Consider the following 72089-nt stretch of genomic DNA (forward strand, 5'->3'; position numbering starts at 1 on the left):
CCCTTCTATATCAATTTTCTTAAGTGTTCTGATCATGAAGGGATGCTTGATATTATCAAAAGCTTTTTGTGCATCAATTGAAAGAATCATATGGTCCTTATTTTTTTAGTTTGTTTATGAACTGAATACATTTATAGATTTACATATATTGAACCAGCCTTGAGACCCTGGGATTAATCCCACTCAGTCGTGGTGTATAATTTTTTTGATGTGTTGTTGGATTCTGTTTGTTAGGATCTTATTGAGCATTTTAGCATCAATATTTATTAGTGATATTGGTCTATAATTTTCTTTTCTTGTTGGATCTTTTCCAACAAGAAAAGGGATCAAGATGACATTTGCTTTGCAGAATGTGTTGGGTAATATTCCTTCTTTTTCTATAATTTGGAAGAGGTTTAGTAATATATGTGCTAGTTCTTCTTTAAAGGTTTGGTAGAATTCTGACATAAAGCCATCTGGTCCTGGTCTTTTTAGGGAGATTTTATATAGTTGATGATATTTCAGAACTCCATATAGGCCTGTTTAACATTTTCACTTCATTCTGGCTAAGTCTTGGTAGGTGGCCTACTTCCAGTTATTGGTCTCTTTCTTTCAGATTTTCATATTTCTGAGGGTAGAGTTTCTTGTAGTATTCATTAAGAATTTTTTGAATTTCTGAGAGGTCTGTTTTTATTTCATCGTTACGATTCCTGATTGATGAAATTAGAGATTTTACTTTTTTTATTCCTGGTTAGGTTTGCCAAAAGTTTATCCGTTTTATTGATCTTTTCAAAAAAAAAAACTTTTGGATTTATTGATCTGTCGTATAATTCTTTTGTTTTCAATTTCATTTAATTCTGCTCTGATTTTGGTTATTTCTTTTCCTCTACTGGGTTTGGGGTTGTAGTGTTCTTCCTTCTCCAGTTGCTTGAGATGTCCCATTAAGTTATTAACTTCCTCTCTTTCCATTTTCTTGAGGAAGGCTTGCAGTGCTATAAATTTCCCTCTTAGGACTGCCTTTGCAGTGTCACAGAGGTTCTGGTAATTCGTGTCTTGATTGTTGTTTTGTTCCAAAAATATGGTGATTTCCTTCTTAATCTCGTCTATAACCCATCTATTCTTCTGCACAAGGTTGTTTAGCTTCCATGTTTTTTTATGGGTATGCAGGTTCCTGTTGTTATTGAGTTCAACTTTTATTCCATGATGGTCTGAGAAGATGCACGGAATAATTTCTATTTTTTTAAATTTCCTGAGGTTAGATTTGTGGCCTAGGATTTGGTTGATTTTGGAGTATGTTCCGTCGGCTGATGAGAAGAATGTGTATTCCATTTTGTTGGGATGAAATATTCTGTAGATGTCTGTTCAGTCCCAATGTTGAATGGTTAAGTTTAAATCTAAAATTTCTTTGCTTAGCTTCTTTTTGGAGGATCTATCCAGCACTGCTAAGGGGGTGTTAAATTTTCCAACTACTATGGAGCTGGAGGAAATCAAGTTGCTCATGTCTGTTAGAGTTTCTCTTATAAATTGACATTTATAATATCTGGTTGGGTGCATAAATATTAATAATTGAAATCTCATCATATTGAGTATTACCTTTAACAAATATGAAATGTCCATCCTTATCCTTCCTTATTTTGTTTGGTTTAAAGCCTATTGTGTCTGCGAATAGGATCACAATGCCTGCTTTTTTCTGCTTTCCATTTGCCTGAAGTATAGATGACCATTCCTTCACCTTGAGTCTATATTTGTCTTTTAATGTGAAATATGATTCTCATATGCAGCAGATATCTGGCTTGAGTTTTTGTATCCAGTCAGCCAACCTGTGCCTCTTTAGAGGGCAATTTAAACCATTCACATTAATTGAGAACATTGACAAGCCTTTCGAGAGTCTGGTGGACATTTTTAATACTTTTGCGACTGTGGAAGTTGGAATTTGATCAAAATTTTCTGGGTGGGTTTACTTTTTTGGTGGAGGATTATGCTGGTCTTTATGGAGGATAGGTCTGAGAATATCCTGGAGAGCTGGTTTAGTTATGTCATATTTCTTCAACACGTGAATTTCATTGAGGTATTTAATTTCTCTGTCATAAGTGAAACTCAGTTAGCTGGGTACAGAACCCTGGCTGGAAAGTTATTTACTTTTAGGACATTAAAAGTCGATGACCATTCTCTTCTAGCTTGAAAGGTTTCAGCAGAAAGATCTGAAGTTATTCTAATATTCTTGCCCTTGTATGTGATGGGTTTTTTTCATCGGGCTGCTTTCAGAATTTTCTCCTTCATATTAACTTTAGTGAAATTGATTATGATGTGTCTGGGGGATGTCTTATTTGGGTTGAGTCATGCTGGAGTTCTGAAACTGTCTGCTATCTGAATTTCAGAATCTGTTGGTATGTCTAGAATGTTTTCCTTCATAATCTCATGGAGAAGAGACTCTGTGCCTTGTGAAGAACTTCATTGCTTTCGGGGATCCCTATAAGAAGAATATTGGTTTTCTTCAAATTATCCCAGAGCACTCTGAGAGAGTGATCTGCTTTTGCCCTCCATTTCTCTTCCTCTTTGAGAGTTTGGGAGTGTTTGAAAGCTTTGTCTTCGATGTCAGAAATCTTTTCTTCTGTTTGTTCCATTCTGTTACTGAGGGATTCTACTGTGTTTCTCAGATCTTTGAGGGCTGCAACTTCTTGTCTCAATGTGTCAAAATCTTTGGTCATTTGGTCTTTGAATTCATTGAATTCTTAAGATATCTTTTGGGTTACTGCTTTGAATTCTAATTTGATCTTATTTGCTATCCAGATTTTGAATTTGATTGCTGACATGTCAGCTATTTGTTTGTCCGTGAGTTCTTGTGCTGTGTCTGCCCTACTGATCCTTGGGGGAGTTGATCTACTCTGATTGTTCATATTGCCAGAGTTTTTCTGTTGATTTCACCTCATGATTGTTTTTCACTGTTGCCTCTGGCCATCCTCAGAGTTGGGGAGGTATATCTCCAAGATTAGCCCCCAGTGGGATCACTCTATTGTTGCTGATCTTTGTAGGGCGTGACCCTGTGTAGTTCCTCTGCGGCTGCCAAAGCTATGGATTTCTAGTTGTGGAAGCAGCTCTGGAGTGTGACACACCCAAATCCAGCCAGAGGATGGTTGTGGTGCACATGGTTCTGGGAGTGCTTTGTGCCCAGTGACTTTGGCACACAGTGCTCAAGGCTCCAGCAGTCTCTGGCCAGGAGAAGGGCTCTGTTTAGAGGCAGGGAGGGTTCTGGAGGGCCCATGGCTACCGGAGCCCCTGGCCAGATGAGTGGGCTGGTGTGGAGCAGGGATGGTACAGGAGGGATGATGCAGGGTTATGCGGCACCCACAGTTCCTGTTCAGGGCATGCGGAGGTCCGGTGGGTGCAGGTTGCGGGTCAGGGGTCATGGCACAGCTCTTACGGAGGTCTGAGTGGTGCCAAGCCCAGGAGTTTGTGGTTTCTATGAGCTGTGATGCCATGGCACTCTACCTAGAGCAACAGCCTGAGGCTCCAGTGTGCCAAAACCAGTCTCACTCTGCCCCTGATGATTAAGGCTGTAAGGCAGTTCAGTCCCCACCTTTAGGCTTCTCAGTCACTAGGTTACTAGCTCCCACTAGATCCTTGCTCTGTGACCCTGAGGGTCGAGCTTGCCAGGGAAGTTCTCTCACAGGGGCTCCCTGTGGCCCACAGCCGAACACTATTAGCTCCGTCCAGGTCAGTGGCTCAATCTGGGGCCCTAGACAATGCCCAAAGTTCTCCAGACTCCTGCTCAAGCTCTCCCCAAGGCAGTTCAATTGAGTGCCAAGTCCAAAAACACCGAAACAGTTCATAGGTAATGCCTTTGTGGTTTGCAGTGTCACTGCTGCTTGTACTTACAGTTGCCAGCAAGATTAGGTTGATTGAACACATGCAACCACTTGCCAGTTTTCCACTGTTTTTGTCCTCCTCTTGGGGTCCAGAAGTCCCTTTTTGACTCTCTGTATCCTCAAAGGGATGATTATAGGCAGATCCCACCAGCCAGAGATGCCTGGAGTCTTATCTCCACAGACTCATTGTGTCCAGTTGAAGGGAAGCTGTTACTTGGCTGCCATTTTGCTCTACCCCCCACAGATGAGATAGTATTATACCCAGAAAACTTCCGGGACTCAACTAAAAAACTCTTAGAAGTGATCAAGGAATACAGCAGCATCTCAGTATACAAAAATCAATTCTTACCAATCAGTAGCTTTTATATTTACCAACAATAGTCATGCTGAAAAATAGTCAAGGACTCTATTCCTTTTACAGTAGTACCATAGAAGATGAAATATTTGGGAGTTTACCTAACAAAAGATGTGAAACATCTTTGTAAAGAGAACTATGAAACACTGAGAAAGGAAATAGGTGAAGATGTTAACAAATGGAAAAACAGACCATGTTCATTTCTGAGAAGACTCAACATTGTTAAAATGTCCACACTATCCAAAGCAAACTACAAATTTAATGCAGTCCCTATTAAATCACCACTGTCATAATTTGAAGATCTGGAAAAAATATTGCTTTGTTTTATTTGGAATAATAAAAAAAAAATTTGAATAGCCAAGATATTACTCAGAAATAAAAACAAAGTAGGAGGTATTCATGTTACCAGACTTCAGACTATACTATAAATCTATGGTGATCAAAGCAGTATGGTATTGGCATAAAAATAGAGAGGTATATGTATGGAGCAGAATAGAGAACCAAAAGTTGACCTCAGCCACTTATTGTCATTTGATATTTGATACACCTATCAAAAGCATAAAGTTGGGGAAAGATTCTCTATTGAACAAATGGTCCTGAGTGAATTGTCTGCCAACACGTAGAAGACTAAAATTGGACACTGACCTTGCACCATTAACAAAAATTAATTCTCACTGGATAAAAGATTTAAACTGAAGACACAAAACTATAAAGACACTAGATTAGAGTGCATGGAAAACACATGAAGAAATTGGCCTGGGAGAATATTTTATGTGGAGGACCTACCTGGCAATCGAAGCAACACCAAAAATACCTTACTGAGTTCTGATCAAACAAAAAAGTTTCTGCCCTGCCAAGAACAGAGTAAGTAAAGCAAGTAGAGTGACCTAAGAATGGGAGAAGATACTTGCAGGTTATGTTTCTGACAAAGGTTTGATAACTATCCACAGAGAACTCAAACTGATTAATAAGGAAACAACAAGTGATCTCGTTTCATTGTGGGAAAGATTCTTGAACAGAAGCTTCTCTGAAGAAGACAGGCACATGGTCTACAAACACATGAAAAAAAAAATGCCCATCATCTATAATCATTAGAGGAATGCAAATAAAAACCACTTTTGATATCATCAAAGTCTGGTAACAGTAGCCCACATAACAAAATCCCAAAGCTACAGATGTTGGCATGGATATGGAGAGAAGAAAACACTTCTGCACTGCTGGTGGGAATGGAAGCTAATATGTTTTTTTTGGAAAGAAGTTTGGGGTACACTTAGGGATCTAAAAGTAGACCTGCCATTTAAGCCTGTAGTTCCTCTACTATGTATATATCCAGATGACCAAATTCATTTTACAACAAAATATTTGCACAAGAATATTTATTGGAGCCCAATTCATAATTTCCAAGTCATGGAGCAGCCCAAGTGTCCATAGACCTATGAATGGATTAACAAATTGTGGTATATGTATACCATGGAATATTATGCAGCCTTAAAAAAGATGGAGACTTTACCTCTTTTATGTTTACATGGATGGAGCTGGAATATATTTTTAGCAAAATATCTCAAGAATGGAAGAAAATGTATCCAATGTACTCAGTACTATTATGAGACCAATATATAATCACCTATGCTTTCATACAAATGATAAAACACAATTATAGCCTAGAATGAAGGAGGGAAGAGGAGGGTGAGGAGAGGGTAGGGGCTAGCAAGGTGGAGAGAGGGATATTTGTGGGACCTCACCTATGATGCTTATTACAATAGTATATGTCAAATCTATTAAGAGTATAGTATAAATGTCTTAACACAATAATTAAATGAGTGAAGACTATTTTAACCAGTTTGATATAAGCATTGCAAATTGTATATAAAATCATCACATTGTACCCCATAAATGTAGTAATGTACACAGTTATGATTTAATAAAAAATGGTAATAATATTTTTGCCACAACTTGGATGGAACTGGAGGCCATTATTCTAACTGAAAGAAGTCATGAGTAAGGAAGAGGAAAAAAAAGATGGTGGCTGAGTAACAGCTTCTGTGCATCCGGTGCAGTGAGAGTGGGGAGAGAAGACACCAGGCATCTCTGGCCCGTGGGTTTTGCCCAGAGGCTTCCCTTTGGTGACACAGGAAGCCAGTGAGAGACTTCTGGACCCCATGAAGAGGACAGAAGTGGTGGACAATCTGGCAAGTGGTAGATGCATTTGTTTGTTGGAGGCTGCCTGCAGCTGTACCCATAGCAACAGCAAGACTGCAAGCAGGAAAAGCTTTACCTGTGGGCTGTTTTGGTTTTCATGGACTTAGGCACTCAATTGAATTGCCTTGGGAGATCTTGGGCCAGTGTGTGCAGAAGACTTTGGGTGTTGTCTGGGGCCCTGGTCTGAGACACTGAGCCAGAAGAGAGATAATATCATTCAGCTGTGGGCTGCCAGCACAACTGCTGTAGGACAGCTGCCCCTGTGTGTTGCAGCATGGAGATCAGCTGGGAGACCTTGAGCGAGCAGTCTAGTGACTGAGCTGCCAAAAGGAGGGTTCTGAAACACTGGAGAAGTGCAGAGTTCCAAGTATGGCAGATTAACAGCCTTGGCTCTCAGGAGCATAGTGGGAGTCTGGACTTGGTGCACTGGATAAGCAGGCAGCCACACTGGGAGAGATCCCAGGGATAAGTGCTTTCCTTGGAAAGCTTCTGCTTGGCCAAAGGTCATAGTTTGGAGTGTCTTTTAAGTGGGCTGAGGACATTTTTGGGCTCCAAGCCTGTGGGGTCTGAGAGATCAATAGAGGCCTCCAGTCTCCATCTCATACAGCTGTATCAACATTGTGATTAAAATCTTATGCCTCAGAAGGTCACCTGTGGCCTGGACATTACTCAGCAAGATATATATACTATTTGGTTCTTCAGTTTTGGGGTTTTGGGGTTTTTTTGAGGGGTTTTTCTTTTTTTGTTTTTTCAATTTTTTTCTTATTTTCAACAATTTTCCTTGGTATTTTTCTTTGTTTTTTTCTTTCTTTTCTTTTTTTCTTTCTTTTTCACTATCCTTGTTTAAATACAATCTTCTATTTTTACCTTCTTTAACAATTAGAATTTCATTTTTGCCAGTGTTTCTTCCCCTATTATTTGTTTTTGTTTTTTTTTTCCTCCATTGTTACAACATAAGTGTTCTTGCTTGTTTGTTTTGGTTTGATTTATAGTATTTTTGGCTTTTTATCTATATCTGGTGGAGGTGGAGTGCTGTGTTTGATCTGGCTGGCAAAGAGCTGTTGACTTCAAGGGAATAACGCAACCCAACACCCCCAGAGGTTGGGGGTCTTCAAGGTTGGGTCATAATACCCTACAATACACCTATATTCCTCCTGTTTCTTTTTTTCAGTGTCTTTCTTTCTTTCTTTCTTTTCTTTTTTTTTTTTTGGCAATATTTCCTTTTACTCACCCCCTCTTCTTTCCCTTTTTTCTTTCTTTTTTAAATCTTTATTACCTTCTTGCTCTTCAATTTTCTAATCCTTCTGGTCCCCTACCAAAATAACTCATTAAAACTTTAAAGAGCAAGAAGAAGTGAAAGAATAATTAGGGTAAGGAAACAGATACTAAAAAGCACTCATGAAGAAGAATCAGCAGAAAAATCCTGGTAACACGAAATACCAGTTCAGAGTAACCCCTTTTAGGGATTATTAGGTAGCTAAAGCAGGAATCCTCCTATAAAGAAATGTTAGAAATGACAGAAGGGGAATTTAAATACAGATGATTAAAACAATGAAGGAAATTGCTGTGAAAGTGGAAAACAATCAAAAAACAATGAAGGAAATTGCTGAGAAAGTAGATAATATCCAAAAGGAAGTCCAAAAACAGAATCAAATAAGAGATGAAAGATACGAAGAATATAAAAAGGATATAACAGAACTGAAGGAACTGAAGCAGTCAATTAGGGAACTTAGGGATGCAATAGAAGGTATCAACAACAGATTAGATCATGCAGAAGAAAGAATCTCAGAAGTAGAGGATAAAGCTCTTGAGATAGTTAAAGAGACAGAAAAGAAGAGAAAGAAAGCAGAACATTCACTGACAGAATTATGGAACTCTGTGAAGTGTTCAAACATATTAGTTATAGGTATCCAAGAAGCGGAAGAAGAATGCCCCAGAGGAATGGAAGCCATTCTAGAGAATATTATAAATGAAAATTTTCCTAGTATCACCAAAGATTCTCACATACTCCTTTCAGAGGGATATCAGTCTCCTGGTCACCTCAATTAAAATAGAGCTTCTCCCAGGCACATTGTGATGAATCTATCTAAAGTCAAGACAAAAGTAAATATTTTTCAAGCTGCCAGGAATAAGTGCCAACTGATCTACAGGGGTAAACCCATCAGGGTCACCACAGACTTCTCTAATGAAACTTTTCAGGCCAGAAGACAATGGCCATCTGTCTTTAATCTACTTCATCAGAACAACTTCCAGCCCAGAATTTTTATATCCTGCTAAGCCAAGCTTTAAAATTGACGAAGAAACTGTTTATAAAACCAGGGTATGGTACCCCATGATTGCATTAATGTACACAACTATAATTTAATAGTAATAAAAAAATAAATAAAAACTACTCTCACCACTGTTTTATGAACCAAAGGAATTTTAGCACCAAAAAAATAAATAAAAAAATAAAAAAACCCCATGATTTAAAAATGGAATAAATTTTGCTTTAAGAAAGGAAAAAAAAAAAAGAAATCAAATATTTTATTGATATGCAAACATTCAGAAAATTTGCCACATGACCAGCCTTACAGGAAATATTTCAACCTGTTCTACACACTGACCTTCACAATGGACCTTCAGGAAAGTAAACCCAGAAATTAAAGGACAGAACCTAGTTTCCACAATGATGCAAAAGACAAAACTAAGCAATGGAATTTCACAAAATAAGATGAATAGAATGCTACCACATTTATCAATTATCTCAATAAACATCGATGGCTTGAATTCCCCACTGAAGAGGCACAGATTGGCAGATTGCCTTAAAAAACAGAATCCATCTATTTGCTGTTTTCAGGAAACACACTTCACATCAAAAGACAAATTAAAACTCACAGTTAAAGGTTGGAAGTCAATTTTTCAGGCAAATGCAATTCAGAAGAAAAGAGGGGTTGCAATCTTATTTTCAGATACATGTGTATTTAAAGCAACTAAAGTCAAAAAAGACAATGATGGTCACTTCATATTGGTCAAGGGAAAAATACAACAAGAAGACATTTCAATTCTAAATATTTATGCACCCAATTTAAATGCTTCCAGATTTTTGAAACACATTTTGCTTAGTTTGAGCAATCCAATATCCTATAACACCATAGTAATAGGGGACTTTAATACCCCTCTCTCAGAGCTGGACAGATCCACTAAACAGAAATTAAACAAAGATGTTAGAGATTTTTAAATGAGATCCTAGAACAACTGTGTTTGATAGATGTATATAGAACATTCCATCCCAAAGATAAAGAATATACATTCTTCTCATCGTCCCATGGAACATTTTCCAAAACTGATCATATCCTAGGACACAAAACAAACCCCAACAGAATCAAAAGAATTGAAATTCTACCTTGCATCTTCTCAGACCACAAGGCACTAAAAGTGGAACTCAACTCCAACAAAAGTGCTCAACCTCACACAAAGACATGGACGTTAAACAACCTTATGCTGAATGACAGTTGGGTACGGGAAGAAATAAAAAAGGAAATCATTAACGTCCTTGAGTATAACAACAATGAAGACTCAAGTTACCAAAACGTATGAGATACAAGAAAAGTAGTCCTGAGAGAAAAATTTATCTCTTTAGAAGCCTACATTCGAAAAACAGAGAGCACATCAACAAACTCACAAGCCATCTGATGGAATTGGAAAAAGAAGAACAATTTAAGCCCAAACCCAGCAGAAGCAAAGAAATATCCAAAATTAAATCAGAGATTAATGAAATTGAAAACAAAAGAATCATTCAGAAAATGAATGAAACAAGTAGTTGGTTTTTTGAAAAAATAAATAAAATAGATAAACCTTTGACTAGACTAACTAGAAATAAAAAGTAAAATCTCTAGTAACCTCAATCAGAAATGACAAAGGGGAAATAACAACTGATGCCACAGAGATACAAGATACATGATCCTACTAATGTACACAGCTATGATTTAATAAAAATAAATAAATAAATAAATAAATAAATAAATAAATAAAAGAGCCAGGGTTGGCTGGATCAGATGTCAAAGGTGTGACAGGGCTGAGCAAACTGGCTCTGGGAGAGAGGAAGCAAACAGTGTGTCTTTCTCATCCCATCACCTGTGGACAGTTCATCTAACGTTTTCTACTTCTAGCCTGTTTTCCACAGTTTTATGTAATGTGTTTTCATTACACAAACAGTCATAATGTAATTTTTTCACCTACTATTATAGCATTTTATCATGTCATTAAATACATCTCTTAAATAAAAAAGGACGGAAAACAAAATATTAAAGTTAATATTACTGTTCAAAAAAAAAAAAAAAGATACAAGAGATTATCTCTGAATACTACCAGAAACTTTATGCCCAGAAACTCGACAATATGAAGGAAATGGATCAATATTTGGAATAACACCCTCTCCCTAGACTTACTCCAGATGAAATAGATCTCCTGAACAGACCAATTTCAAGCACTGAGATCAAAGAAACAATAAAAAGGGGTGGCGCCTGTGGCTCAGTCAGTAAGGCACCGGCCCCATATACCGAGGGTGGCGGGTTCAAACCACGGCCCCGGCCAAACTGCAACCAAAAAATAGCCGGGCATTGTGGCGAGTGCCTGTAGTCCCAGCTGCTCGGAAGGCTGAGGCAGGAGAATCGCTTAAGCCCAAGAATTAGAGGTTGCTGTGAGCCGTGTGAGGCCACGGCACTCTACTGAGGGCCATAAAGTGAGACTCTGTCTCTACAAAAAAAAAAAAAAAAAGAAAGAAACAATAAAAAATCTTCAAACAAAAAAATGCCCTGGTCCAGATGGCTTCACACCAGAATTTTATCAAACCTTCAAAGAAGAGTTTATTCCTATATTGCAGAAATTATTCAAAAAAATTGAGAAGGAAGTAATCTTCCCCAACACGTTCTATGAAGTAAACATCACTCTGATACCAAAACCAGGAAAAGACCCAAGTAAAAAGGAGAATTTCAGACCAATTTCACTCATGAATATAGATGCAGAAATTCTCAACAAAATTTTATCCAACAGATTACAGCTTATCATCAAAAAAGTCATACATCATGATCAAGTAGGTTTCATCGCAGGGATGCAAGGCTGGTTTAATATACGCAAGTCTATAAACGTTATTCACCGTATCAACAGAAGCAAAACTAAAAAGTATATGATCATCTCAATAGATTCAGAAAAAGCATTCGACAAAATCCAGATCCTTTTCTAATTAGAATACTGAGAAGTATAGGCATAGGTGACACATTTCTGAAACTGATTGAAGCTATTTATGAAAAACCCACAGCTAATATTTTACTGAATGGAGTCAAACTGAAAACTTTTCCTCTTAGAACTGGAACCAGACAAGGTTGTCCTCTGTCACTATTACTATTCAACATAGTGCTGGATTTTCTAGCCAATACAATTAGACAAGATAAGAAAATAAAGGGCATCTGAATTGGAACAGAGGAGGTAAAATTCTCCCTCTTTGCTGACGATATGATTTATGCTTAGAGAACGCTAAAGACTCAACCACAAGACTCTTGTAAGTCATTAAAAAAATAGTAATGTTTCAGAATATAAAATCAATGTCCATAAGTCAGTTGCTTTTGTATATGCCAACAACTGCCAAGATGAGATGTTAATTAAAGACACAACTCCCTTCACCATAGCCCAATAGAAAATGAAATACTTAGGAATATACCTAACATATGAGGTGAAGGACCTCTATAAATAAAATTATGTAACCTTAAGAAAGGAAATAACAGAGGACCTTAACAAATGGAAAAACATACCATGCTCATGGCTGGGAACAATCAACATTGTTAAAATGTCTATACTTCCCAGAGCAATTTACTGATTCAATGCCATCCCTATTAAAATAACAACATCCCATTTTCAAGACTTGCAAAAAATGATTCTGCATTTTGTATGGGACCAGAAAAAAACCCGTATAGCTAAGGCAGTTCTTAGTAATAAAAACAAAGCTGAGGGTATCCATACCGGATTTTAGGCTGTATTACAAGGCCATAGTGGTCAAGACAGCATGGTACTGGCACAAAAATAGAGACATAGACATGTGGAATCAAATAGAAAACCAGGAAATGAAATCAACAACTTATAGCCACTTAATCTTCTATAAACCAAACAAAAATGTACACTTGGGGAAAGATTCCCCATTCAATAAATGGTGCTGGGAGAATTGGATATCCACATGTAAAAGAGTGAAGCTGGGCCTGTACCCTTTCTCCACTCACAAAAATTGTTTCAAGATGGATAAAGGACTGAAATTTAAGGAATGAAACCATAAAAATCCTCAAAGAAAGAATAGGAAAAACACTGGAAGGTATCAGCCTGGGGAAAGATTTTATGAGGAAGACTGCCATGGCAATAGCAACAATAGCAATAATAAACGAATGGGATTTAATTAAATTTAAAAGTTTCTGTACAACCAAGGAGACAACAACCAAAGCAAGTAGACAACCTATCCCATGGGAAAAGATATTTGCATATTTTGAATCAGACAAACACTTAATAACCAGGATCTATACTGAACTTCAATTAATTCACAACAAAAAACCCACAAAAATCCCATACATCAATGGGGAAGAGTGATGAATAGAATCTTCTCCAAAGATGACAGATGAATGGCCAGCAATCATATAAAAAAATGTTCATCATTCCTAATTATTATAGAAATGCAGATTAAAACCATCCTGAGATATCATCTAACCCCAGCTGAATGGCCTATATCACAAAATCTCAAAACTTCAGATGCTGGCACGGTTGTGAAGAGAAAGGAACACTTTTACACTGCTGTTGGAACTGCAAACTAATACAACCTTTTTGGAAGGAAGTGTGGAGAAACCTCAAAGAACTCAACCTAGACTTCCCATTTGATCCTGCAATCCCATTACTGGGCATCTATCCAGAAGGAAAACGAAACTCTTTTATTATAAAGACACCTGTACTAGGCTGTTTATCACAGCCCAATTTACAATTGCCAAAATGTGGAAACAACCTAAATGTCCTTCGACCCAGGAATGGATTGGTAAGCTGTGGTATATGTATACGATGGAATATTATTCAACCATAAATATGAGATTTTTCAGCATTTGTACTAACCTGGATGGAGGTGGAACACATTATTCTTATTCAAGCATCACAGGAGTGGAGAAGTCTGAATCCTATGTATTCAACTTTGATTTGAAGACAATTAATGACATGGTGGGCATGGGGGAAGGGAAGAGCAGACAGAGAAGGAGGGAAAGGCTGAGGGAAGGGAAAAGAAGAAAAAAAAGAACAAGAAAAGAAAAGAAAATGGTGACTAATCTTCACATAAATTGGTTTTAATTTTGACCCAGTATCTTACTTAAACATTAATTTTCAACTCAACATGTTAATATATTGTTTAGAATATTGTATCCTCATTTATAAGTGACATATATTTGTAATTTCTCCTTTATAATAACGTATTTTTTCCAAATTTAATGTCGGGTGTACCCAGATCAAGTAGAATGATTTTGATGTATTTCTTCTTTTTCTATTGTCTATAAGATTTAGCATGATCTGGTTTTGAAATTATCTTTTACTTTTATTTATAAATATTAGTTGTTTATTTTCCGATACTTAAAACAAAATAAGAAATTAACTGATGACTCCATACTGAATCTCAGAGTCAAAGCATTCTATAATAGACATACTCTTATTTGACAATGTGAATGTTACTTTCTTTGGATTATTATTATTATTGCTTAATATTTTGATGTAGCAATTGTCTTATTCCTTTTCTGAATGTATTTATGTTCTTTCATTCTTTACAAGGTTTTTATTTCTAATCCTTATCTTAAACATTGTTATCATAATTATATTTTAAGTCTTTTCAATTTTGTGAAGGCAAAATAAATGGAAGCCTAATTGACACGTGTATATGTAAAAATTAAAATTAAAATTAAAAAAAAGAAGTCATGAGTAAAACATCAAATACTGCATGTTCTCATTTGTAAGTCAGAGCTATGAGGACACATGGTCACATAGACTAGAGACATTACCGTCTTCAAAGGTGGGAGGGTAGGAGTGTGGTCAGGGATGAAAAATTACATATTGGGTAAAATTTACACTATTTGTGTGGTGGTGTACTAAAATTCAAGACTTCAACCTTATATAATATATCCATAGGAAAAAAGTAAAAAACTGCATTTGTGCCCCAAAATACATTGAAAGTTTTAAGAAGAACAAAACATTATAGAAAGAGTAAGTGAGCAACTTGCATGATAATATGATAAAATTAATTCAATCTGCGTATATTTAAAATATACAAATACAAATTCTAGAAGAAAATTTGGAAATAAGCTTATACATATCTGCCTAGAAAAAGAATTTATGAAGACCCCTAAAGCCATCACCATAACAACAGAAATAAATAGACAGAAGCTGTATATGCTAAAAAGTTTCTTCACATCCAAGTAGGCAATAAAAAAAGCAAAAAGACAATCTACTTAGTAGAAGAAAATATTTTCATGCTACACATTTGGGTAAAGGACTGATAACCAGATCTACAAAGAACTCAAGCAAGTCAACAAGAAAAGACCAAACAACCCCATTAAAAATTGGGTAAGAGACATAAACTGAAATCTTTCTAAGGAAGATAGACTAATGGCCAACAAACAAACAAACAAAAATGCTCAATGTCTGTAATCATCAGGAAAATGCATGACAAAATCACATTGAGACATCACCTAACTCCAGTGAGAATGGCTGACATTATAATGTCCCAAATCAACAGATGCTGGAGTGCGTGTGGAGATAAAGGAGCACTCATACACTGTCAATGGGACTTCAAACTAGTTTAACCTGTATGGAGTAGTATGGAGATTCCTCAAGGAACTTAAAGTAGTCCTACCATTTCATACTGCAATCCCACTACTAGGTGATTACTCAAAGGGGAGGAAAAATACATTTTTTTTTTTTTTTACAGTTTTTGGCCGGGACTGGGTTTGAACCTGCCACCTCCAGCATATGGGACCGGCGCCCTACTTCTTTGAGGCACAGGTGCCGCCCTTATTATTATTATTTTTTAAGAGACAGAGTTTCACTTTGCCGCTCTCGGTAAGTGCTGTGGCATCACAGTTCAAAGCAACCTCCAGCTCTTGGGCTTAGGCAATTCTCTTGTCTCAGCCTCCCAAGTAGCTGGGACTACAGGTGCCTGCCACAACGCCCAGCTATTTTTTGTTGCAGTTTGGCTGGGGCAAGGTTTGAATCCACCACCCTCGGTATATGGGGCCGGTGCCCTACCCACTGAGCCACAGGCACCGCCCCTGGAAAAAGACATTTTATAAAAAAAGAATCATGCACTAGAATGCTAATATCATCACAATTTACAATCATAAAGACGTGGAAACAACCCACGTGCTGATCTATACATAAATGGATTAATCAAATGTGGCATATGGACACCATGGAATACTATTCAGCCATAAAAATATGGTGATCTAGTATCTTTCCTAACAACCTGGATGGAATTGGAGATGAATCTCATGAGTGAAGTATCACAAGAATAGAGAAACAAACACCACATTTACTCAGTACAAAATTTTAACAATTTGATCAATACCTATGTGTTCATATGAAAGCAAAACTCAGTGAAACTCAAGTAGATGGGAGGTGGAGAAGGAGATGGGTAAACTCCTATCCACCCAGGTACATTACATCGGTACATAGCACACTTTCTGGGTGAAGGGCACACTTATAACTTTGACTCAAAATATACAAAAGCAGTGTAACTAAATTGTACCCCCACAAAATCCTAAAATAAAAACATATAAAGACAAAAACCCAGTAATATGTACTGTTCACCAAATATATGTACATAATCTGTATATTAAAAATATTAAAGCAGCCGGGCGTGGTGGCTCACGCCTGTAATCCCAGCACTGTGGGAGGCTGAGGAGGGAGAATCGCTTGAGCTCAGGAGTTCGAGACTCGCCTGAGCGACAGTGAGACCCCGACTCGTGAAAAAAATGGAAAAACCCAGCCGGGCGCCGCGGCGAGCGCCTGTAATCCCAGCGGCTTCCGGAGGCTGAGGCAGCGGAGTGCCCGCAGCCCGAGTCTGAGGTTGTGGTGAGCTACCACGCCCACTGCACTCTGCTCAGGGGCATAGGGTGGGACCCTGTCTCAACAACAACAAAAAAAAAAAATAAAAAAAATTAAAGCATATTTTACTTGTAAATTTTTTATAATCATAAATTATTGATGATAGATTCTCTCATGAGGTTGGAAAGATAATAGGACTGAGGTTTAAAAACCATGAAGTTTAAATATTGCCCATGTCAAATACATATGAAATATTAAAAAAAATGAGAAATGTTTTCATTAATATAAAATATTTTCAATTGTGAAATTTGATATAGATGATTCTTTTAGTTTTATACATATTTTCTCAGAAATTTTTGGTGAATATTAATATAGACACAAAATTAAGCCTAATAAAACAAATTTATTATGTTATTTTAGGAGCATTGCAACTTTCCATACAGTGACTGAAAACTAAGATATAATTGGATAAATTTTCTCTAAGTCTTTTTTTTTTTTTTTTTTTTTGAGACAGTGTTACTCTGTTGCTCCCAGTTACAGTGTGTTGTTACAGCTCACAGCAACCTCAAACTCCTAGGCTCAAGCAATACTTTTCCCTCAGCCTCTGGAATAGCTGGAACTACAAGCAGCCACCACTAGGCCTGCTAGTTTTTCTATTTTTAGTAGAAACAATGTTTCATTCTTGTTCAGGCTGGTCTTCAACTCCTGAGTGCAAGCAAATCACCTGTCTCAGCCTCCCAGAGTGCTATGATTTCAGGCATGAGCCATCACACCAGGCATTAAATCTTAAATTTTCAGTTTGTGTGGTCTTATGCTTTAGAGATTTTTATGTTAGTTAAACACAATTGACATTAATTAAAAATGGCATTAAAGAAAAAGATAAATGGCAGTGTTACATTACTGAAGATCAAAAGGCCTTTATTCAGGCCATTTTCTGTTTTTTTTTTTTTTTTTTCAGTTTTGCCCGTGGCTGGGCTTGAACCAGCCACTCCCGCTTGTATGGGGCCCTACTCCTTGAGCCACAGGTGTCACCCAGGCTGTTTTCTGAAAATAAGTTTTTGTTTGTCTGTATCTGTCATTTCTTGAGAATAAGGATTTTATTTCACTAATTTCTATTCTGGTCTGATTCCTCTCCGAGTGTAAATACAAGTGCTATTTAAATGTATAGACAAGTTAAAAAAAAAATGTTAAAGAGAAGGATGAGACCTTTTGGGAATTTCAGAACTAGTTTCTACTTGGTAAGCACATGTCTTCTAAATTTCTCACAGATGAAAGTAATTCATGTAATACACAAAGCTTTTTTTTAAGTTTAAAATTATTGTTGATCTTGCTTAAAATGCAAGATTTGCAATCTACCTTAAATAAGGTGATATCATAGTAATTTACCAACCTTTACAAAATCAATACAGTCATTTCTAGTCCATCCAGCTCTCCCAAACTTTGCATTTTTGACATTTTTGCAAAGTTATCTCCTAGCATTTCTGGAGTAATGTGCATTGATTGCAATGCACTTGATCAGAGACAAAGCAATAAACTGCAGTCACTGATGCTGCTAAACTCAGCAAATAAACCAGTTATGTTTTCATTTTCTATTTTTGGTTTTTTAGGACTTAAAAAAAAAGTTTTGCTACAGCAAACTTTTGTATTCTTGAACTTATAAACCATCTTTGCACCAGGCTTGACCAAACCATATAAGATATTTTCATTATCCCAAATGTTAATAATTGCATTTCAATAATGGCTTTCATTAAAGTACTTCCAGGCACTTAACACACATCAATTAAGGTACAGCACACCCCTGTGAAGCAGGTCAGGATTATTATATCCTCTGAGACACAATGAGGTTACTGAATGAAAGTCATGGAGCAAAGTAACAACCAAATAAGCAGTAGAAGATCTATAGTTCCAAGTAAATTATTGTTTTCTTTCTGAATATTATATTGAATTTTCTAAATTCTATCTGTATTTCATTTGCCTTTAATTATCAATGAGTAGAAATTCAGTATTTAAATGAGATAAATATAGGAAGACATAGCTTTACCAATTCTGGTTAATGTAAGATTGATTGGTAAAGTCAAAATTTTAATCATTTCTTGTGTTTTATACATTCCCCTTATGAGAATGATTTGATGACACCTGGATTTTATATATTAATGCTTAAGTATAATATTCTCATAAATCCACTAGCAAGAGTATACTTATATATATTTTAAATTGTTCCTCAACTTCCTCTTTACCTACAGAAACCAAGACAATAATCATGATTATACATAGTAAATAGCTACTCACCACTATACCCTGGGTGGAATTCAAATAAGTAGTTGATAAAGAAATAATTTCTTCTTGGGCGGTGCCTGTGGCTCAAGGGGTAGGGCGCCGGTCCCATATGCTGGAGGTGGCAGGTTCAAACCCAGCCCCGGCCAAAAAAAAAAAATAAATAAATAAAATAAATAATTTCTTCTTGATATATTGCCTGTCAGTACCTACTCGGAAAAGTTTTTTTTATCAGAAATTTATTTTATTATGGAGTGCTAGAATAAGGTCTTGAGAAAATCAGCTGGCAAGGGACTGCAAAAGGGAAGTTAACATGATGGAAAATTTTTAAAGATCTTCATATATTGTCACATTTAGGACCTGTGAATCTAGGAAGATGAAATCTGGGGGAGATAAAATTTTATAAAAAAATAAATGTTTGTCAAAGATGTTCAGGGCCTTGAAATAGGAGCATACCATGTCTTGAATCTTGAAATAAGTATTGTAGAATCATTAGATGGATATATTTAAACAACAGGTAATAATCATACGGTGTTATTATACTAAATATGTAATCTATTGAATTGTAGAAGTTTCAGAAAAAGAATCATTATGGGAAAGCTGTTCATTTCAAGCACATGTTATTTGGGTTATTTATGAAGCTAATGTCTTGGAAATTATATGTTGAATGTTTCATTTCTCTAAGATGATTATTTATGTAAACTACATAACTGATTTAAATAAGTCACTTGGTCATTATTTATGTTGAGGTCAAGAAGCAATATTTTCCCAGACAACTATGATGGTCTCTTTTATCACCCAACCTCTCAACTTCTATATCACATTTCTGTTGTAGGCCAGAAAGTTGTATGTGTTTAGTGGTTAAATATCAGCCATGCCTATGGATAAAGAGACTTCTAAACCTTGAATGTTTATTCAGTTTAAATGTCTATTTAGTTCATTTAAAATATTCTGAATAATTTATTTTTATGTATTTAGGGATGCCCTGTGTTGTGGGTACTTTTTATTTTAGACTTTTCATTTTTATATAATAAAATAAATCAATAAAGAAAGGGTGAAAGAATTTAGCATGATACCTTAAAAGAGCAGAAAATAGCAATGAAAATTATGATAGTTATCTGAGATATACCACGTAGAAGACAACTTTAATGATGAAGTTATTTGATTCTTAAAAGTCAATTTACTCCACATAGTTTCCTTAGTACTCCGTGTAATGTTACTCCCTTAGAGGAGCCAAGGCATTTGGGGCAACTGTACAAGGAGGATGTGACAGGCTCTGGACTCTGTGCAGTTCTCTCCTAATCTCCTCAGGTATCTTATAATCTGGCTATTCATTATTTTCCAATTATAGGTAAGTTTGGTAATGGGAAATTGTGATACTACCTGATAAATTTATATTATGTTGAATATCATGTGGGAATTTCTCATTCACATTATGTGGACCATTAAATATGAAGAAACTATGTAAAAATGCTACCCATAATTTCCAAAGTAAAAATAACCAAATTGGTTTTTTTAACCAGAATTGACTAAAAGCCCAGAGATATCATTATACCATTATACGTACATACATATATACACATATATATGATATTATATATATAACATATGTATGTGTATAAGTATGTACGTATAATGGTATATATATATATAAGTATATATATACTTATACATATATATATGTATACATATATATATATATATGTATATGTATATATATATAAACATTCTGTGGTGAGGGCACATATGAATCAGGAAAACCTACCAGCCATTGAGGAAGGTGAAGGAATATTCAACAGTAAACTTACAGCAAGTGCAGTTTTCCATTTTGTACTGCATGCCAGTTACCAACAAATTAGTGTGGGCTGAGTAAAGGATTTGGGTATAGAGGCACTGTATACTGCTAGGTATGAATGACTGATTTTTGAACTTAGTAGTTATATTTTAAAGGCTAAAAAATGCAAAGGAAAATATTAAGAAGAGCTGCTATTAATATAGAAGAATGTTAATTGGATTGTATTTTTCTCTGATAAGATCTAACTTAAAATTATGCATTCTGTTTTGATCAGCACATAAAGATAAAAGGAGATAACAGAAAGGCCATTGATGTCATATTATTGAAAAATTAACTCATATTTGCTTCTCTAACTTCATTTAAGCATCCTTTGAGTAAAAAATATAGAGTAGAGGCAGAAAAATTTAAAAGAGATAGTATGTTTCACCCTCTGAAAGTTTTGAGCAAATGTCACCCAGAATTGTAATTATCATTTTATCACAGATAACTATGTGATTCATATAATTGAGATTTTATAAATAAAAGGTTAAAATGTAAAATTACAGAGATGTAAAACAACTGCTTATATGATGTTCTACTAAATGAAAGAATGATTTCCCCAAACAAATCAACTATTGTTCTGTTTCCTTTTATAGGAAATACTGCTGAGACTTTGGCCAGTTACTCATTTCAAAGGACATTTGAAACTTAATTGAATATATATTTTTTTCACACACATGCCTTTTATGAAAGTCAGTGCCCAGGAAAGTGTAAATTTTAGAATAAATGCCGTGGAATACAAAGAGGAAATCTTTGATATAGGAATTGGAGTGGGGCTGAAACTTGATGAGGCAGAGTAAAAATTGGCTCTTACTTCTATGCTGTCTGCATATAGATAATTCTAAATATTGTATAGAGCCAAAATTTGTCACTGTCAGAGGGGAAATATGTCTCAGAAAGTGTCTCCCATTGGAAGAGAATAATCAGATACTCAAAACCAGCATACGAAGATGGCAAAATCACAATCCTTCTTTACAAAACATTTATATTTTGGAGAAAGTGATATAAATAGCTACACTGAATACAAGCAGCAATTATTAGGTTCAAAATGACGTATGTAAAGTGCTGTGTAAGTAAATAGAAATATGTTATTAACGGTGTTAATGTTAACCATCAAAAATGATTTCATTGAAGTTGTGGCACTGAAGTAATTAATAAAGGGTCATGGAAATATGAAATTGGAAGGAATAGATACATAGCAAGATGAAGTAAATTGTGTGATGGATAAAATGAAGCATGAAAAGAAAAAGGAGAAAATTTCAAAACATTGGAAGATAACTAAAAATAATTGAACAGCAGAAATAAAGAATTCAGTAAGAAAAATTGATGTGGATTTGTTCTCTAAAAGTCCTCCGATTTCCAACCACATTTCCTATTCAGTGATTTAGGATTAGGAATAGGATACAGAAACACTCCCTTTCACTAAGTATAGGAAATAAGTCAATAAAAGAGGATATGAAGGCATTAGGGATGTCAAAGACTGAGGAAATAGGGAGAATATTGGAATATGATGAACTATGTACAATTTGGAATAAAAGACTACAGGAAATTTTGGTTTAGAGAAAGAAGCATTTTAGTTTGAGTTGCAGATGAGAACAAGTTACAATTGTTGCCACAAGGTAATAAGAGTACAGTGAAGTGGAAATGATTATCTTCAGAGAAGAGAAAATTAAGAAATTGTGGTGCCAGAGTGTCCTATGAGATATGCATATGGATATTGATTTCCACTTGGACGGGAGTCTATGTAGAAGAAAATACAATGACCAACACAATATGGAAGAGAAGCCTGGGCAAGGTGTTGTCATTATGGAAGATGAGAAGGTGGGGGTGTATTTGGATTACAGTGAAGGCTTTAAAGGAGGAGAAATAGCTGAGGGAGATAACAGAACAGTGGAAGGCAATTGACTGAGATGAGTGAAGAAAGAACACAATATTGAGTAGCTTCTTTTCTCAACATAAAAACTAATTAATATATAAGGAAATATTTCTATGAGATTTATTAGTTTCTTACATTGAAAACTGTAAATACTTAAATTTTTGTTCATTTCCTTCATAAAATATTCAGTTGAGCGAGCTCCATTTCTGTAAAATGTTTTTATTTTTCTACTTATCTTTCACGTCGTAATTATAATAAAAAAAAATCCATGGATGTATGGTTGTGTTTCTGTACTAAATTATTTTGCATTTTTATATTTATCTCCCCTTGAGTCAATACCAAACAACCCTGATTTATATTGAGCATAAATATCCAGTAAATCAATTCATACCACTTTTTCTTTTACATCAAGAATATATTTAGGAGGTGGAGGTAACTTGGCTGACTAGAGGCAGTTTTCATCAGAATGTCCCGTCTGGAGGGAGAAAAAAATTATACTGAAGTGAACTTGCAGAAGTTGAAATCGAGGGTAGATTACAGGGAGAAAAAACACATCTGGAGGCATAGTGTTCCCAAACTTGAGGTTATACTACTAGTGCATAATGACAAAACAGCACTCTTGATGATATTGGACTGGGGAAAGATTTTATGACAAACAGTTCAGCAGCCATTACAACAACAAAAATGGACAAATGGGACTTAATTAAACTGAAAAGCTTCTTCATAGCTAAGGACACAAGTAAAGCAAAAAGAAAACCTTCAGAATGGGAAATGGTATTTTCTGGGCATCATCTGACAAAGGGTTGATAACTAGAATTTACAATTACAAATTAATCAACAGAAAAAGACTAAACAATCTCATCTACCACTGGACAAGAGACATGAACAGAACCTTCACTGATGAAGACAGACAAATGGCTAACAAATATTTGAAAAAATGCTCATCATCCCTGATCATCAGAAAAATGCAAATTGAAATCACCTTGAGATACTACATAACCCCTGTGGGAACAGCCCATATCATAAAGTCTCAAAGCTGCATATACTGGCATGGATGTGGACAGACGGGAACAATTTTACACTACTGGTGGGACTGCACACTAGTACAACCTTTTTGGTAGGAAGTATGAAGAATTCTCAAGGAACTCAAAATAGACCTCCCATTTGATCCTGCAATCGCATTACTAGGCATCTACCCAGAAGAAAAAAATTCCTTTTATCATAAGGTTATTACACTAGACTGTTTATTCTAGCTCAATTTATAATCACCAAAACATGCAAACAACCTAAATCCCCAGCAACCCATGAATGGATTAATAAGCTGTGGTATATGTATGCCATGAAATACTATTCAGCCATAAAAAATATGGAGACTTTACATCTTTTTATTAACCTGGATGGAGGTGGAACACACTCTTCTTAGTAAAGCATTACAAGAATGGAGAAGCAAGTATCCAATATACTCAATTCTAACATGAAGGCAGTAGACGATCTAATACAAGGTGTGGGTAGCAGAATGTCAGATCAGGGACAGGGGAAGAGAGAGACATAGGAGTCACAATGTATGGTGCATCACTTAGGGACAGGACACAATTGTAAGAGGGACTTAACATAAAAACTACGATCAGTGTAACCTAATTCTTTGTACCCTCAATGAATCCCAAATAATAGAAAAAAAAAAAAACAGCATGGTATTGGCACAGAAATACAGACATATGCCTATTGGATAGAATAGAGAACCTAGAGATGAAATCAGCCACATATTGCCACTTATCTTTGATAAACTAAACAAAAGCATAAATTGGGTAAAAGCATCTTTATTTAATAAATGATGGTGGGATAACTGGCTAGCCACATTAGAGAGATAAAATTAGACCTTCCATTTGATCCTGCAATCCCATTACTAGGGATCTACTCTGAGAAAAAAAAAAAAACAAAACATTTTATCATAAGGAAAATTTGCAATAGAATGTATATTGCAGTTCATTTCAAAATTGCCAAAATTTGAAGGCCAGGTTTGGTGGCTCACACCTGTAAACCCAGCACTCTGGGAGGCCAAGGCATGTGGATTGCATGAGCTCACAGGTTTAAGACCAGCCTGAGCCAGAGAAAAACCTCTTCTCTAAAAATAGGTGGGCATTGTGGGAGCGCCTCTAATCCCAGATATTTGAGAGGCTGAAACAAGAGAATTGCTTGAGCCCAAGAGTTTGAGATTGCTGTGAGCTATGATGCCACAGCACTCTTCCAAGGGTGACAAAGTAAGACTCTTTCTCAAAAAAAAAAAAAAATTGCCAAAATGTGGAAACGACACAAGTGTACATCAAATCACACATAGATATATAAACTGTGGTATATGTATACCATGGAATACTATTCAGCCATATAAAAGATGGAAACTTTACATCTTTTGTATTTACCTGGGTGGATTTAGAGAATATTCTCCTAAGTATCCCAAGAATGGAAAAACAAGCATCCAATTTATTCAATGCTAATATGAAACTAGTAGATAAACAACTAAAAGCCTACACAAGAAAAAACAAAATACAATTAAACTTGACAGGTGGGGAGAAAGAATAAGGAGGGATGAGTTGTGGGTGGGAGGAGTTTTGCTAATCTCTCACCTGGGGGGGGGCAACATAGGGGTATATGGCACTGCTCCTGGATGAAGGGCTCAACTATAACATGGACTTTTACCTAACAAATAGAAACAATATAAGCTCATTTTTTGTACCCGTATACTAACATGAAATGTATAAAAAATGGCTTCAGTATTTTCATCCTTAAGGTATCATCAAACTTTTTAAATGACATTTGTCACAGTTTCCAGAAAAAGAAGCATGGAAATTTTTTTGTGATTGTATTGAATCCATTGATAAATTTTTAGAGAATATCTCTAAAAATTACAGTTTTAAATCAAAAAGCATGATATATGATTAAATTGTTCACAGTTACACAAATTTTTCTCATGTTTTCCAGCTGTCTATGTTGAGATTTTTTGTATCTTCAATTTACTTTATTTATGAGTACTTTATAATTTTTATATTATTATAATGTCATTTGTATATATTTGAAGAACCATGTATTTTAAGTAGTATAATTTAAAATTTAATGTTCTAAATTTTGTAGTTGGTATATAAATTTTATTTTCCTATATTGCCCTCATAGTCTGCTACTTTGCTGTATTTTAATTTTAATAATTTTGTCATGGCATCTTTTCTATGTCTAATCAGAGCTTATTTTTTTATTATAACCTATATATATTTTTTTATTTTTCTTGGCCTTTTCACTGGCTGTGAACCCCTTAAGGATTAGAGCATAACCTCCATAGTTGAACACTACCTCACATTTACCAACTCCTTAAGTTGATCTAATTTTTATAAACTGAACATACACCACATGCTTACATCAGTATTGTAGACTTAGTTTCTCATACTGACAACCTCTATATGTTAACCAGTTGGTTAAAGTCCCTTTGGTAGTATCAAATTACAGAGGTCCTACTGGGTATGTAATGTAGAAGTAGTGATAGAAGAAAACATTGTTTCACTCATTATATTTTTCTTGAGACAGTGTCTCACTCTGTCACCCTGAGTAGAGTGCCATGGCATCATAGCTCACAGCAACCTCAAACTCATGGGCTTGAGCCATTCTCTTGCCTCAGTATCTCAAGTCACTTGGACTACAGGCATGCACCACTATTTTTAGTAGAAATGGGGTCTTGCTGTAGCTCAGACTCATCTCTCTTTTCTGAGCTCAAGCAATACACCTGCCTAGGCCTACCAAAGTGGTAAGATTACAGGCATAAGCTTCACAGACCGTTTACCAAGTTTCACATATACCCTTGTAAGATGCAGCTATGATTTAATAAAAACATATATATATATAATATAAACAGACAATAAAAGAGTTGACAATGACCAAAACAGCCCACCAAAAAATGGATGAAGGGGTGTAGTAAAAGGAACTTACCATAACTCACCATTTACTGATGTGTCAAATAAAAAACAGACTAAAAGAAGGAGCTTTCTTTGAATCACCTCCTCCATTACATAAAAAAAAAAAAAAAAGATTACAGGCATAAGCAGATGAACCCAGCCTCATTCATTATCTTAATGTGAAAATTTACATCATTTCCAAATAAGTATGATGTTTGCTGTAATCTTTTTTTTTTTTTTTTTTGAAACAGAGTCTCACTATGTCGCCCTCAATAGAGTGCTATGGAGTCACAGCTCACAGCAACCTCAAACACTTGGGCTTAAATGATTATCTTGCCTCAGCCTCCCAAATAGCTGGGACTACAGGCACCCACCACAACATCCATCTATTTTTAGAGACAAGATCTCACTCTGGCTCAGGATGGTCTCGAACCTGTGAGCTCAAGCAATCCACCCACCTCAGCCTCCCAAGTGCTGGGATTATAGGCATGAGCCACTGTGCCTGGCTAAACTTTTGTTAGTATTAGAGTTTCTCCTGATTAATAAAGTTTCTATCAGAAGTTTTCTTTAAAAAGTTATTTTATCATGATTATATGTAAAACTAACTTTCTTTCTTTCCTTCCTTCCTTCCTTCCTTCCTTCCTTCCTTCCTTCCTTCCTTCCTTCCTTCCTTCCTTCCTTCCTTCCTTCCTTCCTTCCTTCCTTCCTTTCTTTCTTTCTTTCTTTCTTTCTTTCTTTTAACAGGGTATCACTCTGTCAACCTGGGTGATAGTGACAACACAACAATAGTGCTGTGTTATCATAGTTTACAGAAACCTCAAACTCTTGGGCTTAAGTGATCGTCTTATCTCAGCCTCCCAAGTAGCTGGGACTACAGGTGCCTACCAAAATACCTGGCTAATTTTTCTATTTTTAGTAGAGATGAGGTCTCACTCTTGGTCAAGCTCGTCTCAAACTCCTGAGCTCAAGCAAGCTCAAACCCCTGAGCTCAAGTCTTAGCCTCTCAGAATGATCGAATTACAGGAATGAGTCACCATGCCTGCTGTATCTGAAAAATTTTATCAGATTCATTTCTTGTGCTTGATTGAATTTATTACATACTTTTTTCTTTTTTATTTCAAATGAATTTAGTTAATAACACACAAATTTAGTGGCTTGAAACATTATTATGACATATCCTTATTTCTCTCTAGAAAACATTTTATTCTTAAAATATACTTTCCCTGACATTAATATAACTTATTTATTTATTTATTCCTTATTATTTCATGATATATTTTACCATAAAAATTTCTGTATCTGGCTGGACACTGTGGATCATAACTAATAATTCTAGCACTCTGGGAGATGGAAGCAGCAGGGCTTCTTGAGCTCAGGAGATTGAGAGAGAAGCCTGAGCGAGAGTGAGACCTTGTCTGTACTAAAAATAGAAAAAAAAAAAAAAAAGGCAGCATTATGGCAGATACCTGTCGTCCTAGCTACTCAGGAGTCTCAGGAAGGAGTATCTCTAGAACTCTGGATTTGAGGTTACTGTAAACTAGCCTGATGTCACAGCATACTACCTAGGGTGATAGAATGAGATTCTATCTAAAAAAAAAAAAAGAACCTAATAAACACATGTATATGTAAAAATTAAAAAAAGTAAAAAGTAACATTCTGTATTCTTTTAATTGCCGAACATATATTTCAAATAGTATATAATCAAGTTTTAATATTATATAAACTTTCATAATTAGTTTATCTTTTAATTAGAGCATTTAGTTTATTAAAATTTAATGTATTTATTGATATATTTGGATTTAAATCTACCAGATCACTTTTGTATTTCTAATTTTTTCTTTCTCTTTGATGTCCCTTTTTTTATCTTTAGTCTTTTGAAATTATCAGTAGATTTACTACTACTTTGCTTCCTCTTAACTTGAAAGTTACAAATTATAATTGATGATACATGCAGTCACTATTCATTTGTGTTTATCATATATTGACTTTTTTCATTGCTTTCTGAATTGCCAACCTGCCACCTGGTAATATTTTCTTTCTCCCTAAAGGACCCTTAATTATTTACTTAATGTGAATCTTGTGGTGAGTAAGTTACCAATTTTTGATTGAATAAAATTTTCATATCAACTTAATCATTGAAAGGTACCTTAGCTTGGTATAGAATTCTAATGTATACAACTATGGTCTATTTTGTTTTATTTTATCTTATTTTATGTTTCCATGACCTTAGGGAAGTGATTTTCAACTGGTGTGCTGTATAATTTTTTGAAGATAATTATTTAAATTGTTTTCAAAAGAAGTTTAATGCATAGTAAGTGTAGATATAAAAATTAAAAACTCTTTAAATTGAGTATATGAGTATATAATAATTATAATAAATGTTTTATTATAATACATAAACACCAGCTTATTTCTAAAGTGAGTGCAGTGTAGCTTTCAAAAATAAAGTTTGCTGACACATCCATATGTGGGGCAACTTGGCATGCGTGGATTCACTCACGAACACCAATAAATGACAAAATCATCTAAAATGAATGAAGCTGTATGACTCAGCAATCCATTGTTGTGCCTGAAGTAGTAAGGAGGTATAGTTCATACTCAGTGCATCACACAGTTCTGTCTAGATTTGAAATACTGAAGTAGTTGGACACAATTACCTTGCAAATCTTAGTTTTGAAAATTTTCCAACTGAATTTAATTAATACTCGTATTTCTTTTTAAAAGGTAAGCTTTGTTTATTTACTTATTTTTATTATTTTTGAGTTGGAATTTTTTATTTTTACTACATAGCATTCAATTAAAATGGACAAGTTTTAGTAAAAAAACAAAAATTAGAAGATAACACTAGTGTGTTGAATACTGATGCATCCAATATATCAACAACTAAGTTAAAGAAAATTAGTCATCAATATAATGCAGATTTTTTATCATCTGGTTTCATATATAGTAAAGGAAATTCACCACATGCCACATGTGTAATTTGTGGTGAAACATTAGCAAATGAAGCTATGGCTCCTAGCAAATTAAAGAGACATTTACAATCCAAACATTCCCACTTGTCTGAAAAGCCAGTGGAATATTTCAAATGACTTGCACTCAATAATACTAAACAAGCAAAAATAGGTACAAAATATGCAACTATATCAGATAAAACATAAGAAGTGAGTTATGTATGCAATCGTAGAAATCAAATTGTAGGGCGGAAAATAAAAATATACAATTGCAGAATTCGTTATTTTACTGTCCCACTGTGCAGGTATAAAAACAACATTTGGAGAAGAATATGAGAGGGAAATTTTAAAAATTCTGCTTCAGATAATGCATTTCTTATCGTGTTAAGGATTTATCTGAAAATACATAATTTCAAGTATTATTTCACTTCAAATCAAAAAACATGCTCATTGTCCATAATTATCATAGAAATGCAAACCAAAACCATTCTGCGATATCACCTAAGGCCAGTGACATTAGCCCAAATCACAAAGTCCCAAATCTGCAGATGCTGGTGTAAATGTTTAGAGAATGGAAATCTTTTGCACTGCTTATGAGATTTCAAACTAATACAACCCCATGGAAAAAAGCATGAAGAATTCTCAAAGAAATTCTTCTTTGATTGCAGAATCAAATGGAAGGTAAATTTAACCTTCCACTTGATTCTGCAATCCCATTACTAGATATCTACCCAGAAGAACAAAAATCATTTTAACACAAATACATTTGTACCAGAATGTTTCTTGCAACTCATTTCACAAGTGCCAAGACATGGAAGCAACTAAAGTCCCCATCAACTCATGAATAGTTTAACAAATTGTGAATAAATATATCCATGGAGTGCTATTAATCCATAAGAAAATATGGAAAAATTACATATTTTTTTGTTTACCTGAATAGAGGTAAAACACATTATTCTTAGTAAAGTATCTCAGGAATAGAAAATAAAGTATCCCATGTAGTCAATACTAATATGAAAAGAATATATAAAAATCTACATGCTCACGCAAAAGAAGAAACACAAGTATAGTCTAGCAAGGGAGAGAGGAGTGGAGAAAAAGGGGAGGGGGATGGAAGGAGGACAATTTGAAGGAAGAGAGAGGGTGATTAATGGAATCTCTCCTAATGTGCACACTGTGAGGGTGTTCTTCCTCTTCGGTGGGGTGAATATAAGGTGATTAAAATGGGAGAGGGTGCCCAGTGTAATGTAGAATTTTAGAATGATTAGTGGTCTCTAGCCAGCAGATACTAGTATCACTCTACAATGTCAATAATCAAGTCATAATTATAGACATTATATATATATATATATATATATCACAATTTGTTAATCCATTCATGGGTTGATGGGCACTTGGGCTTGAATTGGGCTGAAATAAACATTCTTGTGCAAATGTCTTCATTGTAAAATGATTTTTGGTCATCTGGATATATACCTAGTAGAAGAATTGCAGCATCGAATGGCAGGTCTAATTTTAGATCACTAAGAGTTCTTCAAACTTCATTCCAGAAAGGACATATTAGTTTTAATTCCCACCAGCAGAGCATAAGGGTTTCCTTTTCTCCACATCCACGTCAACATCTGTAGTTTTGGAATTTTGTTATGTGGGCTAATCTTACTAGAGTTAGATGATATCTCAAAGTAGTTTTGATTTGCATTGCTCTGATGATTAAAGATAACTAGCATTTTCTCAGCTGTCTGTAGGCCATGTGCCTGTCTTCTTCAAAAAAGCATCTGTTCATGTCTCTTGCCTTACAATGAACTGGGATCACTTGTTCTTTTCTTATTAATAATTGTGAGTTCTCTGTGGATTCTGTTTATCAAACCTTTGTCAGAAACATAACCTATAAATATCTTCTCCCATTCTGAGGTCTGTCTCCTTGCTTTACTTACTGTGTTCTTGGCTGTGTAGAAGCTTTTTAGATTGATAAGATCCCAGTAATGTATTTGGGGTGTTGCTTCAATTTCCTAGAGGATCCTCATCATAAATTATTCTCCCAAACCAATTCTTCAAGCGTTTTCCCTGCATTCTCTCTAAGAATCTTTATAGTTTCATGTCTTAAGTTTAAATCTTTTTCCCAGTGAGAATCAATTTTTGTTAATGGTGAAAGATGTGGGTCCAGTTTCAGTTTCCTACAAGTCACCAGCCAGTTTACCCACCACTATTTGTTAAATAGGGACTCTTCCCCCAATTTATACTTTTGACAGGCTTATCAAAGATTAAATGATGATAAGTAGCTGGGTTCATGTTTTGGTTCTTTAGTCTGTTCCATACATCTACCTCTCCATTTTTGTGTCAGTACCATGTTGTTTTAATCACTACAGATTTATAGTATAGCCTGAATACTGGTAGCGTAATTCCTCCTGATTTGTTTTTGTTTCTGAATAATGTCTTGGCTATTTGAGTTTTTTTTCAGATTCCATATAAAATGAAGTAGTATTTTTTCCAGATCTTTAAATTATGACAGTGGTGCTTTAATAGAGATTACATTAAATTTGTATATTGCTTTTGCCATACATTAAAAGTGTCACAGTGGTGCTTTAATAGGGATTGCATTAAAACTGTATATTGCTTTGGGTAGTATGGACATTTTAACAATGTTGCTTCTTTCCAGCCATAAGCATGGTATGATTTTCCATTTGTTAACATCTTCAGCTATTTCTTTTCTCACAATTTCATAGTTCTCTTTATAGAGATCTTTCATGTTTTTTGTTAGGTAAATTCCCAAATATTTCTTCTTCTTTGGTACTACTATAAACAGAATAGAGTTCTTGACTATATTTTAAGCTTGACTGTTGTTAGTATATATAAAAGCTACTGATTGATGAGTATTGATTTTGTATCCTGAGATGCTGCTGTATTCCTTGATCACTTCTAAGAGTTTTGTAGTTGAATCCCTGGAGTTTTATAGGTAGAAGATCATATCATATGCGAACTGAGAGTTTGATGTTCTCTGACCACATTTGGATACCCTTAATTGCATTCTCTTGCCTGATTACAATGGCTAAGACTTCCACTACAATCTTGAAAAGCAGTGGAGACAATGGGCATACTTGCCTGGTACCTGAGTACCTGGTACCACCGATCTGAGTGGAAATGTTTTCAGTTTTACTCCATTAAATATGATATTGGTTATGGGATTGCTGTAGATGGCCTCTGTCAGGTTAAGAAATGCCCCTTCTATACCTATTTTCTTAAGTGTTCTGATCATGAAAAGATGCTGGATATTATCAAAAGCTTTTTCTGTATCAATTGAGAGAATCATATGATCTTTGTTTTTTATTTTGTTTATGTGATGTTTTATATTTGTAGACTTATGTATGTTTAACAAACGTCGAGACCCTGGAATAAAACCAACTTGGCCATGGTGTATACTTTGTTTTGATGTATTGCTGGATTCTGTTTGCTAGGATCTTATTGAATATTTTTGCAACTATGTTCATTAAAGATATTGGTCTATAATTTTCTTTGCTTGTTGGTTTTTTTCCTGTTTGGTGATCAGGGTGCTATTTGCTTTGTAGAATGAGTTTGGAAGTAGTCCTTCTTTTTCTATTTTTTGGAAAAGTTATGTAATACAGGTATTAATTTCTCTTTTAAGTTTTGGCAAAATTCTGATGTGAAGCCATCTGGTCCTGGATTTTTTTTGGGGGGAGATTTTGTATAATTGATGCTAGTTTGGTACTTGATATAGTTCTATTCAACTTTTCCAATTCTATCTGGCTAAGTCTAGGAAGGTGGCATGCTTCCAGGTTTTGGTCTATTTCTTCCAGTTTTTCACATTTGATGAAAACTTTCTGATTGAGTTTACTTTGGTGGTAGAACATTGTGCTGGTCATTGTGGAGAATGGGTCTGAGAATATCTTGGAAAGCTAGTTTAGTTATGGCTAATTTCTTCAACATGTGTATGTCATTGAAGTATTTGATTTCTCCATCAGAAACGAAACTCAGTTTTTCAGGACATAGGGTCATGGGCTGAAATTTGTTTTGTTTTAGGAGATTGAAGTTCGATGACCATCCTCTTCTGGCATGAAAAGTTTTAGCTGGGGGATCTGCAGTCATTCTAATATTCTTCCCCTTCTAGGTGATGATTTTCTTATATCTGGATGCTTGCAGAAATTTCTCCTTCATTTTAACTTTGGAAAAGTTAATTACAATGTCTCTTGGAGATGCATTATTTTGATTGAGCTTGCTGGGGTTCTGAAACTGTCAGCGATCTGAATTTCAGTAACTCTTGTCATGTTTGGGAAGTTCTCCTCTATTAAATCTTCAATTTGAGCATCTGTGCCTTTAGGAACATGTTCTCCTTCAGGTATTCCTATAAGGTGAATGGTTGCTCTTTTGGAGTGGTCCCACAAACCTCTCAGGGTGTGATCCTTTTTTGCTCTCCACTGCTGTGCCTCTTTCAGCATTTGGGAACATTTGAGAGCTTTGTCTTCAATGTCAGAGATCCTTCTTCTGCCTGTTCCATTCTGTTTCTGAGGGATTCTACTGTATTTCTCAGATTTTTGAGGGCTGCAATTTCTTGTCTATGTGTCTCAAAATCTTTGAAGATTTTGTCTTTGAATGCATTGAATTATTGAGACAACATTTGAGTTACTCCTTGAATTTCTAATTCCAACTTTACTTCCATTCTTTTAATCTTATTTTACATTCAAATTCTGAACTCAATTTCTGACATCTCTTACTTACAACAAATATGTTTATGAATGAGATCTTCTGTTGTATCTCCTTTGTCATTCCTTGGGGGAGTTGATCTCCTCTGATTATACATATCACCAGAGATTTTCTGCTTATTCCACCCCATGATTATTATTTCACCACATGGCTAGAGAAACTGGTATGGCGAAATCAGATTGAGGTCTCCTGGAGCTGTAATTAACCAGCCCTTTACCAAAGATTTGGGCCTGGTGACTGTGACTTTTCTCATACAACTTTACAAAGGTCCCATTCAGTACTACAGCCTGAGACTCTGGGGACCTTTTTGGTGTGATGAGACTAAGTGGTTCTGTCTTGCATTCATCTAGTCTCTATTCAATCTAGTGAATCAGTGGCTTTAGGCTGAAATTTCATCTGTAGAGAAATACAAGCAACTAAGACACCCCACCCCTCACAGGCAACAATTGGAAGAGGAGAATCACATCCTCCCACTATAACACAGCCAGGGCACAATGTTGGATGGTTCTGAGTGATCAGCCCAGGTCAAGGGTTCCATACCAATTGTCCCAGTCAGTACAAACGCAGATCAAGTGGGAGAGATCAAAAGGTCTCCAGCAACTAGACAGCAGGGGTCCACTGGCAGCACAAGTGTGACTCTCTCCAGTGCTCTGTGGAATCACAAAGGCCTGTCCAGCAAAAGGGTTAGTCCAGGGGTGCAGGTGCCTCCTTCCCTACTTTGCACCTCCATCACATCCAGTCACTGGTAACGCTGTGAGGCCATGGCCCAGTTCACGCTAATGAACAAATGTGCCAGGTATGTGAGCCTTCCCCAGTCAAAGGGGAGACAATGCCTCCTCATTTAGGCCACTCCCTCTACCACCAGCTGGCAGGGGGAGCTGAAGCCAGACTACCTCCAGAGCTCAACGGAAACTGGGGAGTGTTCCACCTGTGTCTGTTCTGAGGTGGAGGTTACTGTCATAGCATGTGATTCTCTCCCTCAGAGACCACACCTGTACCCTGGCCACACTCTTCCTCTGTAACCTGTGCAGGGCAAGGTCTGGCTCCCTCTGGTGGTCCACAGAATTGGAGTGGTGTCTCTCCCAAATTTGACCCCTGAAGGAGTGTGTTGCTACATATTGGGGGTGCCACCCCTGGAGGTGTGGAGACCCCACCAATGAAAGGGCTGGTGTCACTGCAGGTGGGGGTGGCACCATGGGTTTTGGGTGCCTGTGCAGTCAGTGGTGAGGCCACAGTCAGTGGGAGGTGCCCCTGCCATGGTGGGAGGTGCAACTTGGGCAGGTCAGAGGTGTGGTCATCACTGGTCAGAGGTGGAGGGCACTGGCAGTCAGAGGTGCACCCCATGGGTCCCCACACTACTCACTTTCTTTTGGGGCATGGGGCAAGGCCCTTCCCCTTGTGATTCTCTGCTTCTACGAGAGTTACAGTTTCATTGCAGCAGTCCTTTAGCCCACGAGATGTCCAGGTCTAGCTAGAAACCACCAGACACTCTGGGTTCCACAGCCAGGATGGGGGGAAGGGTGGACTGGGAGTTCAGAAAGGCAGGGAAAGTATTTGTTCAACTTTTATTTCAGGCAAGAGACTGCCCTGACTTGCAGCAGGATCTCTCTGGGGAGGGAGTACCAGCCTTCAGCCACTCTCCCCCGTGTGGTGAAAAGAGAGGTTTTCTGTTCACAGCTTGCTTGTAGAGAGCTCACAACAAGCTACTCTCTTGGGGGTGGAGGGTACAGACTCTCGTCCTTATTGGGATGGGTTTTGTACCTGATATTTGCTTCCTTGGGGTCCCAGCTTGCCTCAACAGGAATGATGTGAATTTATCACTCTTTCCTCTCAGCTCAGCTCCCAACCCTCAGCTTTATTTGGTTGGTTCTGGCCATTATTTCTTCCTCTGGATGGGAGCTTCTGTTGAAAGCTGCCACCAGTTGGCCATCTTGGCTCCTCCCACTATGATTAGGAACATTTTTCAAAATTATCATATAACACTGTAGTGAAGCACATAGATACTATCTGCTTAATGCAATAAGGTGCTATGTTACGGAAAATATTTACATATATTCCACTTAAGATATTCTAAGGAAACTAGTATGTATTTCCTATTCTAAGGAAACTAGTATATATTTAGGGCATACAGTGAAAATTTTTGATATACATTGTGAAGTGATTACTACAATCAAGATAATTAATGTATAAATAACCTCACATGATTATTGTTTGTATGTAGTGAGAACACTTGAGATCTATACTCAACCAATTTCAAATATACAATATGGTATTATATTAGATCCTTAGTACTTATTTATCTTATAAGTGAAGGTTTTTAACTTTTCAACAATAACCTCCTCTTTCTCCCCACTCCTCAGCCCCTCATAATTATTAGCCTATCAAATGTTACAATTAATTCGACTTTTTAATTTATATTCCTCATATAAATTAGATCATTTGGCATTTTCCTTTTTGCATCTGGCTCATTTCACTTGGCACAATGTCTTCTATTTTCACCCATATTTTCACAAATGCCAGAATCTCCTTCTTGTTTGAAATTAAGTTATATTCTGATTCTGTTTTACACATATACTACATTTCTTACCATTCATCTTTATATTCATATTTTTGTTATTTTCATATTTTGACTATTGTTACAATTAACACGAGATTGCAATTATCTCTTCAAGATAGTGATTTTATTTATCTTGGCTACATATTCAGAAGTAATATTTCTGGATCATATAATAGTTCTATTTTTTATTTTTTTTTTTGAGGAACCCCTATACTGTTTCCTGTAATATCTATACCACTGACTTTACTATCAGTGGTGTATAAGGTTCCCTTTTCTCCACATATGATCAGCTCTTATATCTTGAGTTTTTAATAATATCCATCCTAACAGGAGTTTAAGTGATAGCTCTTTGTGTTTTTCAGATGCATTTTCATGATAATTAGTGATGTTGAAGATCTCTTCATATATCTTTTTGGAATTTTTATATTTATTGTTCTTTATTTAATCTAGTAATTTGACTTTTTGTTAAGTTGGATCAGTTCTTTATATATTTTATTTATTTATTTATTACATCATAACTGTGTACATTAATACATTTATGGGGTACAATGCGCTGATTTTATATACAGTTTAGAATTCTTACATCAGACTGGTTAACATAGCCTTCACCTCACTTACTTATTTGTTGTGTTAAGACAATCATACTCTACTCTTAAAAGTTTTGACATGTACCCTCACACTGTGTACAATAGGTGAGGTCCCACCAATTACTGTCCCTCCTACAGACCTCCCTCCTCTCCTCCTTTCTGCCTCCTCTTCTCTCTTTCATTCTGTTCTCTAGTTGTGTCCTTACACATATTAGACATAAACTTCTTATCAGATATATGATTTACTTTTGTTAATTCTTTAGTATTGTCCCAGATGTTTCCTTTGATATACAAAAACTTTTTAAGTTTACTGTATATCCACTTGTTTATTTTTGCTTTTAATTACCTGCAATTTTGTTGTTGAATCCAAAAATTAATTTCTAAGGACAATATCAGCTATGTTATTCCATATTTTTTCTTTTAGGAGATCTGTGGTTTCATATATTTTGCTTAAATCTTTAATCAATTTTAATTGATTTTTGTATGCTGTGTATGATAACATGCAACCATATGTTTGGGCATTCCAGTTATTGTAATATTAAAAAATTTGTAGGTTACATCCAGCTGGAAATGTTTTCTTTTGCAAGTATGGTGTTTCGTAACTTTGTGAGTTTTAATGCTTTCAGGTGTTGTGTATTCTTACCTTTATTTCAGCATATGTATAACCAGTTCCTATTATCTTTCCCTTTGCCAGCCTTTTCTTATGTTTACGCTATTTGTCTGGCTTCTGAAGACATTAAACATTTCTGTATTTCCACAAAGTGGGATTGAGGTTTATTCTTTTAACACTTGCCTCTTTACCTTTTAGTATCCTGTTACATTGTCTTCCTTTCTGATCTTCTTTCATCAGAAACTGCTTGTAACTAATTTAAAATTATCAAAATCTGTGTGATCTTATTTCAAATCACCATTAAATTGAATATATTTTGTGAAGTCTTTCCAGTGCTTTTAAACAAGATGAAATTGTCCCTGTTTTTAAATCTCCGTGACACTTTGTGTGGGGTACTATGTAACCTTTAATTTTTCACTTGGTATTAAAGGCATTTTTATATTAATGCTATTACTAGGTTCTATAGCATGTTTTTCAACCTTTTTGATCTCACAGCAGGCTTGAACCTATAGTTAAACTTCCTCAGCACATTTAAAAATTATGTTGATCAAAAAAAAAAAGAAAAATACACATGGTGTGCTTTGAAATTCTTTCAATAATAATTTAATTAATGATCTTTGAAAATTTTTATGACACACCTGAGATTCTTTCATGGCACATCAGTGTGTTGTGGGACACTGGTTGAAAATCACTCAAATTAATCCACATGAAAAAAGCCAACAATCCTATATATCAATGGGCAAGAGACATGAATAGAACTTTCTCTAAAGATGACAGACGAATGGCTAACAAACACATGAAAAAATGTTCATCATCTCTATACATTAGAGAAATGCAAATCAAAACAACCCTGAGATATCATCTAACTCCAGTGAGAATGGCCCACATCACAAAATCTCAAAACTGTAGATGCTGGCGTGGATGTGGAGAGAAGGGAACACTTTTACACTGCTGGTGGGACTGAAAACTAGTACAACCTTTCTGGAAGGAAGTATGGAGAAACCTCAAAGCACTCAAGCTAGACCTCCCATTTGATCTGGCAATCCCATTACTGGGCATCTACCCAGAAGGAAAAAAATCCTTTTATCATAAGGACACTTGTACTAGACTGTTTATTGCAGCTCGATTTACAATCGCCAAAATGTAAATGCCCACCAACCCAGGAATGGATTAACAAGCTGTGGTATATGTACACCATGGAATACTATTCAGCCATTAAAAAAAATGGAGACTTTACATCCTTCGTATTAACCTGGATGGAAGTGGAAGACATTATTCTTAGTAAAGCATCACAAGAATGGAGAAGCATGAATCCTATGTACTCAATTTTGATATGAGGACAATTAATGACAATTAAGGTTATTGGGGGGGGAAGCAGAAAGAGGAACGGAGGGAGGGGGGTGGGGCCTTGGTGTGTGTCACACTTTATGGGGGCAAGACATGATTGCAAGAGGGACTTTACCTAACAATTGCAATCAGTGTAACCTGGCTTATTGTACCCTCAATGAATCCCCAACAATAAAAAAAAAAGAAAAAAAAAAGAAAATCACTGTTCTATGAATATTGAAACAATCCATAATCTGCACCAATTCTCAATAAGAGAAAAGTCTAAAAGATGTAGCAACAAATGTAATTTTTAGGTGTTGACAGACACATTCGGTCATAAGATAAAATGAATGAAGTAGTGATTGTAGAGTTTGTCCATATCCTATGGGAAGTCAAATATTTTCCCCCATAACATGCAGAAATACCAAATCTTTTTATTTTTATTTTTTTCATTCAGTTCTCTTTCTATTTTTCCATGGTTTCTGAATTCTGACATCTATGGTTGTTTCTGTAATCTTATGTTTTGGGCTATCTTACCCATAATACACACAATAGAAATTTCTTTTCCATTAATCTCCTTCAAATCTCTCATACAGAGATTTTTGTGAGATCAAATTAACTAAAGGATTGTAATGTTATATACATATTGTTAAAATTTTGAGATCATTTCAAAACCAGATATTTCACTGATCACCATTCTCTGTAGAATTAAAAGGCCTTGTTCCAGCTAGGACCATCTTTCTCCTTTTCCCCTTTGTTTCTTTCTCAAAAACAATTTCATATTCATTAACATGTCATCCATACATTCCCATTTAACTTGAGACCACATTTTACCTACATAAAGTGTATTGATAGATTATTAATGCTTTTTTCAAGAAATATAATAATCCCTAACATTAATTATTTGTAAAAATTTTCTTAGAAACTATTTAAAAAAATATTACTATGTAATCTCATTTATGTTTTAAGGGATGACGGGTAGGCAAAATGGATGACCAATGGAAATAAGACATCTCAGGTATGAATAAAGGAAGTAAAATTAGGTTACAAAGATAGTGAGATAATAAGGAAATTGACCAATTGAGAGATACATGTGGGACTTGTTAGAAAGAAACATAAGATTATATTCTTAATAAAGGCATGTAAAAACCAAGATACCAGTTTTTAACAAAATTATGAAACAGTTTCCCCAAACCTATATTTTAGCAGACCTCACTTTGCAGGGGATTTTGGACACCACCCATTAATTGAAAGCTAGTATTCGAGAGAGAAAACACTGTCTAAAGTTTACAAAAATAAACATAAAATAAATTGAAAATTTAAATGGAAAGCCTTAAACTCTGAAACAACTAGATGAAAATACATAGGGAATGTATTTCATGACATTGGTCTTGGTGAGCAATTTTTGAGTAAAACCTCCAAAGCAACACTAGACAAATCTGATTGCATCAAACTGAAAATCTTCTGTACAGAAAAGGAAATAATTAACTCTGAGCATGGAAGGAAATATTCACAGAATATTCCTCTGATGAGGAGTTAATATCCAGAATATAGAAGGGATCAATAGCAAAAAACCAAATAATTAAATTTTTTAAATGGCCAAAAGATCTGAATAGATATTTCTCAAAAGAAGACAAAATATTGCCAACAAGCATATGAAAAATGCTCACCATCACTCATTATCAAGAAAATGGAAATCAAAACAACAATGAGATATTACATTTCTCTAGCTAAAAGGGTTATAATCTAAAGGATAAAAAATAAATGCTTACGAAGATATTGAAAACGGGTGGGAATGGTAGCCATTTTGTTCATAGCCATTATGAACAAAAAATGAAAAAGAGAACTATCAGATGGTCCAACAATCCCAATACTGTATGTATATGTATATAGATAGATATAGACATATAGATATAGATATGTCTATATCTATCTATATACATATATCTTCTTTTCAGAAGGAAATGGAATCAATATTTCTAGAATATGTCAACACTTACACATTTACTACAGTACTATTCACAATAACTAAGATATAGAATCAATTTAAGTGTCTATCAACAGATGAATGGGTTAAAAATGTATATTTGCACAATGTAATACTATTTAGTCATAAAGAAGAATAAAATCCTGTCATTACAAACAACATGATAACCCTAGAGGATGTTAGGATAAGTGACTTAGCCCAAGCACATAAGATAAATAATATATAATCTTACTCATATATGGAATCTAAAAATGTTGATCTCATAGAAGTAGACAGTAGGTAGAATAATAATTACCAGAAGCTGTGAAGATAGGGGGCAGTGAAACAGGGAGAGGTTGGTCAACAGTTTCAATGTTACAGCTAAATAAGAAGAATAAATTCTGGTATTCTGTTTCACAGCAGGGTGACTATAGTTGGTAATAATATTTCATCTATTTCAAAATAGCTAGAAGAGAGGATTATGAATGATATTACCACAAGAAATGCAAAGTGTTTGAGGTTATAAATGAGTTAATTACTCTGGTTTGATCATTACACATGTATAAGTAAATTGAAACATCATATTTTCCTCCTTAAATATGTAAAATTATTATGTTTTAATTAAAAATAAAATACTGTAACTTTAAAAAAGTTATTAAAATGTATGTTAAATCTATTACTTCAAAGTAGCATAAAAAGTATAAGTAGTATTCATATTTTTGGTGTGTAATACTAATTTAAAAATGGAAAAGAAGTTTTAAAACTGAAATTATAATAATAATTATTTTATCAGTATATGATATAACTTTTAGGTTTGTTATCAAAAACTGTTTATATAATTATCATTAAAAGTCTTATTATGTGATCTGAGAAAAAAGAAAATGTAAGTATACTGTATGAAATATTATTTAAGTTTTCTATTGAATAATTGGGATTTTCTCTGTGTGTGTTTAAATGCTTCCCCTCCCAAGGGGAGAGGGAGAATTATATCTTGAAAATCTAATAGGGAATGTGACTGTATTTGGATAGGGACTTTAGGAGGTAATTATGGTTAAATGAAGTCATAAGGACAGATCTCTAATTGTATAGTATTTGTATCCTATAAGAAGAAGAAAAGACACCAGAGATTGCTCCCTCTTTCTATGTGCATAGAGAAAAGGTCTTGTGAGGGCACGAAGAGAAGGTGGCTACCTATAAGCCAGGAGGAGAACCTCCACCAGAAATTGAATCCTACTGAAACCTGATCTGGGATTTTCAGCCTTCAGACCTGGGAAGAAATAAATTTCTGCTGTTTAAGCTATGCATACTGTGGTATTTTGTTGGTAGCCTAAGCAAACTAATACACAATATCTTCTCTTTCCTTCCACTATTTTTCTTTAATTTATGACCATAACCCTTTTATCTTGTTTACCTTTTTGTATAATTGGAAGAATAAAATAAATATACTTTCTCTGTCATTGTTTGCACACTTTTCTTTTTATCTACCACATGCTGATATCGGCTATTCTCTTTGTAACTTAAACACTATTATTGCTTCTTCATAAATTAAGCAGAATATAAATGAATCCATGAAGACAGATCAAAAGTAGTGGACAATATAATCTCTAGAGATTGAAACACCTGCTATCAAGTGTTTCCACTATTTTGAAAAATAGACCAAATTCAATGGGTACAGGATTCAGATCCTACTTTCACTAAGTAATTACATAGCTGCTTACTGCCATATTTTACCCACAAAGAAAAAAAGAAAGAGAGAGAGAGAGAGAATGTTTACTATATTACTCATACACATGAGGTCTATGGGGATCCAGGTAAAGCAAGAAACTTTTCCAAGATTAGAGGGGAGTTCCAATGAGAATTTTCAAAAACAGAATTCAGCATTCTCAGATACTTAATATGCAGATCTAGTATTTCTGTTACATTTTTTTTCTTATGAAACTAAGAAATACTAACTTAGGTACAATTGATGGTAAAGTTTAATATGAATCTCAAAAGGATTCTGAAGTGTATAAGTGTTCTATTGCTGTGTAAAAAATTACTACAAATGGGACAGTTTAAAACAATACCCAATTCTTTGCTCATAGTACTGTGGGTCATAAATCCAGGAGGGATCAAAAATTGTTAGCTGGATGTCTCTTTACCTGAGGGTTCTGCAAAGAGCCTTCCTACAAGCTTAATCCAGCTTGTTGGCAGAATTCAGGCTCTTACAGTTGTAGGAGTGAAGTCCTCATTTATTTATTGCCTTGAAGCCAGGGACCACTTTCCTCTCCCAGAGGGCATATTAGGTCTTTGTTCCATGACTTCTTCCTTTAAACGATAAAGAAATCTTTTATAGCAAATTCCTCTCACACTTGCAACTTTTCTGAATCTGTCTTCTACTACTGCCCAAAGAAAACTCTAATTTTAAAAGGCTTGTTGACAGAAAAGAAGCCCTATTCTGCAAAGTAATTTTAAAGAGGTTTATTCTGAGCCAAATTTGAGGACCATGATCTACAGCCACACCCAAGAAGTCTTGAGCAAGTGGACTCTCAGTGGTAGGGTTACAGTTTCGTTTTATATGTCTCGGGGAAACAAAAATTATAGGTAAAGTCATAAATCAATACGTGGAAGGCATACATTGGTTTAGCCTGAAAAAATGGAACATCTCAAAGCCAGAGCTTACAAGTTACAGGTGAGATTAAGGATTATTTTTCTGACAATTGGCTGAGAGAGTTAGGCTTTGCTAATAGACCAGGAGTCAGCAAAAAGGAATGATGCGTTAAGATATAGCTGGGTTAATCAGAGACAAACTACAGTACATATGCCCAGATTTAAGTGGTTTATTTGGTATATTGAGAACCTGGAAATTTTACTTGCATAGCCTTTAGCCTGTTAATAAATCACAAAGAACATTTCCAAGAAGGCAGGGAACATGATGAGACATGCCTGAGCTCCTTTCTGAGAGTTAGCAGCTCAGTTTTATGGGATTTCCCTGGGCCAAGAGAGGATCCGGTCAATTATTTACTGTGGGGAGGAACTTAACACTTTCTTTTAGTTCACAGGATCAAATGAAAGATTAGACACATCTAAATAAACGTCATGTCTTAATTATATTTTTAGAATCCCTTTTATCAGGTAACATGATATAATCATGGGAGTAAAACCTTGGGGTCTAAAGTTGTAGAGACGATCTTAGAATTCTATCATGCATGTATAGAATAAAAAGAAAGAAAAATAATGAAAAGCAATAAAAGAGAAAAACATCGTGAAAGAAAACTGAAAGTGAGAAATAAACTAAAATCACATGAGATTTTAGCTTTATGGAATGTGATAGTATTTGGAAGCAGGAAAAACATATGTCTTTGTAATCAATCCATGTGCTAGACTCAATGTTCAAAGGTTTTGAAGTTAACAAGCATAGTGAATCAAGTTTTATTTTCAATCTGGCATCTACCAAGAAAATAAGTAAATTAGTGGTGGTTGTCTAGGAATATGATAATTTTCTAGACAATTAATAAGAGAATCAATAATTCTCCTGCTAGTTTGGTGTACAGCATGAGATAATGAGCCAGGATAGCATATAGAGACTTGTTAATTTCAAGGTCTATTGGAAATGTTGATAAAAGTAAAAATGATAAAAGATAAACAGTCACACAAAATAATAACAGTACTATACATTATGAAAGGAGAGAAATGATGAAAATGGAAAAAAAAACACTATGACAAAAAGTAAGTTATTAGTTAGGGAAGCTTTCTAATTTTTTTACTGTTAAACATAGTGAAGGTTCATATATATTCAGTATTTAGTACATACTTTTATGCATGGTTTTAGTTTGAAACATGGCACCACTCTCTTATGAAGTTGCAAGATCTTAAATGCCAGATGGAATTAAAATGCTGTACTTAAAAAACAAAGTCATTTATCTTCATAACATGTGAGAAAGTGTAAACTTCACAATGTGATACATCAGACATCTTCCTCAAAAAGGTCTTAAATTTTTACTAAAGGAATATTTTTGTCCTCATAATTTGATTTATTTTACTTGGATTATTGCCATTGTTCTAACAAGGTAGTTTAAAAATCATATTGGTGTACTACACAACAGTACACTTTTATGATAACAAAATAAATTATGAATTGGAACGTTTTACTTACACTTTGATTACATTTATATGATCTTCTTTGAATAACAAAATTTTGGTGACATGAAACAAATTAAAGTTTTTCAGAATTAGAGTTGAGTGGAGGATGAAGTGGCAGAAGATTGTTTCTTTGAGGTGATGGGACAGTTCTGTATCCCAATTGTTGTTATGATTACATAAAACTAAACAGGTGGTAAAATTTCACAGAAAAATTTTTAAAGATGTTTGACAAATGGCCAATAAATGTATGAGGAAATAATGAGAATCATTAATCATTAGAGAAATGTAAATTGAAATCACAATGAGACACAACTTGCCACAGTTAGAATCATTTTTATTAAAAAGTCCCAAACAACGGATGTTAGTATGGATGAAGAGAGAAAGGAACACTTAAACACTGTTGGTAGATCTGCAAACCAATACAACCTCTATGGAAAGTAGCATGGAGATATCTCAAAGAAATAAAAGTAGACCTACCATTTGATCAAGCAATCCTACTACTAGGTATTTACCCAAAGGACAATAAGACATTTTATGACAATGACAATTGAACTTGAATGGTTATAGAAGAAAAATTAACAATCACAAAGTTATGAAAACAAGTCATATGTCCATCAATACACTAATAGATTAATAAAATGTGGTATATGTATATCATAAAATACTACTCAGCCATAAAAAATGGTGAGCTAATATGTTTTGTGATAACCTGGATAGAGTTGGAGACCATTCTCCTAAGTGAATTATTGCAAGAATGGAATAAAGAAAGACTACATGTACTCAATACCAAATTGGAACTAGTTGATCAATACTTATGTGCACATATGGAAGCAAAACTCAGTATAATTAAAGTAGATGGAAGGGAGAAGGAGAAAATGGCTAAATCCACACTTAATGGGTACATAACGCACTTTCTTGTTGAAGAACACACTTATAACTTTGACTTAAAATATACAAAAACAAACTATGTAACCCAAATATGCATTCACCTGTAATCCTCTGAAATAAAAATAAATCATATAACTACAACAACAGCAACAACATAATGAATGTGTGAAAAAACTGATAAGATGTGTGCTGTATATGGCATGTAGTTTAATTAATAGTATTGCACAATGCAAATTTCTAAGTTGTTATAATTGTTACTATGATCACTGGAAGAAGCTTGAGCTTGGTGAAGGGTACAGGGTAACTCTTTGAACTACTTTTGTGACTTTTATTTGGATCAAACTATTTCAAACCAAAAACGTAAAAAGACATATATCATTGAGTCAAAATTATATTTTAAAGATAAACATTTAAGTAACAAAACTTAAAAGGAAGTGATCAGTACAATGTTAAGGTAGTGATTACTTAGATGAAGGGAAAGGTTTTGTTGGAGATGAGTCACATGAAGGAGTTTCTGAAGTAGTTGGTCACATTCTGTTCTTGACTACGGTATTCATACTTGGATCTTCAATTTATGATAGCTTATTAAGATACCTACTTGCTTTGCTTAGTTTTCTTTACCTTTGTCTTATTCCATAATGTTTTTGAAAATGGAACACAATATCACTTACATAGTGTTTTTTGGACAACCTTAATTTTATCACAAGGAAACATTAGAGAGCCAAAATTAAGAGGCATTTTACAATATGCTCAAAATTGGCTTGAAAGTCAATATCACAGGTGGCGCCTGTGGCTCAAAGAGTAGGGCGCTAATCCCATATACTGGAGGTGGCGGGTTCAAACCTAGCCCTGGCCAAAAAAAAAAAAAAAAAAAAAAGAAAGTCAATATCACAAAACACAAAGAATGGATAAAGAATGGTTCTAGAGTAATGGAAACAGAATCTTGAGAAATAACTGCAATGCATCACTATTTTGTGTTCAGAATTTGAAAAAATCTGAACACAAAATCTGAGATGATTGCAGTTCTTATGGTCAGAGCATTTGTCCTATTGAAATAGTTCCTTCCTCCATTTGTAAAAATCTTTTCAAATAAAGTCTCTTCTTACAGAAAAAAAGACTTTATACCAATAAGAGAAAATAAAAAAATTAGAATATGAAATAGAAATATGATAATTGAACTTTATAATTATTAATTTTTTTTTTTATTGTTGGGGATTCATTGAGGGTACAATAAGCCAGGTTACACTGATTGCAATTGTTAGGTAAAGTCCCTCTTGAATCATGTCTTGCCCCCATAAAGTGTGACACACACCAATGCCCCACCCCACTCCCCCTTTCCCTCTTTCTGTTCCCCCCCCATAACCATAATTGTCATTAATTGTCCTCATATCAAAATTGACTACATAGGATTCATGCTTCTCCATTCTTGTGATGCTTTACTAAGAATAATGTCTTCCACCTCCATCCAGGTTAATGGAAGGATGTAAAGTCTCCATTTTTTTAAATGGCTGAATAGTATTCCATGGTATACATATACCACAACTTGTTAATCCATTCCTGGGTTGGTGGGCATTTAGGCTGTTTCTACATTTTGGCGATTGTAAATTGAGCTGCAATAAACAGTCTAGTACAAGTGTCCTTATCATAAAAGGATTTTTTTCCTTCTGGGTAGATGCCCAGTAATGGGATTGCAGGATCAAATGGGAGGTCTAGCTTGAGTGCTTTGAGGTTTCTCCATACTTCCTTCCAGAAAGGTTGTACTAGTTTGCAGTCCCACCAGCAGTGTAAAAGTGTTCCCTTCTCTCGACATCCACGCCAGCATCGGCAGTTTTGAGATTTTGTGATGTGGGCCATTCTCACTGGGGTTAGATGATATCTCAGGGTTGTTTTGATTTGCATTTCTCTAATATATAGAGATGATGAACATTATTTCATGTGTTTGTTAGCCATTAGTCTGTCATCTTTAGAGAAAGTTCTATTCATGTCTCTTGCCCATTGATATATGGGATTGTTGGCTTTTTTCATGTGGATTAATTTGAGTTCTCTATAGATCCTAGTTATCAAGCTTTTGTCTGATTGAAAATATGCAAATATCCTTTCCCATTGTGTAGGTTGTCTCTTTGCTTTGGTTATTGTCTCCTTAGCTGTACAGAAGCTTTTCAGTTTAATGAAGTCCCATTTGTTTATTTTTGTTGTTGTTGCAATTGCCATGGCAGTCTTCTTCATGAAGTCTTTCCCCAGGCCAATATCTTCCAATGTTTTTCCTATGCTTTCTTGGAGGATTTTTATTGTTTCATGCCTTATATTTAAGTCCTTTCTCCATCTTGAATCAATTTTTGTGAGTGGGGAAAGGTGTGGGTCCAGTTTCAGTCTTTTACATGTAGACATCCAGTTCTCCCAACACCATTTATTGAATAGGGAGTCTTTCCCCCAAGGTATGTTCTTGTTTGGTTTATAGAAGATTAGGTGGTTGTAAAATGTTAGTTTCATTTCTTGGTTTTCAATTCGATTCCAAGTGTCTATGTCTCTGTTTTTGTGCCAGTACCATGCTGTCTTGACCACTATGGCTTTTTAGTACAGACTAAAATCTGGTATGTGGATGCCCCCAGCTTTATTTTTGTTACAGAGAACTGCCTTAGCTATACGGGGTTTTTTCCGGTTACATACAAAACGCAGAATCATTTTTTCCAAATCTTGAAAGTACGATGTTGGTATTTTGATAGGAATGGCATTGAATAGGTAGATTGCTTTGGGAAGTATAGACATTTTAACAATGTTGATTCTTCCCATCCATGAGCATGGTATGTTCTTCCATTTGTTAATATCCTCTGCTATTTCCTTTCTGAGGATTTCATAGTTTTCTTTGTAGAGGTCCTTCACCTCCTTCATTAGGTATATTCCTAGGTATTTCATTTTCTTTGAAACTATGGTGAAGGGAGTTGTGTTCTTAATTAGCTTCTCATCTTGATTGTTATTGGTGTATACAAAGGCTACTGACTTGTGGACATTGATTTTATATCCTGAAACATTACTGTATTTTTTGATGACTTCTAGGAGTCTTGTGGTTGAGTCTTTGGGGTTCTCTAAGTATAAGATCATGTCGTCAGCAAAGAGGGAGAGTTTGACCTCCTCTGCTCCCATTTGGATTCCCTTTATTTCCTTGTCTTGCCTAATTGTATTGGCTAGAACTTCCAGCACTATGTTGAATAGTAAAGGTGACAGAGGACAACCTTGTCTGGTTCCAGTTCTAAGAGGAAAAGCTTTCAGTTTTACTCCATTCAGTAAGATATTGGCTGTGGGTTTGTCATAGATAGCTTCAATCAGTTTTAGAAATGTGCCACCTATGCCTATACTCTTCAGTGTTCTAATTAGAAAAGGATGCTGAATTTTATCAAATGCTTTTTCTGCATCTATTGAGAGGATCATGTGATCTTTATTTTTGCCTCTGTTAATATGGTGGATAACGTTTATAGACTTGCGTATGTTAAACCAGCCTTGCATCCCTGGGATGAAGCCTACTTGATCATGATGAATGACTTATTTGATGATAAGCTGTAATCTATTGGCTAGGATTTTGTTGAGAATTTTTGCATCTATGTTCATAAGTGAGATTGGTCTGAAATTCTCCTTTTTGGTTGCTTCTTTTCCTGGTTTTGGTATCAGGGTGATGTTTGCTTCATAGAATGTGTTGGGGAAGATTCCTTCTTCCTCAGTTTTTTGGAATAATTTCTGCAGTACAGGAATAAGCTCTTCCTTGAAGGTTTGATAGAATTCTGGAGTGAAGCCATCTGGACCAGGGCATTTTTTGGTTGGAAGATTTTTTATTGTTTCTTTGATCTCAGTGCTTGAAATTGGTCTGTTCAGGAGCTCTATTTCTTCCTGGCTGAGTCTAGGGAGGGGGTGTGATTCCAAATATTGATCCATTTCTTTCACATTGTCAAATTTCTGGGCATAGAGTTTCTGGTAGTATTCAGAGATGATCTCTTGTATCTCTGTGGGATCAGTTGTGATTTCCCCTTTATCATTCCTGATTGAGGTTACTAGAGATTTTACTTTTCTGTTCCTCGTTAGTCTGGCCAATGGTTTATCTATTTTATTTATTTTTTCAAAAAACCAACTCCTTGTTTCATTAATTTTCTGAATGATTCTTTTGTTTTCAATTTCATTGATCTCTGATTTGAATTTGGATATTTCTTTTCTTCTACTGAGTTTAGGCTTAGATTTTTCTTCTTTTTTCAATTCCATAAGATCTCTTGTGAGATTGTTGATGTGCTCTCTTTCTGTTTTTGGAATGTAGGCATCTAAGGCGATGAATTTTCCTCTCAAAACTGCTTTTGCAGTATCCCACAGGTTTTGGTAGCTTGTGTCTTCATTGTTGTTATGCTCAAGGAAGTTAATGATTTCCTGTTTTATTTCTTCCTGCACCCATCTGTTATTCAACAGAAGATTGTTTAATTTCCATGCCTTTGGGTGGGGTCGAGCATTTTTGTTAGAGTTGAGTTCCACCTTTACTGCCTTATGCTCTGAGAAGATACAAGGTAAAATTTCAATTCTTTTGATTCTGTTGATATTTTTTTTGTGTCCCAGAATATGATCAATTTTGGAGAGTGTTCCATGGGGTGATGAGAAGAATGTACATTCTTTATCTTTGGGATGGAGTATTCTATACGCGTCTATCAAGCACAGTTGTTCTAGGGTCTCATTTAAATTTCTTATATCCTTGTTTAATTTCTGTTTAGAGGATCTGTCTAGCTCTGTAAGAGGAGTGTTAAGGTCCCCTGTTATTATGGTATTATCAGATATCATATTGCTCAGACTGAGTAAGGTCTGTTTCAAGAATCTGGGAGCATTTAAATTGGGTGCATAAATATTTAGAATTGAAATGTCTTCTTGTTATATTTTTCCCTTGACCAATATAAAGTGACCATCTTTGTCTTTTTTGACTTTAGTTGCTTTAAATCCACGTGTATCTGAAAATAAGATTGCAACTCCTCTTTTCTTCTGAATTCCATTTGCCTGAAAAATTGTCTTCCAACCCTTGACTCGGAGCCTTAATTTGTCTTTTGAGGCCAGGTGTGTTTCTTGCAGACAGCAAATGGATGGCTTGTGTTTTTTAATCCTGTCAGCCAATCTATGTCTCTTCAGTGGGAAATTCAAGCCATTAACATTTATGGAGATAATTGATAAGTGTGGTAGTATTCTATTTGTCTTATTTGGTGAAAGTCCATTGCTTAGTTTTATCTTTTGAATCAGTGTGGAGGTTAGGTTCTGTCCTTTAATTTCTGAGTTCTTACTTTGCTGCTGATCCATTGTGGTGGTCAGTGTGCCGAACGGGTTGAAGTATTTCCTGTAGAGCTGGTCTTGTTTTGGCAAATTTCCTCATTGTTTGTATATCCGTAAATGATTCGATTTCTCCGTCAATTTTTAAGCTTAGCTTCGCAGGGTACAGAATTCTGGGCTGGAAATTGTTCTGTTTAAGTAGATTAAAGGTAGATGAACATTGTCTTCTTGTCTGGAAAGTTTCATTAGAGAAGTCTGCGGTCACTGTAATGGATTTGCCCCTGTAGGTCAACTGGCGCTTACTCCTGGCAGCTTGCAGAATCTTTTCTTTTGTCTTGAGTTTGGACAGGTTGATCACAATGTGTCTTGGAGAAGCTCGGTTAGAGTTGAGGCGACCTGGGGTCCGATAGCCCTCTGAAAGCAGTGTGTCAGAATCTTTGGTGATATTTGGGAAATTTTCTTTTATAATATTCTCTAGTATGGCTTCCATTCCTCTGGGGCATTCTTCTTCCCCTTCTGGAATTCCTATAACTCGTATGCTGGAACGCTTCATAAAGTCCCATAATTCTGACAGTGAACGTTCTGCTGTCTCTCTCTTCTTTTCTGCCTCTTTTACTATCTGAGTTATCTCAAAAACTTTGTCTTCTACCTCTGAAATTCTTTCTTCTGCATGGTGTAACCTGTTGCTGATACTTTCCATTGCATCTTGAAGTTCCCTAATTGACTGTTTCAGTTCCTTCAGCTCTGCTATATCCTTTTTATATTCTTCATATCATTCATCTCTTATTTGATTCTGTTTTTGAATTTCCTTTTGGTTATTTTCCACTTTATTAGCAATTTCCTTCATTGTTTCCATCATTTCTTTCATTGTTTTCAACATGTGTATTCTAAATTCCCTTTCTGTCATTCCTAACATTTCTGTATAGGTGGAATCCTCTGCAGTAGCTACCTCATGGTCCCTTGGCGGGGTTGTTCTGGACTGGTTCTTCATGTTGCCTGGAGTTTTCTGTTGATTCTTCCTCATGAGTGATTTCTTTTATCTGTTTCCTTGCCCTAATTTTCCTTTCACTTCCTCTTGCTCTTTAAGTTCTCGTGCCTGTGGACTAAGGGTTACAGGACCATAAGGGTGAGAATGTTGAAGAGCAAAAAAGGGATGAAAGAAAGGAGGACCGAGTGATAAGAAAAAAAAAAGAAAAATAGAGAAAGGAGAGGGGGTGGGTAAAAGGAATATTTAAAAAAAGAAGAGAGACACAGAAAGAGGGAGACAGAGCAATATAGGTGTACAGTAGGGTACTTTGATGCAACCTGAAAAAAAAATCCACCTTCTGGGGGTGCCCAGTTGGGTGGTTCCCTTGAGGTCAGCAGCTCTTTGCTAACCTGATCAGACACAGTACCCCACCTCAACCAAGTAGGGAGGAAGGACAAAAATGCTATAAATCAAATCAAAACAAGCAAACAGAAAACTTTATGGGATAAAATTGGGTGGATAAACCAAATAATAGCGGTAGAAACACTAACAAAAATGAAGTTCTAATTATTGAAATAGGCAGCAATGGGAAATTATAATTAAACTAGAAAAATTGAGAAAGAAAAAGGGGGCGGTGCCTGTGGCTCAGTCGGTAAGGCGCCAGCCCCATATACCGAGGGTGGTGGGTTCAAACCCAGCCCCGGCTGAACTGCAACCAAAAAATAGCCGGGCGTTGTGGCGGGCACCTGTAGTCCCAGCTACACGGGAGGCTGAGGCAAGAGAATCGCTTAAGCCCAGGAGTTGGAGGTTGCTGTTAGCTGTGTGAGGCCACGGCACTCTACCAAGGGCCATAAAGTGAGACTCTGTCTCTACAAAAAAAAAAAATAAATAAAAAAAAATAAAAGAGAAAGAAAAAGGATCTGTATGGAAAAGGTTGAACTTAAAAAACGAAAGAACAATCAACAACATCAAAATAAACAAAAAAAACAACCAAACCAAAAAAAGAAAAAAAAACACAGCCAAAAACAAAGCAGTATGTATATGTTATTTAATATTGTCTGGGCAACATGTGGTCTTCTTGGGTATGAGATGTTAATCACAGTTCTGATACGACTGGAGGCTGCTAGTTTCTCAAACCCCAGCAGGTAGACACCCTAAGTCTCTCTTCAGCCCACTTAAAAGGCACTTTGAAGTTGTTCACTTGCTGAGCAGAAGCTTTCCCAGGGAAGTGCTTGTCGCTGGAATCACTGCTGAAGTGGCTATCCACTTACCCTGTGTGCCAAAACTGGTCTCCCTCTGCCCCCGAGGGTTAGAGCTGCAAGGCGGCTCAGACCCTGCCCTTAGGCTACTTGGTCGCTGCGTTACCTGCTCCCACCCAATTCTAGCTCTGCGACCATGAGGGCGGAGCTTGCCAGGGCAGATCGCTCACAATGGCTGCCTGTGACCCAGAGCCAAACACCATTAGCTCCGGCTGGCTCAGTCGCTCAGACTGGGGCCCCAGACAAAGGCCGAAGTTCTCCGCACTCCCGCTCAGGCTCTCCCCAAGGCAGTTCAGCTGAGTGCCAAGTCCAAAGACACCAAAACAGTTCACAGGTAAGGCCTTTCTGGTTTGCAGTCTCGCTGCTACTGAACTTACAGTTGCGGGCGGGTTTAGACGGATTGAACACACGCGACCACTTGCCGGTTTTCCACTGTTTTAGTCCTCCTCTTGGGGTCCAGAAGTCTCTCGCTGACTCCCTGTATCCTCTCAGGGGTGATGATATGCAGATCCCACCAGCCAGAGATGCCTGGAGTCCTATCTCCCCAGACTCACGTTGCCCAGATGCACGGAAGCTGTTACTCGGCTGCCATCTTGCTCCGCCTCCCTTTATTAAATTTCTTAGATTTGATAACCATGCTATTATAAAATTTACTTTATATGAGAAGGCCTTTATCTCTTCTTCATTCATGAAACAGTTTTGGTAAATATTGTATTTTCCATTGGTATTTCTCTTCTTTTGGCAATTGAAAAATATTATGAGATATCTACTGTCATTCATCATTCAGTTTGTTGTTTCTCTATAAATAAGGTATTATAGGTAATAGGCAAACTCTGGCTCATTTCTAGATGCTTTCTGTATTTAGTTTTCAGAAGTGTCTATATGATGGCTCCTGGTATGTATTTCTTTAGATTTTGCATGCTTAATTTGTGCAAGTTTTTGAGTTTGTGTTTTGTCTTTCACAAAACTTGGGGAGGTTCAACAATTATTTTTGTGACTAAGTCTTAAGCTGCCTTCCATACCTTCTTTCCTTCTGGAACCCCAATAATATGAAAGCTAAATTTTTTTAAATTTTCACTCGGGTCCCTGAGGTTCTGCCCATCTTTTCTCAGTTTATTTTATTTCTATTGTTCAAATTAGGTAAATCTTAATCTGTCTTAAAAGTTCACTGTTATCTCAACTTTACTGTGAAACCCCACCTAAGAGTTTTAAATTTTAGTTATTGTGTTTTTTATTTATATACAGGCAGTCTCTGAATTAATTACAAAACATCTGACTTATGTACAACTCGCACTTACAAATAATTCAACTTAAGAACAAATCTATAAAGGCAATCTTCTTCATAACCCAGGGATTGACTGCACTTTCTATTATAATATTAAAATATTATAGTATTTAATTCTTGTTTTCTAACTTCACCATCTTTGCTGATATCTTCTACTTTTGCATTGTTTCAAGAAAATTGGTAGCATACCTATAACAGCTACTTTGAAATTCCTGTCAGATAATTTCACCATCTAATTTATTTTAGTATTGGCAAGAATTGATAGCCTTTTTCCATGAAAGCTGTCATTTTCCTAGTTCTTGGTATGACAGGTGCTTGTCTTTTGTATCTGGACCATATTACTTTTAAAATCAGAGATTCTGGGTTGCATTCAAATCCTTTATTTTAGCAAAAGGGTCACATTCAGGTCCTGGTTTCCTTTGATGAGCTGTAATCTAAATGACAATTTAAATTTTCACAGCCATTGAAATATTGTTTTTGTTTGTTTTTTCTTGCTTAATCTTGTGCTGTTGGCATTTCCATTAGATTTTTCTGGTGCTGCCTGAAGGGACAAAGAGACTTTTTGGGTCAGGCTATCCATTTTGTGGGATTTGCTTGCTTGCCCTTTTCAATTCCAGCTTCCTAGTGCCGCTTAGTGGGAGAATGATGAAGCAATCAAGTTCATTACAGAACAAGAGCACTTTTTCTGTTCTCTTATTGTTACTGGGTTCCAATCCATTCTTCCTGTTCATAGTGCTGGGCTCACCTGGTGCTGTCCATAAGACTCTTGCTAACTTCATTTGAGGAATTAGTCTAATTTATCTGGTTCCTATTATTAACTTGTGGGTCAATAAATGCCAAACCCACATCACTTTCTTTTCTATATGTTGAAGAAGGATAAGATACCCTGCTACTCTTTTATTCTTCCAGGCCTAGGTTCCCAAATAAATTTGTCTTCCTCTTTACTTTCAAAGTTCTCCTTTGTGTCTTGTATTATTTTAAGGTTTAGGGTTTTATTTTGTGAAGAGGAGCAAAAAGAAATGAGCCTACATCATCATAACCACAGCAGAAGCTATAATTTATTTTTATCTTTTGTTATTTGTTTGTTTGTTTATTTATTTATTGTGACAGAGTCTCTATTGGTCATACTCGGTAGAGCACTATGCCATCATAGCTCATAGCAACCTCAAACTCTTTTGCTCAAAAGAGGGAAAAGGCTATCAATTATTGCCAATACTAAAATAGATAAGATGGTAAAATTATCTGACAGGAATTTCAAAGTAGCCGTCATAGATATGCTACAAATTTTCTTGAACAATGCAAAAGTAGAAGATTCCAGCAAAGATTGTGAAGTTAGAAAACAAGAATTATAATATTTTAATATTATAATAGAAAGTACAGTCAATCCCTGGGTTATGCCTCAGTCTCCTGAGTAGCTGAGACTACAGACACCCACCACAATGCCCAGCTATTTTTAGATATGGGGGTCTCACTCTTGCTTAGGCTGATCTTGAACTCCTGAGCCAAGCAAACCACCCGCCTCAGCCTCCCAGAGTGCTAGGATAACAGGCGTGAGTCACCGTGCCCGGCTAGTAATTTCTTTTTAAATGCTAAACTTCATTTTTGCTCTCCAAAAATGAGTTATAAGTTACGGGCTATGTGCAAGTTAAGAATATAAAATGCCAGAACATAACTTAAATATAGGTTTTGTCTAAATTATAGTATTTTCAAATGTTTAATTTTATTTTAAATTATGTAGTTATAAGGTTCTTATTTAAAATTTATTGTTATATGAGGTATCAGGCTATAATAAAGGATAAAAGTTAAAATAGTTACGTATAATATAAAATTATTATGCTTAATATTTTCAAAATGGTAGTACATTATTATTTGCTATTTATTTTATCCTTTTCTTTCATATTCACATAATTATATTTTAACTATCTCCATTTCTTTGGGAGCCATAATTTTTTTTTATTATTTTTTTATTTTTTATTAAATCATAGCTGTGTACATTGATATGATCATGGGGCATCATAGACTAGTTTCACAGAGCATTTGACATATTTCATCACAATCGTTGACATAGCCTTCCTGGCATTTTCTCAGTTATTGTGCTAAGATATTTACATTCCACATTTACTAAGTTTCACATACACTCTTGTAAGATGCACCACAGGTGTAATCCCATCAATCCCCCTCCCTCCCCTCCCTTTCCCCCCTCCCCATATTCTTAGGTTGTAACTGGGTTATAGCTTTCATGTGAAAGCCCTAAATTAGTTTCATAGTAGGGCTGAATACATTGGATGCTTTTTTTTCCATTCTTTTTATTATTATTATTTTATTTATTAATGAAACCTTAGAACACATGTTATTAACAAGTATGATAATAACTTATTCATATAGAAGAGTGGTCTTTTAAAACAAAATTATTATCTCCAGGTGTTAAGTATTCAAGTTATGTTATGTGTGCCACTGCACATTTATTTGTCTGCAAAGTTTTTATATTCTTTCATTCATTAATTCATTCAAGAAATATTGCCTAAGTTTGATCTGCCAGTCACTTTCACTTGCATTAAGTATGAGGGGTACAAAGATTGATAAAATGTAGCTTAAAGATCAGTAAAAGAAATAGTTATAAATGAATAATTTTAACACAGTAAGAAGAGTGCTCTGAAATAGGTAGACATAGAACCAAAGAGAAAGATTATCAAATCTAGATAAAAATAATGGAGATTATAGGATGTTCCCCAGAAGCTGAGACTATAAAAATATGCAAATATAATCCATGTGAAAAATGACACTAAAGATATTTCAAATAAAAGCAGTAGTCACAAATCAACATGGTGTTTTCAGTGAATATTAAACATTTTCAGACAGTTGTAGCAGGGAAATTACGACAGATAAAGATGGAGAGGCAAGCATGTGTTGAATTGCTCATGATCAGTTAGCTCACATTCAAGAATTTGTACTTTAGCCGCACAATTATAAGAGGGAATTTACCTAACAAATGCAAACAATGTCACCTAATTCTTTGTACCATAAACCTGAAACAATAAAAAAATTGAGATGGAAAAAATTAAAAAATAATTAATGTAAAATGTAAAATAAAATAAAAATTTTAAATGAAGAATAAAAATAAAGTACTTGAGTAAGAGAGCATTGTGGTATGATTTAGCTTATAAAAATAGGAGTACAGAGAATGGATTAGAGAGAGCACAACTTGAGGCTGGAAGATATGTTAGCTGCAGAGGACGCCAAGAGCTAAACGACCTCTGAGCAAGATGATTTGCAGCTGGGGGGTGGACTGTTGGCCAGTTTGTCTGCAGGTGTTCCTTGTGGAGAAAGAGCCTTAGGCACATGGTCATTGTCTAATACTCCTCTCACCTGTCATGTACTGTCTCAATAAAAGGATACTCCGGAGGTTGCTCAGGGCTACCCTGCAATCAAGGTTAACCAGGCTCCTGCAAGCTTGTACTTTTAATCCGGGTCACACCTGGTTCCTTCCTGCAGCGATTGAGACCAGGGCCCAAGGGGCTGTGACAGCAAGTTAGTAGAGTTATATAAGAGAAATGACCTGAGAATAAGGTGATGATCGAGACACTGGAGAGAAAAGTAGATGGTTCAAAAGATATTTCAAATATGTGATCAATAGTGCTTAGTGATAAGTTCAAGGTGATGCTTAAAGGTAAGAAACTTCCTTACCTTCCTTACATCTGAGAAACTTCCAGTTTTGTTCATTGAATGAAGATAGTAGATGCATTCAACAAGACAGAAACTTCCTTACCTCTGAGATACTCACAGTTTTCTTAATTGAGTGATGATAGTAGATCCATTCAACAAGACAGAAATGGAATTAATGTTTTCTATTTCTGGGGCCCCACTGTTTCTGGTTAGTCTTCAACTAGAAACATTTTTTTTTCCTCATTACTTCTTCGCTGCTGCTTCAGCATCCACAGTAGTCTTACGCTTCAAGACACTTTATAACATGCTCATATATTACTTGTTCTTTATTCTAATTTCCTGAAATAGATTCTAAACGTCTCAAGAGCCAGGAGTTGTTACTCAACACAGGACCTTTTAGCAAGTAGGCATTCAATGCATGTTTACTGAATAAATAAATGAATTAATATGTAAATGGTTAATTATAATCACAAATGCACCAGAATAGTGGTAATAAAATAAAAAATTTTCCTAGCATGATATATTCTAGACATATATCACAAAATTTATGAATATATTTCTGCATATGGAATAGTCACTGCAGTGCTCACATAAACAGGAATCCATGAAATAGATAACACCATCCCTGCATTAGCCCAAATAAAAAGAAAAATCACTCCCTCCATAATTCCCTTGGGAAACCTGATACAATTATGAGCTTTTGTGAGATGTTTCAAGTCATTTTTACATTGTTTTATACTAAGTTTTTAAACCTGCCATGATCCTAAAAGGAACAAGGGACTGTAGATTTATGAAAGCCAAGGACCATTCAATAAAGAAATTGTTAAAACTTATTTGTTTAATTTCAACTCCTGCCTGAAATAAATTCTGAAGACAGTGCATGTTCACTAATATTTGAAGTAATTTAATTATTGACTTGGGCATCTTTAGAAATGTGGAGTTAATAATATGATCCAGAAACTAAGGACACTGAGTATAATGTTGGATTGTTTGTACCCACATCATTAATGTCATTTTGATCCCCAAACTTACTTATCTTCAGGAATCTCAAATCAACTTTATCCATCCGTAAACAAATGTAGATGTTCTCATTTATAAAAATTGCACTATCTTCAATAATATTGTTTTCCCAGACATGGGGCTAGGTTTTCCTTCTTTGTCTCTTAAAATCCCTTCTGATATGTGATTCTTATTTTATCAGGAGTTAAAATTGTAGTCTATGGAAATGGAAGAATCAGAAGCAAACTGTCTTACATCTACTTCGCAGAGACTGAATTTATATGACCTAAATTAGTACAGTGCTCTCAACTACTAAATGACCAAGATGTATGCAACAGTATTTATTCTACTGAATATCTATTCAGTTTTTCTTAATCAAGAAAATTTGACATTGGAGTAATTGTGTAGAGTACATCCATTTGATGTGCCCACTTAATGTTCTACCAGGTGCAATTCATTTTCCGTTTCAAAATTCTCTCTTCTGGATCTTTCCCTCTCACCCTCTCTCCCTCTTCATGGCATCATCGTCTATCTACTGACTCAAGAAAGTGAAATATTTTTATATTAGAATATTGAGCATTGGGGGTTATCTTTTTACTTTTATGTTCTGTTGGTCACTTTTCTCCAAATTTTTGATGTCCCCCACCCATACCAGATTATTTGGCATTCTTTTCTTATGAAAGCGTACATTTATGCTTTTTAATTTTTTTCCCATGTCATTACTTTTACCAGAAAAACCCTTCTGTATCTCCTTTGTACCTTTTTCTGTGATGCCTCACCTCACCTTCTAGGCACTACAAGTTGCTACGTCCTTTTATTTCAATTACACTTTATATATGCTTAGATTAAGATCATCAAGTTTTTTGATAACATAAGATATGCATATGAATCTCTGTCTCTCTCATAGTAGGTGATCAATACATTGTATCTGAGTATTATCATATTTTACAATGATATGAAAACTATGTAATTCCACATTTCCTTCTCTTTTATTAGATTCCAGGGTGCTCAAAGTGAAATTATTTTTATTAATTTTATCAACTCGTTCAAAGTAATTAGTTCATTGTTCATTAATTTATTTTATGGGGTTAAAAGTGTCTTAGTCTAGGTGTAATGTGACATTACATGTAATTTTAAATACTTGTGGTAAGTATACAAATATAAATTATAAACAATAAAAATGAAATGTCTAATATGTTATTCTTGCTAGTTCAGAAAAAAAATCACTTTCAGTCCCTGATTTTTTGTTCATTATTTTCATAATTCATGTTTGCCCACACCAAAGAGAACTACATAATTTTAGGAGGTATAAATTCAGCTGAGGTCTTCTTTTTTGTTTTCTTTCTTTCTTTTTTTCTTTTTTTTTTTTTTTTTTTGTAGAGACAGAGTTTCACTTTATTGTCCTCAGTAGAGGGCCGTGGCGTCACACAGCTCACAGCAACCTCCAACTCCTGGGCTTAGGCGATTCTCCTGCCTCAGCCTCCCAAGTAGCTGGGGCTACAGGCGCCCGCCACAACCCCCGGCTATTTCTTTGTTGCAGTTTGGCCGGGGCTGGGTTTGAACCCGCCACCCTTGGTATATGGGGCCAGCGCCCTGCTCACTGAGCCACAGGCACCGCCCTTCTTTTTTGTTTTCATATAGTAATATGACATCTTTCATTGTCTTACGAAATTAACTATTATGACATGATGCCTTGTTATCATCTTTTGTTACATTTTTTTAACAAAAACCTGTTAACTTCACAATATACATATTTATTGTGCCTAGTGTCTGCATTTCATAGTTTCACAAGGGCCATAGTATTTTTCACTTAGATATAAGGATATACTTCTAGGTCAAGTTACAAACTGTTTAGACATCAATTAAATTAAAGTTCACTATGTATTTAGGCTGTTTGGGGGCAAACTACCTAACCCAAATATACAGACAAGCTTAGACAAAAGTTGACTAATTTAGCACTCCTTCTCTCTTCCCTTCTCTTTCTTTCTTTCTTCCTTCCTTCCTTTTTTTCCCCTCCATTATGAATATTTACCTGGATAGCACAAAAATATACAGTGGGGAGGCACAGAAAAAAAAATAAATTTAAATTAATCTGAATGCTGAAATAAGACTAACTTGTTAACTAAGAAAATCAATTTCACTCAATTATGGCAGCCATATCCTCAGGTAATACTAGTCTGAGAATAGCCAAATTATGCCAAATTAAGGCAAATTCAAAGTCACACCAATCAAGTACTTCCTGTGTGACACATTTTTTTTTAAATGTTCTATTCCAATTTTATTTTGAAATTTTGCATGACAATAAAAATGCTAATCATTGAATATTCAGAATTATATTCCCCTTTTGTTCTAAAAGTACTTTCTTTTTTTTTTTTTTTTATTGTTGGGGATTCATTCAGGGTACAATAAGCCAGTTACACTGATTGCAATTGTTAGGTAAAGTCCCTCTTGCAATCATGTCTTGCCCCCATAAAGTGTGACACACACTAAGGCCCCACCCTCCTCCCTCCATCCCTCTTTCTGCTTCCCCCCCCCATAAACTTAATTGTCATTAATTGTCCTCATATCAAGATTGAGTACATAGGATTCATGCTTCTCCATTTTTGTGATGCTTTACTAAGAATAATGTCTTCCACTTCCATCATGGATGGGAAGAATCAACATTGTTAAAATGTCTATACTTCCCAAAGCTATCTACCTATTCAATGCCATTCCTATCAAAGTACCTACATCGTACTTTCAGGATTTGGAAAAAATGATTCTGCGTTTTGTATGGAACCGGAAAAAAACCCGTATAGCTAAGGCAGTTCTTAGTAACAAAAATAAAGCTGGGGGCGTCAGTATACCAGATTTTAGTCTGTACTACAAAGCCATAGTGGTCAAGACAGCATGGTACTGGCACAAAAACAGAGACATAGACACTTGGAATCGAATTGAACACCAAGAAATGAAACTAACATCTTACAACCACCTAATCTTCGATAAACCAAACAAGAACTTACCTTGGGGGAAAGACTCCCTATTCAATAAATGGTGTTGGGAGAACTGGATGTCTACATGTAAAAGACTGAAACTGGACCCACACCTTTCCCCACTCACAAAAATTGATTCAAGATGGATAAAGGACTTAAATTTAAGGCATGAAACAATAAAAATCCTCAAAGAAAGCATAGGAAAAACACTGGAAGATATTGGCCTGGGGGAAGACTTCATGAAGAAGACTGCCATGGCAATTGCAACAACATCAAAAATAAACAAATGGGACTTCATTAAACTGAAAAGCTTCTGTACAGCTAAGGACACAATAACCAAAGCAAAGAGACAACCTACACAATGGGAAAGGATATTTGCATATTTTCAATCAGACAAAAGCTTGATAACCAGGATCTATAGAGAACTCAAATTAATCCACATGAAAAAAGACACATTTTTATTTATTTTATTTTTTTCTGGTTATAAATGCAGGTCACCATGTTGAGGATGGGATTATTCTGAACCACCTTAGATCTAGAATATAGTCTAGTTTTAGGACATTTTTCTCAAACTGTGTTAAATTTAACTGTTCTCTCTCTCTCTTTTTTTAAGAGAATAAGAGAGAAGAGGGAAGAAATTTCATTAATTTGAGACAAATTTTGGAGATTGTCATCTATTTTATTTATTTGTACTTCAAAACAAGTAAAAATATCTTAAGTGTTGTGGATATTTAGCAACCAAAGAAAAATATACCTCATAACTTGACAAGGAAGCAGTCTAGTCTATAAAAGTTAGACAAAATGTATCTAGATTTCCCTCTACACTTGCACTTATATAATCAACATTCTCAAGAGGTATACAAATATAATGCTAATTTCACTGTGATTTTTCATTAGGATAAAGGGCTTTACCTCCCATATTTTCTAGGGCACAATAGCTTTTTACACGTATAAGCATACCAGTGAGAATCTATAATAGAGGTATCCATGTTATGGACTAATCTGGTTTAGAAAATAAGACTAAATGTTGTGATGAAAGTAATATGCCCCTCCAAAGTCTATTCTTATTAGAACATGCAACAAGGACAAATTCTGGTAGAAAATGTGTTATAGAATTTTTCTTCTTACCCAGAAGGACTCTCATAATTATCCACCTGTTTATCATTCAATCCTTTTAACCCCCTGAATTTATATTGTGTATCATAAAGCTTTTGTGTAATTTTAAATACTTGTAATGTTGTAAGGATATGTGTTAGAAAGAATATGTAAAAAGGATTTGAAAGAAGAAACACATTTTTTATTGTTTTTGTTAAATTTCAACTAGTCCACTGTCATTACTAATACAAAGGGTAATACAATTATATAGTTCTCAGAAAACATTTCAAGCTGGTTTTCAGTAATACCAGAAATATCAGCAGTTATTCTAGCTTCAAGCCTTCTAACGATCAAGGTTTGGTTGAATAAACATTAGTTTTTACATGTCCCCATATAAAGAAATCCAATGGAGTCAAATCTGGGAAATGTGGAGGTGAACAAAATGGTCCATCTCTTCCAATCTATCTGTTAAGGAATTTCTCATGTAGAAACTGTCTAACATGCAAAAACAAAAACAAAAACAAAAAGTGGCAAGGAGCACCATCTTGTTGAAACACTGTATTCTCTATCAGTCCTATTTATTCAGGCTGAAGAATAAAGTAATTTTTCAGCATTTCTATATAGTTGTCACCATTAAGAACACATACTTCAAAAAAAGCATGGCCCTATGACTATTTTTTTTCCCAAAGCACACCACACATTAACTTTGGGAGAATACCTTTCATGTTCAACAGACTCACAGAGGTTTTCAGTTCCCCAAATACAGCAATTAGGCCTGTTGACCTTGCTACTAATGTGGAATATTGCTTCATCAGCGAATATTAAGTAACAAAAAACAAAATGCATCATAATTGCTAAGTTTTTGCTGAACTGGTGACAGAAAGTTAGTCATGCATAATAATCCTCTTCTAACAGCATTTTGCATGTTTTCATGTGAAATCTTGTCTGCAGAACCTTATCCATAGTAGACATTGAAAGCTTCAGCTCTAGTGATGTCCATCTTAATGACTTCCTTGGACTTCTCTCAAAGGTTTCTTCTACAGATGCTATGGTTTCTTCACTAACATGCGGCCTACAAGGCTATGTCTTATCATTGACAGAACCTGTTTCTACAAATTTTTTATCCACTTATATATGGAATTCCTGTGTGGTGCTCCTTTCTTGTAATGAGTTATAAACCTTCTTTGTATAGCAGTGGTAGATTTTAGTTCAACCAAGAACACGATTTACTTCCTTTTCTAGTGAAGCCATGATTTTGCAGTGATTCCAAAATATAAATAATTTTTTAAGTTAAATTTCTAAAAATAAAAATTGTAAACACAAAAAACTAGATACATAAAGCTTTCTAATCCTTTTTGTGAGTCTTTCTATCATATATATTTACAAAGTTACGACTATTTTAAATTGCACACAAACTTTATGGACACCTTGTATGTACAGAAAACTCTTTCTAAGAATGCAAGTAGAAGGAATACTGTAAATAGATTACTAGTGCTATTGGCTCCACAACTAGGATTGTGTCATCAAATTGATAGTTGAAAATTAGAAGCCTTATGTATGGCATTAGTTTCAGTGTTGCTTGTAAGAGATATGTCATAAATTCACGAACTGAAAATTTGATATCTTAAAATGGAACTTATCAGATCATTGTACTAAAAATTTGGTCTTATGTTCTAATAAATAAATCTAATTACGTTCTTTGTAATTTTTCCTGAACTTTGATTGTGGTAGCATCTAAAACAAAGGAGACATGTTTGCATTCTAGATGGTGGAAAGAACATATATTTTACTTTCTTTTTCTCTGCAACCTGCCAACAATGATGTTAAAAGAAAATTTCTGTAGCAGGAAAGACAACGTGGAAGGGATCATCTTGGAATTTTGGGAAGATTAAAGGACGTAAAAGCCATTCGATAAAAAATAAAAATAAGGAATGATATCTAAATACACAAAGAGACAAAAGGAGAGAAACTCTGGGTTTAAAGTTGGTGTATATAAAGGAGAATAGCCAAATAAGAAAACTTAAATTCCAGTGTGCTTAAAATAAATTCCCATATTCCTCATCTCTTCCTGTATGCTTAGAAACCACACAGCTAAGAATTTTATCCCTAGATGAACAACAACAACAAAAAAAATCTTATCTAAACACATGCAAGTAAACACCTTGAGGAGAATTAGAGTGAATGTGGGTACAGCTAAGCATAGTTCATCCTCTTCTGGAATTTGGGACCATCCCAGGTTCAGGTTGGCACCCTACCTGCTTTCAATAAAATTCAATCTTTCAGTGGATAAGCCAAGCCACATGCACAGAATTTCAAATCAAACTTCATAAACACACAGAAACCTAACTAGAAAAATGATACATATAAAAGCAGAGCTGCTAGATTCAGACAAGTTACCTATTGTCATATGTAAATAATAAACCAGAGAAAAAGAAAATTGACAACATTGAAGACAAACAATGAAAAACATAATAACCACAGGGAAAATTCTTTAAAAATCCATAATTCAGGAAATAAAAAATAAAGAAATAAATAACTCTAAAGGCCTCTAATTTGCACTTTCAGAGGGATTTGTAAAGCAATTTCATTTTAATATAACATAAAAAGTCACACTATGAACAAATTAAAATTATTATAAATTATTATTTCCAGGGGAAGGAGCAATATGGCAGACTAGAAGAATCTAACATGGCAGGTGTAAAAGGGAGTCCAACCATACCTGGTTAAAGATACTTGAAGTCATTGTTCCAGAAGCACATCAAGGTGGTGATGGACTTAGAGACAGCATAAGATCTGGAGCTTTTGATAACTGACTCAGTAGGCAAGTTTCTGGGAGCCTGCAAGGACCATCTGGATCCCCCACAAAGGTCTGGTGCTGGGAGGAATACTTTCTGCAGATTTTGGATTTCAGGGGAAGCTGTACATTGACTGGAAAACTTGGAAGAGTGGCCAGACACAAACAATAAATAGCATCTAGGTTTGAATACCGGGTAGAGTGTATTTACCTTCAATTTGGCTGGTGATGGGGTGGCCATATTGGGAAGTTCCCAGCTACAATCTGGCTGCTGTTGTGGGAAGGTACTGCAGTAGTTACTGCAGAGGACTCCACCTATAAAGAATTAATGAAGTTGACAGAAAGGAAATCTAAAATATGGATGATAAAGACTATAAAGGAAATGGATGAGAAAGTAGACAGACAGACCAAAACAAAGGAAATGGAAGGGCTTAAGGAAGTGAAGGAGACAATTAGGTGATGTAAAGATGCAGTAGAAAGTATTGAAAATAGATTACACCACAGAGAAGAAAGAATCTAAGAGGTAGAAGACAAAGTTCTTGAATTAACTCAAGAACTTTAATTAATTCAAGTTAATTGTCAATTAACTTGAATTAACTACTCAGGTAGTTAGACATAAAAAGAAGAGACCAAAAAAAAAAAAAAAACAAAACAAAACAGAATAGGTACTTAGTGAACTATGGAACTTCAAGAAGTGGTCAAACATATGAATAAAAGAGATATCTGAAGGGGAAGAAGATCATCCCACAGAAATGGAAGTCCTATTGTAGACTATCATAAATTAAAACTTTCCCAAGTTTCACTATAGATTCTGAAACACTCCTTTTACAATAATATCAAACCCCAGGTCATCTCAACTCAAACAGAGCTCCTACAAGACACATTGCAATGAATCTGTACAAAGTCAAGACAAAAGAGGAAATTCTGCAAGCAGCCAGGAATGAGTATCAGCTGACACATAGGGGCAGAGCCATTGGGGTGAGAGCAGACTTTTCACCAGAAACATTCCAAGTCAAAAGAGAATGGTCAACCACCTTGAACCTTCTACAATGAAAGGATTTTCACCCCAGAATTCCTTATCCTGGTAAACTAAGCATCAAATTGATGGAGAAATCAAATCCTTTTCAGATATGCAAACAATGAGAAAATTCACCACAAGACTGGCTCTATGAGAAATACTTAGACCTTTTCTCAGTACTGACTATCATAATAGACTACCAGCAAAGTAAACACACAGAAGCTAAAGGTCAAAACTTAGCTTCCTCAGAGGATATAACTAAACAATGAAATTTAACAAATAAGACGAATAGAACTCCACCACACTTATAGGTTCTCTCAATAAAGGTTAATAGATTGAATTCCCCATGGAAGAGGCACAGGCTGGTTGAATAGATAAAAAAAGTGCAAGCCATTCATATGCTGTCTGAGGGAAACATACCTTGATTTGAAGGAAAATTCAAGACTCAGGTTATAGAATGAAAAACAGTATTTTAAGTAAATGAGAATCATAAGAAAAGAGGGAACACAATATTATTTTCAGATGCAAGTTAGTTAAAAGCAACTAAAGTTAAGAAAGACAAAGATGGACATTTCTTACTGGTCAAGGGAACAATACAACAAGAGGACATTTCAATTTTAAATATTTATGCACCCAATTTAAATGTTCCCAGAGTTATGAAACAGTCCTTGATTGGTCTGAGCATTATGATATCCCATAATGCCATAACAACTGAGGACTTCAACATTCATTTTACAGAAATGGACAGAACTTCTAAACCAAAACTAAACAAAGATATAAAGGACTTAAATGTGAGCCTATAACAAGTGGGCTTAAAAAACATATACAGAACACACCATCATATAGCTACAGAAAATACATTCTTCTTGTCAACCTATGGAACATACTGAAAAACAGCTCATATCCCAGGATACAAATAAAATCTCAGTAAAATTGAAAAAATAGAAATTATACCAGGTATATTCTCATACCACAAGGCAATAAAGGTGGAAAGCAACTCCAACGAAAATGTTCATCCCCACACAAAGGTATGGACATTAAAAAAACCATATGATGAATGATAGTTGGGTCCAGGAAGACAGAAAGGAGAAAATTCTTAAATTACTTAAATATAATAATAATTTTATGAACCTACAAGTTACCGAAACCTGTGGAACACAGCAAAATCAGCCTTAAGAGGAAAATTTATCGCATTAGATGCCCACATTTGAGAAACAAAATCAAAGAGCATCAAAAAATTCACTCATGAATTAGCCTATGGAAATGGAAAAATAAAAACAATCTAATCCCAAACCCAGCACAAGAAAAGAAAAACTAAAATTAAATCAGAGATTAATGAAATTGAAAACAAGACAATCATTCAGAAAACTAATGAAAATAAAGTTGGTTCTTCAAAAAAATGAATAAAATTGATGAACCTTTCACCAGATTTACTAGAAACAAAAAAGTAAAATCTATGATAACCTCAACCAGAAATGATAAAGTGAAAATAATAGCAGATGACAGAGAGGTAAAAGAGATTACCTCTGAATAATACAAGAAACTCTATGTACAGAAATTTGACAATGTTGAGAAAATGGATCAATACCTGGAATCATACTCTCTCTCTAGACCAGCAGTTCTCAACCTGTGTTTCACCACCCCTTTGTAACAATGAAAATACATTGCAGCATTAGGAAGGTTGAGAACCACTTCTCTAGACATAACCAAAAAGAAATAAATCTCTTGAACAGACCAATTTCAAGCACTGAGACCAAAGAAACAGTGAAAATCCACCCCCCAAATGTCCTGTTCCAAATGGCTCTATATCAGAATTCTATCAAATCTTCAGAGAAAAGCTTATACCCATATTTCAGAAATTATTCCTTAAAATAGATGAGGAAGGAATCTTCCCCAACATGTTCTCTGTAGCAAACAACACCCTGAAAACAAAACCTGGAAAAGACCCAACTAAAAAGGAGAACTACAGATCAATTTTATTAATGAATATAGATGCAAAAATTCTCAATAAAATCATAGCAAACAGATTACAGCTACACATTAAAAGAACTGCACTATGTGATCGGGTAGGTTTCATCTTTTTTTTTTTTTTGTAGAGACAGAGTTTCACTTTATTGCCCTCGGTAGTGTGCTGTGGCGTCACACAGCTCACAGCAACCTCCAACTCCTGGGCCCAGGCGATTCTCCTGCCTCAGCCTCCCGAGTAGCTGGGACTACAGGCGCCCACCACAACGCCCGGCTATTTTTTTGTTGCAGTTTGGCCGGGGCTGGGTTTGAATCTGCCACCCTCAGTATATGGGGCCGGTGCCCTGCTCACTGAGCCACAGGCCCCGCCCTGGGTAGGTTTCATCTTAGGGATGCAAGGCTGGTTTAACATATGCAAATCCATAAATGTAATTTACCATATCAACAAAAGCAAAAACAAAGGCCATATGATCCTTTCAATAGGTGTAGAAAAAAGCATTTGATAAAATTCAGAATACTTGAGGCAGCACTTGTGGCTCAGTGGATAGGGCGCCAGCCCCATATACCAAGCGGGGCAGGTTCAAACCCGGCCCAGCCAAACTGAAATGAAAAAATAGCTGAGCATTATGTCAGGTGCCTGCAGTCCCAGCTACTCGGGAGGCTGAGGCAAGAAAATCATCCAAGTCCAGGAGTTGGAGATTGCTGTGAGCCATGAAGCCACAGCACTCTACCATGGACGATAAAGTGAGACTCTGTCTCAAAAAAAAAAAAAAAAAAGAGAGACAGAGACAGACCAATATAAATAATATAAGCATTTATTTTTTCAAATAGGTTCAACAAAATTGAAAAACAAAAAAAGGTTAGTAGTTAAGAATGTTTATATCACAATATTAAGTAATAAAAAGGAATGAATGAAGTATTAATATATACAATAGCATGAATAAATTTTAAATCATTATATTAAGTTAAAAAAAGCAAGGCACAAATCAGTACACACTGCATTAAATTAATTAAATTAATTCCTTTTTTTTTTGTTAAGGGAGGGTTCTTTTTTGTTGTTGTTGGGGATTCATTGAGGGTACAATAAGCCAGGTTACACTCATTGCATTTGTGCATTTGTTAGATAAAGTTCCTCTTGCAATCATGTCTTGCCCCAGGAAGGTGTGGCACACGCCAAGGCCCCATCCTCCACCCTCCTTCCCTCTCTCTGCTTTTCATTCCCCCCATGACCTTAATTGTCGTTAATTGTCCTCATATCAAAATTGAGTACATAGGATTCATGCTTCTCCATTCTTGTGATGCTTTACTAAGAATAATGTCTTCCACTTCCATCCAGGTGAATACGAAGGATGTAAAGTCTCCATTGTTTTAATAGCTAAATAGTATTCCATGGTATTAATACACCACAGCTTGTTAATCCATTCCTGGGTTGGTGGGCATTTAGGCTGTTTCCACATTTTGGCGATTGTAAATTGAGCTGCAATAAACAGTCTAGTACAAGTGTCCTTATGATAAAAGGATTTTTTTCCTTCTGGGTAGATGCCCAGTAATGGGATTGCAGGATCAAATGGGAGGTCTAGCTTGAGTGCTTTGAGGTTTCTCCATACTTCCTTCCAGAAAGGTTGTACTAGTTTGCAGTCCCACCAGCAGTGTAAAAGTGTTCCCTTCTCTCCACACCCACGCCAGCATCTGCAGTTTTGAGATTTTGTGATGTGGGCCATTCTCACTGGGGTAGATGGTATATCAGGGTGGTTTTGATTTGCATTTCTCTAATATATAGAGATGATGAACATTTTTTCATATGTTTGTTAGCCATTCATCTGTCATCTTTAGAGAAGGTTCTATTCATGTCTCTTGCCCATTGATATATGGGATTGTTGGCTTTTTTCATGTGGATTTGAGTTCTCTATCGATCCTAGTTATCAAGCTTTTGTCTGATTGAAAATATGCAAATATCCTTTCCCATTGTGTAGGTTGTCTCTTTGCTTTGGTTGTTGTCTCATTAGCTGTACAGAAGCTTTTCAGTTTAATGAAATCCCATTTGTTTATTTTTGTTGTTGTTGCAATTGCCATGGCAGTCTTCTTCATGAAGTCTTTCCCCAGGCCAATATCTTCCAGTGTTTTTCCTCTGCTTTATTTGAGAATTTTTATTGTTTCATGCCTTAAATTTAAGTCCTTTATCCATCTTGAATCAATTTTTGTGAGTGTGGAAAGGTGTGGGTCCAGTTTCAGTCTTTTACATGTGGATATCCAGTTCTCCCAACACATTTATTGAACAGGGAGTCTTTCCTCCAAGGTATGTTCTTGTTTGGTTTATCGAAGATTAGGTGGTTGTAAGATGTTAGTTTCATTTCTTGACTTTCTATTCAATTAAAAGTGTCTATGTCTCTATTTTTGTGCCAGTATCATGCTGTCTTGACCACTATGGCTTTGTAGTACAAACTGAAATCTGGTATGCTGATGCTCCCAGCTTTATTTTTCTTACTAAGAACTGCCTTAGATATACGGGTATTTTCTGGTTCCATACAAAGTGCAGAATCACTTTTCCAAATCTTGAAAGTATGATGTTGGTATTTTGACAGGAATGGCACTGAATAAGTAGATTGCTTTGGGAAATATAGACATTTTAACAATGTTGATTCTGCCTATCCATGAGCATGGTGTG

This window comes from Nycticebus coucang, chromosome X (genome assembly GCF_027406575.1).
Source record: "Nycticebus coucang isolate mNycCou1 chromosome X, mNycCou1.pri, whole genome shotgun sequence".
Lineage (NCBI taxonomy): Eukaryota > Metazoa > Chordata > Mammalia > Primates > Lorisidae > Nycticebus > Nycticebus coucang.